The sequence below is a fragment of the Ovis canadensis genome, chromosome 10 (assembly GCF_042477335.2).
Source record: "Ovis canadensis isolate MfBH-ARS-UI-01 breed Bighorn chromosome 10, ARS-UI_OviCan_v2, whole genome shotgun sequence".
Classification (NCBI taxonomy): Eukaryota; Metazoa; Chordata; class Mammalia; order Artiodactyla; family Bovidae; genus Ovis; species Ovis canadensis.
Genome location: NC_091254.1, coordinates 36,104,585 through 36,170,364, shown reverse-complemented (window position 1 = coordinate 36,170,364; position 65,780 = coordinate 36,104,585). Strand labels below are relative to the sequence as shown.

The following is a 65,780-nucleotide window of genomic DNA, read 5'->3' as shown; positions in this document are numbered from 1 at the left end:
GCAGTGATTTTGGAGCCCAAAAAATAAAGTCTGACACTGTTTCCACTGTTTCCCCATCTATTTGCCATGAAGCGATGGGACCAGATGCCATGATCTTCGTTTTCTGAAAGTTGAGCTTTAAGCCAACTTTTTCACTCTTCTCTTTCACTTTCATTAAGAGGCTCTTTAGTTCCTCTTCACTGTTAGGTAGAATCATATATAGTCATTTAAAATAAAGTGGACCAGGCATTCACAATGGCATTGTGACAATACTGGTAATAAGATATTTAAGAGGTTAGAGGTATCACTATTGGCTAAAAATGTTAGCAATGGTTGTATCTGGGTGATGGATTTATAGGTGATCATTACTGGGCCCACAGAAACCCCTCATTTTACAAGTAAGAAAGCAGACATTGAGAAGTTAAGTAATAGACCCCAAGGCACTGGGGTCAGAATTCAGGCCTCATACTCTTGTCTGGAAAATCCCATGGACGGAGGAGCCTGGTAGGCTGCAGTCCATGGGATCACTAAGAGTTGGACATGACTGAGCTACTTCACTTTGACTTTTCACTTTCATGCATTGGAGAAGGAAATGGCAACCCACTCCAGTATTCTTGCCTAGAGAATCCCAGGGATGGGGGAGCCTGATGGGCTGCCGTCTATGGGGTTGCACAGAGTCGGACACGACTGAAGTGACTTAGCAGCAGGAGCAGCAGCATTCAGGCCAAAAGTCTTTGTATCGCATTGCTTTTCACTTTAACTTTCTAACTGGAGGTTTTCAGATCACTAATGAAATTCAGCCTATTCTAAACACTAGGTCTTAACTATCCTCAAAACAATAAAATTACTCTCCCAAACTCCCAACATTACATTTAAGTCTTTTCTAACGTTAAGGACTGCAAGTTGCCCTAGAAACGAATGGGCGGCACATGCAATCCCAAGTTCTCTGAATGTCATGGATCTGAATTTTGCATGCATGCTTGCAACACAGTGTGTTTTTACTATTTTATTTCTGTTTCATGTCATATTAAAGCTCTTAGCATGCATCCAAAAAGGGGGGGACATATGTATTAAATAAGAAAAAGCCGCCATGTAGATCACAGATGGTACTACATTTTTGGCAGAAAAGAAGTTTAACCAGGCATCCTGCTTATTTACTTGGAAAACTAATATGTATGAATGTTCACGTTAAGCAGTAAGAATTAATCACCGTTTTACAATAATCCATTTTTTCCAATCAAATTGCCCTATTTCCACAACATAACAGTAGGGAAAGGGAGTCAAGTGTGATTGTAAACAAAACCCTAAAAAGAAAGTCCACAACAGTAATAAAGGAATGAAGCAAGAAGAAACAGCTAGCACTGGATAGTAACTACGTTAGTTACGTCATTTGCTGATAAAAATCAATAACAAGAGGTGATGACTATGTAGAGGGAGCACATGTGTTTTTAATATGATATGGATAGTCACCGCCTACGTCAGTTATGCTGTAGAAACAGGAGGTAAGAGTTTATCAAATTTCAGATTTGGCTGACTCACAGGGCCCACCCATATGTGAAGTCTGCGATGCCAGAGAATAAACATAGATGAAGAATAAGTATTTCTCTGGAATATCAGGTTTCTATTTTGTGGTAAATACAGCCTTTAAGACACACAGAGATACTCTACATTCTAAGGTTTAACATTTAAAAATGGAACTTCCAATTAGTTGATCACCGATATCACACTGGAAGGAAAAACTGATTTGTCTCCTGTGATGCTGTATGTACGTTAAATAATTTTGTGTTTGAGCAACAAACTGAAAACAGAACGTTTGACAACTACGTGGCACGCTTGCACTCCAGAAGATTCCAACCTAGAAAAATTCTTTCCACAACCCGGAACTAGGCTGGGTGAGATCCCACCCTCCTGTTTTTCAGATTTACATATCATCTGAGGTAAGATAATATGTATATTGATAAATATAAATATATATCTCTCACTTCAAAATGTTTTCATTTCTAAGTCATAAATCATTCTTCACCCAGAATCAGAATATACACATTTTCTTTCTCTCTCAGGGTTAATAAAAACTATTTTCAACAGTAATTATGGATGAAGTGTTATATAGCTATTATCAGTCCTCAAACCAATAATGTAGAAATTATTGGGAATTATATTTTACAGAAATTGAAACTGAGGTACAGAGAGCTAAGAAACTTACTGAAGGTTTAAGTTTACTTACTTTAGAAGCTTATTTAATTGTTATCAGACTTGAACCAACTACTATCAAAATCCAGAGCTCGTCACCTGTTTCCACACTTTTTGCCTTTGTAAACTGTTGGGGTTTTCTAGAGGCCTAGAAATTAACCAGAGGTTAATTTGATGATTCAGTTTTTCCTTTCCAGAAAATTGACATTTAAACATGTTAGGGGATGGAGGGATCTTTGTCAGCTATCAACTCTGCCTGAAACCAGTTTAGTTTATGTTAATGAAAGGAGTCTAGAGATAGACTATAAATAACAATAATAATGCTGATGTTTGCATTTGTATAACACAAATTATGTGGGGGATTCCAAGCCATTAGCACTTGCTTATTTGAACAGACAGCCGCAGACCATCTTCAGTAAGAGCAACCTGCCCTTCCGGAATGGTTGGCTCATCTGAAACTCTTTCCAAAGCTCTCCTAAACCTGAATAGACATCAAACCAAATTCAACAGCTCTCTTGAGCTCTGTCCCCGACAAAGAAAGTGGTTACAACTGGATTTTGATTGAAAAGTCATTCCACATATTGAAGCAGGAGGTAGATGAGCCCCTCACAGAGTAAAGCAATTGGAGATGCCTTTTCTGGTGAATCAAAATTCCAAGATGAGAAGAGCAGGACAATTAGGGGAGGAGGAAGGGCCCTGCCCAGACCACACATTTCTTATTCTTGAGGTCAGGAGACCTCCCTAACCACACATGTGCAGAAAGATTCCTGGGACGTCAAAGGGAATGCTAACTAATGCCAGGCTACCCACAGGCCTCTTCGGTAAAATCCATCTTGGCTAAGAGATGTGTGTGCAGCCGGGAGGATCCTGATGTATACCAAATACAGAATGTGTACCAAGCAAATCAAAATGACCGGACAAAGGAAACCCGGAAGAAATATCCCATAAAACTAATTCAGACTGCCACGGGGGCACAACTCAGCAACACTCTCCCCCCGAGTCCGCCTGTATGTCTGTCCGCACATACTGTACTTTTTTCCTGTTAATAGATACTTGTCTTGTTACTTTCCGTCTCTGTGGAAATTCTTTTCCGCAAAGCTGAAGGGCCAGGGCCCTTGTCACTGACCCCTGGTCTAGTGGCTAGGATGTGTGCTTTCTCGACCCAGCCTGGTCTCTGGCTGGGAACCCAAGCCCCGCTCCAAGTCGTCGCGGGCCCGAGGCCACTCGAGATCAGGAAGAGCTTCAGAAGCTTGGACTTAGCTTAGAACAAGTGAGCGTGTATTCTGCAGTTCAAATGGAGGACCTTATTCCCATACTATTTAATCCAGCTCTGTTTGCTGAACGCACTGGGGACTGATCAGAGCCATAACATTCACTTGCATGAGATAGTAGACAAAATTAAGACCAAAAAAAAAAAACGCTTGTGTTCCTCTCGACCTCAAAGTGAATTAGAAAGTGCCCTCTTCTCTCCGCCATCAAGTGAGCATAAAGTATCAGGAATATTTGTAAAGGACCTATAGAAAACCTTACTTTGGAAGTGAGATGGGATCCTATCTTAATGCCCCCAGTTTTCGTTAAGAAAGCACGAATGGAACACCCTTCGGGTGAGAGTTCAGGAGGCTGTCTCCTGTCTTCACAGAGAAGTATCTGCCACCTCCTCAACCCACAGATTGCAGCCTGGCATTAGTCAGAAGAGCTTATCTGTGGCTACTTTCCCTTCAGCCAATTTAAATTACCAATGAATCACAGAAGGAAAATCACCCCTCTGTGCTCTCCCATTTCCAGGAGATATCCTAGTTTTAATTAGCTGATGCATCCAGTTGTGAGAGTCAGAAGATGTTGAAGATTAATGCAACTTTTATATGATTATTGAGTAAAGTCAGTATGATCATCCACATATATAATCTCTTTTCCTGAAGCGCTGTATATTTGATGTTTTGCTTTTCATGGTAGGCACAGACCCTCAAGCCCTGGAGAAGTAGGGTGGAGAAAGGAGTAGGATGCCTCTACCTGGATAAGGGAACAAATCACGTGTGTGCCTTGCTCATCTCTGCGGAGGCTAGTATGAGTAGAAAGCTGTGGACAGAGAAAGAGAAATATCATATGTCATCCCTTATATGCAGAGTCTAAGAGGAAAGGATACAACTTAACTTTTTAGCAAAACAGAAATAGAAGAAATGGCAACCTACTCCAGTATTCTTGCCTGGGAAATGCCATGGACAGAGACTGGCTGGCTAACAATCCATGGGACCGCAAAGAGTCAGATACAGCTTAGTGACTAAACAACAACAACATTAAGAATCTAAGAAGAAATGATACAAATGAATTTATTTACAAAACAGAAACAGACTCACAAACTTAGAGAAAAACACTTATGATTGCCAGCAGGGAAGAATAAGGGGGGAAGGGTAGTTAGAGAGTTTGGGATTACAGGTACACACTGCTATATTTAAAATGGACTTACTGTATAGTGCATGGAGCTGTGCTCAATGTTGTGTGGCAGCCTGGATGGGAAGGGAGTTTGGGAGAGAATGAATACATGTATATGTATGGCTGAGTTCCTCAGTTGCTCACCTGAAATTATCACAGCATTGTTAATTGGCTATGTGCTGAGTCGTTCAGTCATGTCCGACTCTTTGGGACCCCACAGTCTAGAGCCCACCAGGCTCCTCTGGCCATGGGGATTCTCCAGGCAAGAATACTGGAATGGGTTCCCACACCCTCCTCCAGGGGATCTTCCCAACCCAGGGACTGAACCCAGGTCTCCCACATTGCAGGCGAATTCTTTACCTTCTGAGCCACCAGGTATAATCGGCTATGTCCCAATACAAATAAAAAGTTTAAAATATAAAAAGATTTGTTAAAAACGTAAAAAAAAATTTTTCTTAAAGCTGTAGAAACACAGTGACTCTCATAGACCACGGTAACTGTTTTAGCAAATATGCGGTGCTATTGGTCCTACCCTGCAAAATATGATAAAATGAAATCGTCAATGGACGGTCCAAGAAAAGCAGCAAAGCACAATCAGCTAAAGTTCTTTTACTAAGCAGTGTTCAATTTATTCTGCATTTTGAATTTTTATCTTGGTATTACTTGCCACCTACATACCTCAAAGAGGTATTGTAAGGATTAAAATAACATCTTAAAGTGCTTTGAAACAGGGATGAAATGTTTGTTTTTTGACATCGGTACAACCTCGTGGGTAGGTTTTTGTTACTAGACAAATGACTTCGGCTTAGGTAAACACATGATTTCTAAATCACTGATATTTGTTCTAAATCCTGCTATGGCTCCTTCATGTTTCAAGTGTTACGTGCACTGGTTGCCCAAATCCAACTGATTCTTTGTAAATTAAGAGATAGTATGTATAACATCCATGGAATGTCGTAGCAAGAATTTAGGGAAAGCCTCAAATCTCAAGGGTTTTCATTACTTCTCCATTCCCTGCAGCTGAGTATTAAAAGGAAAAATTCATGGAAATGACTTGAGAATTCTGAACCTTTGATGTACCTTTTGATATAGCCTGATATACCAAAACATTGCTATAAAGGCTTTAAAAATCCTCTTACATTATTCTTGATAGTCTCAGCAGGCAATTAAAAAGCGGTTAAAAATAAAGTTAGCTGACTCATTTTGGTAGTTTAGCTGATGACAATACTGACAGCTTCATTTAACAGATAATGTTATCACAGAAAGCAGCACAGCTTCAACAATAGAGCAAATTTTTCTAAAACAATTGCAACAGAGAATTGATACAATATATTCCTAGTTTTCTGCAGTTCTTTTTGGGAGCGAAATTCTTAAAAACTAAACCCACTCAAACACCACAATGTGTTTTATAAGAGTTAGATGTTGTCTCTAAGAAGCATAAAAGCTGGAGATGAGTGACTTTCTCATGGAAACAAAACAGTCCTAAAAAATTAGCTCTCTTTCAAACAAAGAAAAACATACAGAACAATAACAGCAAAAAGCATTCTACTTAAAGGGAATTGGAATAAAATGGCTTTTGAATAAAGAATCTTTTTTCCTAGATGTGATTTAAAAAAAAAAAAAAAGACTATTAAAACACTAATTTAGGAAAAGGGCAGTAGCTTGATTTTAATGTTCAGTTTTAAAATTGAAAATAATTCACGTCTGTTCAAGTAGACAAATTATTTCAGACAAATTATTTCTAACAAGAAACACCACCTGTATTATCAGATTCTGCAGTTATTCCTAGATTAGTTATTCTTGGCAATGGTACCGTAAAACTATGTCTCAGCCTCTGGTTTGTGTGCACACACACACACCCACACCCACAGGAGCACACGTTCACGTTCCTATGTATACACACCAGAATTCTATTAAAAGATTGTAAATGCCACCTTATTTTCACAGCCCAATTAAAACATACAACAAATTTATTCACCAATAAACAAAAATTGACGAGAACCATGGAAACCTCTTAAATTGGAAATCGGGAGGACCTGCCTGAAATTAAGAAACAAAAGAAGCTGCTAAAATTACACAGTGAAGGTGAGAATTTGTAATGTAAACGTTACCCCTGAACACTTTAGAGGTGTGAAAGTTTTTTATTAGCAACCTTGCTGATATATTCTTGAACCAGTCATAAAGGAAAAATTACTTTTAAATGGGTCATGATGAAAAAATTATTTGGTGGTCATAATGGGGCTTCCCAGATGGCATAATGGTAAAGAATCTGACTGCCCACACAGGAGACACAAGAGACATGGGTTCGATCCCTGAGTCAGGAAGACACCCTGAAGTAGAAAATGGCAACCCACTCCAATATTCTCGCCTGGAGAATTCCACAGACAGAGGAGCCTAGTGGCTACAGTCCATGGGGTCACAAAGAATCAGACATGACAGAGCAACTGAGCGCACACATACACACACGCACACAGAGCCCTAGAAAACTAACCCACTGACTAAAGGATCAGTTACGTTTTTCTAAAAGTTAGTATAGACTTTTAACTTTCCACTGGGGGACTAAAGGGCCTTAACCCAAAAATGCAGTTAAACAAATAAATCCCTAACTTGAGAGCGAAGTCTCAACCAAATCCATGCTGGTAACAAATGGTTTATGAACAAGCAGCAGGGTCAGCATTAGAGGGAAACACATACTAGAACTTACTCTGTTCCAAGCACTGAACCATATAAACTTATTTCACCTCCACAAACCCTGTGGGGGAGGTACTCTTTGACAGGAGGGGGAACTGGGACCAGGGAGGCTGAGAAACTTGTACAAAGTCACCTAGCTAACAAGGACACCTACCCAAGCAGTTGCTCTGAACCAATAATCCATGTGGTTTCTTTAGTGTGTATATCTAATACCTGTTGCCACTCTGTCACAAACCCAATACCCGGCAAGGAAAAGTGATAGAAGTTTAAAGCAACTACATTCAAATGCAAACACCACTTTGAAGAACTGATGCTTTTCAACTGTGGTGCTGGAGAAGACTCTTCGGAGTCCCTTAGACAGCAAGGAGATCAAACCAGTCAATCCTAAAGGAAATCAGCTCTATTCGCTGGATGGACTGATGTTGAAGGTGAAGTTCCAAAACTTTGCCCACCTGATGCAAAGAACTGACTCGTTGGAAAAGACTCTGACGCTGGGAAAGATTGAATGCAGGAGGAGAAGGGGGGGACAGAGGATGAGATGGTTGGATGGTATCACCGACTGGATGGACGTGAGTTTGAGGAAGCTCTGGGAGATGATGAAGGACGGGGAAGCCTGGCGTGCTGCAGTCCATGTCACAAAGAGTCGGGAATGACTGAGCGACTCAATAGCAACTCCTTACTCCTCCAGGAAGTTTCCTTATCTGAGTAATGAGAATGGAAACACTTACTGCTGTGGGGCTCCACTGAGGTAATTATATAAAAGTACCTGCAGGTGGGATGAGCCCCAGGCATTGCAGATGTACTTACAAGGTCTGAGATTCCTTTTAAAGATATTCAGAGGGGCTGTCTGTTGAGCGGAAGTCCAGCTCAATGGTTTTAGTTCCACCAAAGACTTAAATCCCCTTCCCGTTAGTCTCGTATCTGTAGTGCAGGAGGGCTCAACCGTGCCCACCCACACAAGTCCATCACTCCTTGCTTTCAGTAAACTGTCCAGTGGACAAGTAAGAAAAAGAGGGAAAAGAGGTCCTCACTGTCTTCTTCACCCCCAGAGGTCTTCTCTTCCTCCTTCACTAGGATTCTGGAGACCCCTTAGAGGTATCACATTTAGGGATGTGGATGAAAAGCATTTGTGCAAGGGGGCTCACTGAAAGAAAGGGAAGGCCAGGCTATTGAATCAGGCAAGGATAGACCAGACCCTGTATGCGTGTGTAGTCGCTAAGTTGTGTCCAATCTTTTGCAACCCTACGGACTGTAGCCTGCCAGGCTCCTCTGTCCATGGGATTTCCCAGGCAAGAATACTGGAGTGGGTTGACATTTCCTCCTCCAGGGGATCTTCTGGACCCAAGAATCAAACCCACATCTCTTATGTCTCCTGCATTGGCAGGCGGGTTCTTTACAACTCAGCCACCTGGGAAGCCTGGGAAAATCCCATGGACAGAGAAGCCTGGAGGGCTACAGTCCATGGGGTCTCAAAGAGTCAGACATGACTGAGCAGACATGGACCAGAGCCTGTGGCAGTCCCCTCAGGAGCCTCCAGAACTGCAAGAAGCTGCCCTCACCCAGATAAAGACCATTCAAGCTTCCAGCACCCTGCAACCCCTCCAGGTCCACGAGGCTGCTGGCATCCTCCTGCCGAACCAGCCTTCCCTGGAGCCGGCCTCCCACGTTGCCGTTGGATCCAGTCTGCCCAGATTGTAAACACTGGCTGTCCAGATAACCTCTGTGCAGGCTGCCCGAAGCCTGGGCCTTTTGAAATCACTACTGTTAAGCTGAGTTGTCGGTCAGTCGCCCTCCTCTCTCAGACTTGTTCTCATCCCCGTTGTCCAGGCTTCTGCCGTCCACCTGTTTGAGTCGATGATAACATGTCATTGATTCCCTTTCTGGACTAATGTTAGCCTCTCGTCGGGGAGAGAAACGCTCTTTGGAGAGCTCGCTTTTGAAATCCACACTCCCCACACACGCTGGCATTCCTCTCCGCTCACGTTACTGCAGCTGCTCCCGTGTCTGGATCTAAACTCTCATCGTGTGTCTGGTGCAGCTGAATTACCTTGTCCCGGGAGTTTCCAACATCTCGGCAGGGACAGAGCGCAAGCCTACTCCACTGGAGACTAGCTGGGCCGGGCCCTGTATTTGATAACAATCTCAACACATTCAGTGCCATAGGAATTTCTCTCCCCTATGCTCCTAGTTTCTTTCCATACTGCTACAATTTGCAAAACAAACAACCAGAATGCCACAGGCCAGGCTAAATTCAGGGCACATTCTCTAGCTCTGCGGCATAGCCAAAGAGACATGCATGGGCTTGCTTTTCCCTCTCATGGAAGTAAACACTCCTAGAAGCTTAGCACTCACTTGTTTAGGACCAGATGTTCCTTCACCTCCTGGTGCTGGTTGTTCTTGACAGTAAAGAGCAGGTTGCTCCAGGTCCAGGCTGACCAGGTCAGCGTGGTACCAACACCCAAGAGTGTCATCTGGCCATTCCCCACCATATACTCTTGCCATAATCCAAGTGGACTGACAAAGGGCCCAAGCCCAAACTACCATCTACCTAAAAGTTATTACAACCTAGGATTTTTAAAAAATATTTAAGAGATTTTTTTTAAAGACTTTTTTCCCCTGTGGGTCACTTTTTAAACAGTCTTTATTGCACGTGTGACAACATTGCTTCTGTTTCACGTTTTGTTTTGTTTTGGGTCATGAGGCATGTGGGATCCCAGCTCCCTGACAAGGGATCAGACTCGAAGCCCCTATATTGGAAGGCAAAGACTTAACCACTAGACCACCAGGGAAGTCCCAATCCAGGATTTTAAGGCTATGTATTCTAGACCCTGAATTGGAAGGGCTGATGCTGAAGCTCCAATACTTTGGCCACCTGATATGAAGAACTGACTCATTGGAAAAGACCCTGATGCTGAGAATGATTGAGGGCAGAAGGAGAAGGGGATGACAGAGGATGAGATGGTTGGATGGCATCACAGACTCAATGGACAGGAGTTTGAGCAAGCTCCGGGAGTTGCTGATGGACAGGGAATCCTCTAGGGCTGCAGTTCGTGGGATTGCAAAGAATCAGACACGACTGATTGACTGAACAACAACAAGACCACCACAGGATATAATAGACCAAGTACAGCTGAGTCTTGCCATTTCTTTCCATCTGAGGGATCCCCATATGTAATTGTCCTCAGTCATCACAAGGTGTCAGAGAGCCAGCATGAAGTATTGCGTCCACAGTTTCACTGATTCCAAACGTATTAATCACAGCTGTCACATTAGTTTTTATACAGAAAAGGATTCTCTCTGCAAACTTAGCTAAGAAAATTTGCTAGCTAGCTTTGATATTCTAACTGAACTGTTTCTCTCCCTTGCCATTGCCCTCGATCATTTCTGATTAAGCTGATGGAGCTAAAGTTGCCAAACATGGTTTTAAACATTTAATGGTAATGTTTTAGTGCCCCCTACTGGTATGTGACATGTGTAGTCCATTTGTACACACAAAGGCTCACTTATCTTTTTAAAGTAATGAATTCATAAATAGAAAAATAAATCTTTTTGAGCCTTTAAAAATTGCTTAATTTTTATACTATATTAGTTAAAAGCAATATAAATACTCCACCATTTTTGTTGTTGTTCATTATACAGACATATTTTAACATTGTCTTATTTACATCCTTGTCTGTATCTAATTTTTAGTTTGGGTGGAAAAAACTATTTTAGAAAATGGCTCGTTTTATTTAATTAGAAAGCATACTCATTAAGAGAGAATTTCCCTTACATCTTCACACCCTCTCTGAAGCTGCTTATTAGTCTAAAATAGAACTTTTGTTTCACTTCAGAAAAAGGGAGGAAGTAGGCTTTGGTAAGTAGGCTTTACTTTTTATTTTTTAAGAAATATTTATTTGGCTGCACCGGGATCAGGGGATGGGTCAATCTTCAAAGAAAACCGATGCTTTGGATTTTCATGAACAATGACACTAGTTATGGAGGCAGTCCATCCTAAAGGAGATCAGTCCTGAGTGTTCATTGGACGGACTGATGCTGAAGCTGAAACTCCAATGCTTTGGCCACCTGATGCGAAGAACTGACTCACTGGAAAAGACCCTGATGCTGGGAAATATTGAAGGCAGGAGGAGAAGGAGATGACAGAGGATGAGATGGTTGGATGGCATCACTGACTCAATGGAGATGAGTCTGAGTAAACTCCGGGAGTTGGTGATGGACAGGGAGGCCTGGCGTGCTGCAGTCCATGGGGTCGCAAAGAGTCGGACACGACTGAGTGAACTGAACTGAACGGAGGCAGGTTGCCAAACAGCCATTATGATAGAATCCAAAATCCCTGTGCAGAGAGTAGACACAGTCCTCATAAGAGACAGAGAACAGGCCAGAGATCAGTGGACGGAACACCCACTAGAGGGGACAGGACGTAAGGCAGAGATGTGGGTGGGGGGTAAGGGTTGGAACCAGAGTGACAATTAATTAAATATGGACAGAGTCTTATTCCTGATAAAACAAACCCTGTTTTAGATAGTAAAATAATTTGGGAACAACGATTTGCACAAGGGAATCTTTTTTTTCCTCCTCATATTATTTGGGTAGGATGTGCAATCAGCTAGGGCAGAGGGAGCCCATAATGCTTCAAGCTCTGTGTTAACTCTTGGCCAAAGGAGAGAACATGTAAGCGAGGGTGTAAGACCACTCCACAGTGCTCCACCGCCTACCGGAGCTTGGTCTGCCCTGAAAGGTCCCAGGAGCCCAAGAGGGGATGATAAGCAATGACTTGGGGTTTCCACTTCAGTCAGTGAAGGGCGGGCCTGTTTTTGCAAAGCCGGAGGGAAACAGGAGATAACTTCACGTCAAAAATGGGCCAAGGGAAACCTTTTCACTTAACAATCTTCTGCCAGATCTGGAAAATTAGCCCTAACAGTGAAAGCTGCCCTCAAAGTATTATGTCCTCACAAAGAGCAAAATTTCCCAGGAAATTTAAATTGCCCCAAATACTCTCCTCAAGGATTTTTGAAGCTGTTTTCAATCCTTTAGACTTGATCGTCTACTCAGACATTTTTTTTCCCCTTCTCCTACTTTAAATTTTAAAATTCATTGGAGGAGCATTTGTCATATAACTTTTATTTCTGTCATTTGTTTCCACCTCTCGCTTTTAAAATCTTTCAAGTAAGACTCGAACATTTCCTCAGGGCATGTACTTAAAATGTCCAAAACCATGGAATGTCTCCGTGTGTTCTGCCAAAATCTTAATTCTAGGTATTTTAACTTCAATTTTAATAACTGCCATTATTAGTCATACTGTGGGGTAGGGGGGAACGCTGCCTTAACTGACAGTTCTTCTCAAACCAAACCTACCCATTATAATTTCACAGGAAGTAGACACTTGAAAATTGTCTCCAGGGCCTGTTTTTTCATAAGGTCAGAAGCACATTATAAATTTGACTCCACTTTACATCTCAGCTCGGGGGAAGGGAAGGGACAGGACAATTTAAAAAAATGAATAAGCAAGCCTATTAAAATGCAGATCTTTATGATGAAAGACTTCATATTCATCTGCATTCCACAGTTTGACTAAAATATCTACCTCAAAAAAAAAAGAATACAAATAGACTGTCACCTACGAACACATTATGGCTTATACAGTCTTGAATGGGAGTGTGGAGCTTCTTGTTTTGAAATCACAACCCCTCCAGGTAGGTAAGGGTTTCCCTGGTTCCTCAGTGGTAAAGAACCTGCCTGCCAATTCAGGAGGCACAGGTTCCACCCCTGGGTTGGGAAGAGTCCCTGAAGAAGGACATGGCTACCTACTCCAGTATTCTTGCCTGGGAAATCCCATGGACAGGGGAGCCTGGCAGAGCTACAGTCCATGGGGTCACGAAAGAGTCAGATACGACTTGGCTGACTTAGCCACCAAACCACAATGACAGGTAGGTAAAGTTGGAAGCTCAGACATAAAAAGCAGTTTGCTCTAGGACTTTCCTGGTGGTTCAGTGGCTAAGACTCTGCACTCAGAATGCAGAGAGCCCAGGTACAATCCCTGGTTGGGAAAATAGGTTTGCCATGCTGCAACTAAGACCTGGCACAGCCAAATAAATTAAAATTCAAAATAGTTATCATTAAAGAAAAACAAACAAAAAAATAGTTGCCCTGATTTTCTTTATGTTGAGCCGTACCACGAACTTAAGAGGAAACCTAGGATTGCATAGTTGTTCAATAAGAAACTCACTTATGCTTCCTCACGCAATGTTTATGAAAAAGAACTATCATTTAGTTCCTGCCTGTTATGTATCAGGTACTGTTTTCAGTCCTGTATTACACAGCATAGTACAACAACCCTATAGGCTGGGAATCAAACTTTACAATTGTTATCAAATGGGGAAACTGAGGTACAGAGGGGCCTCCCAGGTGACTCTAGTGGTAAAGAACCTGCCTGCCAATGCAGAAGACAAAAGAGACATGGTTTCGATCCGTGGGTCCGGAAGATCCCCTGGAGGAGGGCGTGGCAACCCACTCCAGTATTCTTGCCTGGAGAGTCCCATGGACAGAGGAACCTGGCGGGATGCAGTTCATAGGGCTGCACAGAGTCGGACATGACTGAAGCCACTTAGCGTGCATACATGCCTAAGGCACAGAGGCAGTAAATAATTGCTGCCCAGTGGCACAGCTCATCAGAAGCCTGGCTACTTGTGTCACTGACCTAAGTGACCTACGCGCTGCATGGACACTGGGCCACACTGCCCTGTGGGATCAAGGAGAAGGCCAGGACCAGCTCTGCAGGGAGAGCCTGGAAGGAAGGCCCCCAGAAGCCAAGTGCTGAGCTGTGTCTTTAAGGTGACACCTGTTAGACAGAATGGGAGTTGGGTAGTGACCCTTGCAATTTACAATACAGTTCATCACAGAGAGTACACGTTTATATGTACCTCACTCTTTACCACCTGGTTGCGAATGTTTTTAAAGAACTTTTTTATGCAGACCATTTTTTTAAAAGTCTTCATTGAATTTTTTGCTGCGATATTGCTCCTATTTTATGTTTTGGTGTTTGTTTTTTTGGCCACGAGGCATGTGGGATCCTAGCTCCCTGACCAGGGATGGAACCCACTCCCCATGTACTGGAAGCCGAAGTCTTAACCACTGGACCACCAGGGAAGTCTCCGGTTATGCACTCTTAAAGATACCTGCGGACTTCCTCTCAGAATACTGTTCTTAAATGCGTAAAACAAAATATAAAGGACCATAAGGGAAGCCAGTTCCACTGAAATACACTCATCAAAATATTTTTAATATGATATAATAATGAGTTATTCTTTTGCAACAACAAGATCCAGTGGCAGGCCTAATAATTACTGTAATTTTGAAGTGGTAATGAGCATATATTATATTTTGAGATAGCGGCAACAATTCTAATGTTGATGTGAAAACAGACTTCAATGGGTGACAGAGTCTTAATACTGCTATTACTACTGTGTTTTGCTGTGCACATTCATAATTGAAGGAAATGCTAATTTTCAGTTAGAGGTGAGTGGAAATAAGGAAGTAATTTTTATTCCCCTAGGTTCACAGACATCCCTCATCCTGAACTCTATCCATAGACTCATCTCCTCCCTCAGTGAGACTCTAGATGCCAGGTTAAGACCCTGTTCCAGGGGAGATCAGTTGAATTACTTCATTAATTCAGGAACTATTTATTGCACGTCAGTCTATGCTAGACAGGGAGATATAAGGATGACTAAGCTGCAAGGTGGTGCAGTGGCAAAGAATTCGCCTGCCAATGCAGGAGGTGCAAGAGACGTGGGTTTGATCCATGAGTCAAGAAGATCCCCTGGAGAAGGAAATGGCAACCTACTCCAGTATTCTTACCTGGAAAATTCCAAGGACAGAGGATTTTGGCGGGCTGGACTCCTTGGGGTGGCAAAGAGTCGGACATGACTGAGTACACACACAGAAAGCTAACCTATAGGGACTTCCCTGGGGGTCCAGTGGCTAAGGCTCCATGCTCCCAATGCAGGGTCCCAGGTTCAATCCCCCATTAGGGAGTTGGATCCCACATGCTGCACTTAAGACCTGTGCAGCCAAATAAATAAATAACAAATAAAAGTTTAAAAATAAAGGTAAAGTGAAGTTGCTCAGTCGTGTCTGACTCTTGTGACCCTGTGGACTGTAGCCCACCAGGGTCCTCCATCCACGGGATCCTCCAGGCAAGAATACTGGAGTGGGTTGCCATTTCCTTCTCCAGGGGATCTTCCCGACCCAGGAATCGAACTCGGGTCTCCCGCATTGCAGGCAGACGCTTTACCCTCTGAGCCACCAGGGAAAGCTAACCTATACATAATTGACTGCTCTGCTTCAGAATTATTACTGGAGACACTGCATGATCCTATGCTGGTAAGTTTTCTGATATAAAAGCTTTATAATCATCAAAGACTGTCTTCCTTTTGTGCACACATCTTGGTTTCTACATGTTTTTCCTCCAGTAAGAGAAACCTTAGAGAAGTTATTGGGTCCAGGGTTGGGGTAGGGACAGGATAAGCCTGTAGTATCTTGGGATAGCCGACAACAGCAAAGCTCTCTAAAAAGATGGGAGCGTGTCAGAAAGACACAAGCGCCAACCCAAAAAATCTCCCAGGCTAAGGCTGCGACAACTTGAGCAACAAAGCCAGTAATGGTAGTACAAGATATTAATCTACAAAACAAAATTAATATCCATAAGTTTGAACTGATGTGGTTAAATCACTGAATAAATGCAGAAGAGGGGGGCAACTCTTTTTCAGAAGAATCCCAATGAGTAAATGTAGCAGGTAGTGGGAAGCGACTGTGTAACCCAGGGAGCTCAGCTCGGTGCTCTGTGCTCACCTAGATCACCTGTGTCACCTGTCACCTAGATGTATGGGATGGGGATGAGGTCAGAAGGAGGTCTAAGGGGGAGGAGATATATGTGTACCTAAAGCTAGATTCACTTTGCTGTACAGCAAAAGCTAACAGAACATTGTAAAGCAATTACCTTCCAATTAAAAATTTAAAAAAAAAATAAATGTAGCAGGAATGAGGAAAATATAAACTCCCCATTAGAAAACCATAGTAATAATTGCTACAGGAAAGGTCCACTGATGGACGTTAGTGGGGCAAAAGTTTGAAGAGAAAAAGGATGTTCATAAAGTCTCAAAGTATCTCCAAGACATTTCTCATTGCAAGGGGGAAAGCAGTAAGTTTACAGCTGAGAAACCCTGCAGATACCACCTTAACCAAGTGATCAAGCTTCACTAGTAGTGAGTCCTGTTGATATTGTGTACCCCCGAGATGAGATAATGAGAACAGAGCTTCACCTCTGTGGCATTCTTCTCTCAAACCTGTAACCTCAGTCTAAACATGAAAAAAAAAAAAAAAAAGGACAAACCCATCGGAGGAACACTCTAGAGAATAGCTGACCAGCACTCCTCAAGAGCCCATGGGATGAAGAGCCCCTATTTGCAGGGCAGGAATAGAAATACAGACGTAGAGAACAGACTTGGGAACATGGAGCGGGGAAGGAGTGGGCGGGACAAATTGAGAGAATACAGACATTGGCATATTTTCTCTACCACGTGTAAAACAGATAGCCAGTAGAAACCTGCTGTGCGGAACCAGGAGCTCGGCTTGGTGCTCTGTGATGACCTCGAGGAATGGGATGCAGGCGGGGTGGGCGGGAGATTCAAGACGGAGGGGATGCATGCCCACACACAGCTGATTCATATTGTTGTGCAGCAGAAGCTAAGACAACATTGTAGAGCAGTTATACTCCAATAACAGAAGGAGGAGAGTCCATGGGAGACAAGGAAGGACGAAGGCCCTGGTTCAGAGTGGAGGAGACTAGAAAGACACAGGAACTGAATGCAGCGTGGGATCTTGAGTCATATCCTGGGACACAAAAGGAACGTTAGGGGGGAAATGACGATACTCAAATACAGTCTGTGGTTTAATCAATAGGATTGTATCAGTGTCGATTTTTAAAATTTTTTTTTAAAGAATTATTTACTTGTTGGCTACCCTGGGTCTTTGCTGCTACATGGGGGCTTTCTCTAGTGGAAGTGAGCGGGCTTCTCACTGTGACGGAGTCTCTGGTTGGGGAGCACAGGCTGTAGGCACTCGGGCTCAGTACTTGTAGCTCATGGGCTTAGTCGTCCTGTGGCATGTGGCGTCTTCCTGGACCAGGAATCAAACCAGTGTCCCCTGTGTTGGAAGCATGGAGTCGTAACCACTGGGCACACTAGGGAAGTCCCTCAGTTTTTGCATTTTGATCACTGAACTATGGCTGTGTAAGTTGTTAACATTAGAGGGTGATGAGTGAAGGGTATATATAAACCCTACTATATTTGCAACTTTTCTGTAAGTCTAAAATTATTTCAAAAGTAAAAATATTAATTGAAAATAAAATAAGCTTCACCTGAAGCATGATTTTCGCTGTACACATTAGAAACCACATCCTCCTGGTTATGGCTATGCTGAGCATTTGAATATTTTTCAGCGTTTCCTCTAGTACTGGACTGCTCTTCATAGAAATCATGTGCTTTCATAAAAATGGCTGAAATGGTTTTAGAACAACTTGCATTCGCTTTCATCTTTGAGTTTATGGAATTCACTACTGTTCATCCAGAAAATAATTCTTATCAGCTTTAGCTATTGATTAATGTCAAAGGGGTATGACACAGTGGAAGAGTCCCTGATATGAATCTGGGGTTTTTGTCTCAGCTCAGCCATAAATGAACTATGAGGGACTTCCCTGGAGATCCAGTGGTTAGGATTCTCTGCTTTCACTGCTGGGGGCCCGGGTTCCCTCCCTGACTGGGGAACTAAGATCCTGCAAGCCTCGAGGTGTGGCCAAGAAAAAGTAAACGAACTGTGAAATCACTGGCAAATTACTCCCTCTGGGCCTCCGTTTTCCACACCTATGAAATGAGAGAACCAGTCAAAGATATTTGTCTTTCTCAGTTTGGGGACTCTGTGCTTCATAGTCATAATTCTTGGCTCCTATTAGCTTGACCTCCATCTTCAAGTTAGGCCAAAAGTTTTGGTATAGAAGCAACCAAAGACTGTAAATGCCGGTAGCGGTAGCTCAGCATGTCAAGGCATGAACCAACGTTAATTTATGCAGCGGAGGTAACTGGATTCTTAATTCTTAATACCTTGGAAGGAGAGGGTGGGATGATTTGAAAGAGTAATAAAAGATGTTAATCTCATTTAAATCTCTTGATTTTTCACAATAATGAGTAACAGTGAGCTATTTTCACATGGTGATATTCAATCTATTTGAATCAGATGAATGGAGAATCAGTAAAAGATGTTTGTCTTTCTCAGTTTGGAAACCTTTGTGAGGGTCCTCTTTTTGGTGGTAGGGTTCGTGTCTGACTCTGCGACCCCATGGACTGTAGCCCACCAGGCTCCTCCTCTGTCCATGGGATTCTCCAGGCAGAAACACTGGAGTGGGTTGCCATTTCCCTCTGCAGGGAATCGTCCCGACCCAGGGGTCAAACCTGCATCTCCTACACTGCAGGCAGATTCTTTACCACTGAACCAGTTGGGAAGCCGGAGGTTCCTCTTGGGGCCTCGCAGTACGCTAGGTCTTGAACACAGGACCTCACAGAGGTGACAAAAGCCAACACAACCCCAATCCTCAAGGAGATCAGGATGGGGATACTGTAAAGGAAGCGGAGGGCCATGATAGACAATGAGAAGGTAGGAACTTAACAAGGCAGGGAGAGGAGGCTTTCTCGGGAAGGGACAGACTGTCAAGGCCAGGGAGTCCTCACCAGTGTATTTATTGCCTGGCGTCTAGGCGAGGCCTAGAACATGGCAGAACCCAGCAAATGCTTAACAAGCTAATGAATGTGTGATGGATGTGAAGACACTTGACAAGCTATGAAAGTAATACGCAAATAGAGACACAGACGTAGAGAACAAATGTACGGATACCAAGGGGGGAAAGGGGAGGTAGGATGAATTGAGAGATTGGGATTGACATGCACACACTATTGATACTACGGATAAAATAGATAACTAGTGAGAACCTACTTCATAGCACAGGGACCTCCACTCAGTGCTCTGAGGTGACCTAAATGGGAAGGAAATTTTAAAGAGGGGTTATACATACACATACAGATGACTTAACTTTGCTGTAACAGAAATTAACACATTGTAAAGCGACTATACTCCAATAAAAATTTTTAACAAAATAATGCACAAGTGTTAGCCATTATTGTTTTATTGATATGAGAAGACCTGCTTTTTTTCTGCTTCACTGGGACACCGAGGGAATCTCTGGAGGTCCAGTGGTTAAGACTCAGCGCTCCCAATGCAGGGGGACACGGGTTCGATCCCTGGTCAGAGAACTATGGTATCATCAAAAAAAAAAAGTTCACTGGGATACCCTGAGAGGTATCAAAGCAGATCATGGAGAAAAGCATTCATTAAGGGGAACTGCTCCTTTGCACAAACCTGGGCCCTTTTCCACAGGAAAGAACTTGAAGCTCTCAGGTACAGGACTGAATACGCAGCGATCAGAGGACAAAATCCCATCCCAACACTTGTCCATCCCCATTTCTGCCTGGGAAAGCAAGAGTCCACTAAACAGTGATGAAAATAGTGAAGAAAAAAATGTTATGGATATTCAAAGGTGAGAAAAATACATCATAAAAATTAAGGATTCTGTTTCACAGAGAAGAGGTGATGATATAAATGAGCAAGGAGCCAGCAGTCCTGAATGCTGGATAGTGAAAAAAAAAAAAAAGACTCATTTTTTGTTCTTCTTAACATTGGGATCCCAGGGAGGAGTACAGAGAAAGAAAACCAACTCTATTTTCAAAGCATTTATATAATATACTAGTCATTGTCTCATTCAATTCTAACATCTACAAATCCCTTGAGATGGGAATTAAAACCATTGTTTGCAGAGGAGGAAACAGAGGGCGAATACTGAAGTCCTGTTCTTAGAATCACAGCTCCTACTGATGGAGCAGGGATTTTTAACTGAAGCTTCTGACTCCAAAGTTGAGAAGAAAAACGAAAGAAAGCATAGAAAAACACAGAAAGGGCCCTGCAGACTTGTCAACAATCCAGGAGCCATAACGCAGAAAACCAATCGGGGCATTTTTGTTTGCTTCCTCGCCCTCTGAAATGTTCAATCGGTGACTAAATAGCACATACAAAGAAAACTATTTCAGACCAGCTTTTGCTCTCCATTTTAAGAACAAGACAGAAAAATTACCTTTGTCACAATTAAAATCAGTAAAGGAAGAACAAACAAACAAAAAAGAAAATTGATTAAGGTAAACAACTATCAGATACACGAAATGCTCCCTCTTGGGTTGGGTACAGGCTTCCCTGGTGGCTCAGACAGTGAAGAATCTGCCTGCAGTGTAGGAGATCAGCATTCAGTTCCTGGGTCAGGAAGATCTCCTGGAAAAGCGAATGGCAATCCATGCAAGGAGATCCAAGCAGTCCATTCCAAAGAAAATCAGTCCTGAATATCCATTGGAAGGACTGATGCTAAAGCTGAAACTCCAATACTTTGGCCACCTGATTCAAAGAACCAACTCGTTGGAAAAGCCTCTGATGCTGCAAAGGACTGAAGGCAAGAGGAGAGGGGATGACAGAGGATGAGATGGTTGGATGGCATCACCGACTCAATGGACTGGAGTTTGAGCAAACTCTGGGAGTTGATGATGGACAGGGAAGCCTGGCCTGCTGCAGTCCATGGGGTCGAAAAAAGTCGGACACGACTGAGCGACTGAAATGGACTGAACTGATATTCTTGCCTAGAGAATGCCATGGACAGAGGAGCCTGGAGTGCTACAATCCATGGAGTCACAAAGAGTTGGACATGACTGAGCACACACAGGGGAGTATTAATTCCTGAAACCATAGTGTTTTCTAACATTCTGTACTACATTCTTTCTTCATAAAAATGCTACTGAAACCTTAGTAGGAAAACATTAGTCCTTCCTTTCTTTTGCAGCTAACACAATTAAAAAAAAAAAAAAAGAGGCTGTAAATCACGAGCGTATTCCAGCATCGGTTTGCTTTCCCTAGTATGAGCCACTTACCACCCCACCGCCACCACCATCACTAATATTTTAGTTCAAGGAGATATTAAGATACCTCGTAAATCATACCATGTTCAGAAATAGCTTAGTCCTAGAGTTAACATGGAGAAGGCAATAGCACCCCACTCCAGTACTCTTGCCTGGAAAATCCCACGGGCGGAGGAACCTGGTAGGCTGTAGTCCATGGGGTCGCTAAGAGTCGGAAACGACTGAGCGACTTCACTTTCACTTTTCACTTTCATGCATTGGAGAAGGAAATGGCAACCCACTCCAGTGTTCTTGTCTGGAGGATCCCAGGGACAGCGGAGCCTGGTGGGCTGCCGTCTATGGGGTCGCAGAGAGTCAGACAGGACTGAAGCGACTTAGCAGCAGAGTTAACATATTTTAGAAAGGTTTGCTTCAGCCTCTTAAAACCTGGTTACTTAGAATGAAATCTTCCTAATTTAATAGCAATTTGCATACATGTATAAATGCATAGGTTTTTTAAAAAAGCAATTTTAGGATTAAGATAGTTTTGTTGTCTTTATTTACATACTTTAAAACTGATTACTCAAGCAAGTTTCAGAGCACTTTTAAGAATAGGAACAAGGTAAGAATCTAAGTATAATATATTCTTTAGGACCAAGAATCTCAAGACAGTACATTGTTTAGAATCAAGTGAGAAAGTAGACAAAGAAAGGGTGTTTTTAATGTCATGGTATCTTGGGATTTCCTTGGTGGTCCAGTGACTAAGCCCCTCTGGCTCGAAATGCAGAGGGCCCCGAGTTTGATCCCTGGTCCGGGAACTAGATTCCACATGCCTCAACTAAGAGTTCACAAACTGCAGCTAAGACCCATGCAGCCAAATAAGTAAATAAATATATATATATTTTAAAAACATTGTTAGTGTCATGGTCTCAACTGTGGGGATATATCCTTCCAACCAATGGCCAAACTCTGCATATCTTCCAGTTATATATCCACTTATATTCATTCTTTTAAATATCATGAAATGTTACTACATATAAAGGCAGATCTGTAATATAACTTTTAAAGTGTGATAGTAAAATGACCACATGTGAACCTACCACCCAACTTTGGAAATAGAACATTAGCAGTGTGTAGGCTCCCTGGGCGTCCCTCCTCCATGCCATAGCCTCTCTCTCCTGCCTCCGTGACTTAACAGTGTTGTGTTTATCATTCTCATGATCTTTATTATAATCCTATTTAATGCTCTGCAATATATTCAGAATTGTAAAGAAGAGGATATTACATGCATTCTTCTGCAACTTACTTTTCACTCAATGTCTGAATTCATCTGTATTGATGTGTATAGCTCTATTTTCACCATTTTTGCTTGTATAGAGTCCTGTGGCATGAACAAGCCACAGTTTATTTATTAGCTCTCCAGGCAACAGGCACTTTTCTCCCCTGATTTTCACTACTTTGAACTTTTTTTTTTACAGGTGACATTATTTTCTTTTAGCCTGTCGTTTTATCTTTAAAATTTTATTTACTTGTTTGTGGCTGTGCTGGGTCTTCCTTGCTGTGCAGGCTTTTCTCTAGTTGTGCAGGCAGGGGGCTACTCTTTTGTTGCAGTGTGGCGGGCTTCTCATTGCTGTGGCTTCTCTTGTTGCAAAGCACAGGCTCTGGGGCACACAGGCTTCAGTAGTTGCCGCCCTGTGGGCTCAACAGTTGCAGCTCCCAGGCTCTAGAGAACAGGCTCAGTACTTGTGGCTGGCACTCAGGCTTAGCTGCTGTTCAGCATGTGGGATCCTCCCAGTCCTGGGATGGAACCCGTGTCTTTTGCATTGTTGGGTAGATTATTTACCACTGGGCCACCAGAGAAGCCCTACTTTGAACATTTTTTAATGTGCCTCCCAGCGCATATCTACAAGTGTTTCTTTAGGAATATACAAAAGCAGCAGAACTGCTTGTTCAAAGATTATATAAATATGTATACATATGATGATAGATTTTATATATGTATGTATAAATATTCAAATATATAACTGTTTCATGTATAACTGTTGTATATTTATATATTGCATCTGTATATAATATATAGATTATAGATTATAATTATGTAATTCCAAGAGTATGCCAATTTACACTCCTACCAACATCAACATATGAGTGATATTATCTAACTTCTAATTTTTTAACCATTTAAAGAGTACAAAAATGTTATCTTAATGGTTATCTTATATGGTTATCTTAATGTTATCTTATATGGTTTTTATTTTTTAAATTTTTTTATAGGTATACTGTTTTATTAACATTCAAACCAAGAGTTCAAGCAAATGATTATTGAAATAAAATTATAATAGGGAGAGCTTTTAATGGAGCAATGTATTGAACACTGCAGATTACATAGACAACCTCGAAGGTGGTGTTGACTACGTATTCGGCTTTAGGACAAGCCCTGGAATTGGAAGTAAAACCCACCAGTGACTGAACAGAAGTCCTTGGTTGCTGACAAAATCTTCGACTTAAGACAAAACTGAGGGAGTCTGTAATGAAGTCCAGGATCAGTAAACGAGAGCAGCTAGTCTAACCACAGATTCCAACCCTTAGATGGTTTTCCCAAGCAGGGTAGATATGGTTTTTACAACAATTTTTTAATTGAAAGATTCTTTAAATTCTAGAGTGCTTTAAAATTTTCAGAAGTTTCACACTGATTGATTTTAAATAATCACAAAATAGACTTCTCTCCTGCCTTCCCTCTCCCCACTGGTAACCGCAAGTTTCTTGTCTATGAGTCTATTTCTTTTTGTTTTATTCACTAGTTTGTTGTGTTTTTTAGATTTCAAGTATAAGTGATAACATTTGAATTTTTCTGACTTATTTCAGCAACATCCACTTACTGCAAATGGCAAAAACGTATTCTTTTTTATGGCTGAGTAGGATTCCATTGTGTACAGATACATCTTTACCCATTTATCTGTTGATGGACACTTAGGTTGCTTCCATAACTTGGCAATTATAAATAATGCTGCTATGAAGTATTGGGGTGCATCTATCTTTTTGAATTACTGTTTTCTCAATATGGTTTTCATTTGCATTTCCTTCACATTTTCCATATACTTATTAGCCATTTATATTTTTTCTTCTATGAAATGCCTTTTTATGTTTTGACCATATTCTTTGCAACCATTTGTTTTCTTCCAGTTGATTTTTAGAAGTTCTTTGTAAACTCTACAAATTACTCATTTGGTGATTATATGTGAAGCATTTATCTTCTCCATTTTGGACACTTGTCTTTTTGCTCTTGGTGGTGTCTTTTTTGATTTAAAGTTCTAAATTTTAACATAGCCAAATGTATTAATATTATTCTTCGAGATTGTGCTTTTGGTTATCTTTAAAAAAAATAATATTTGTGTGTTTGACTGCATCTGGTCTTAATTGTGGCACACGGGGTCTTCACTGTGGTGTGCAGGCTTCTTTAGTTGTGGTACGCGGGCTTAGTTGCTCTGCAGGACGTTGGATCTTAGCTCCTCCACCAGGGATTGTTCCCTATGTCACAAGGCAGATTCTTAACCACTGGAATTCTCTGCTTTTGGTATCTTAAATCCTTGCCTACACTGGAGTCATACATTTTAAGTTTTCTTTTAAATGTTTATAATTTTATCTTTCTCATTTAGGTTTCAAATTCAATTGAATTGGATTTTTTTTGTATTCTGTGAAGCTGAGAATCTGCTTTCTTTCCTTCAGTTGGATAGCCAATTATCCTAACACATTCATTGAATATGCACTCTTCCCACTGATTTGCAATGCCGACTTTGTCATATATTGTTTCCATATACTAATGGGCCTATTTCTGTGTTCTCTACGCTCTTCTATCAGTTTATTTAATCATCTGTGTGTAATATCCTGCTGTCTAATCATCATAGCTTTATACTAAGTATTGATAGCTTAAAAATTAAGGCAAATTCCTTATCTCAGTCTTCAAGTGTTTAGACTCTTCTTAGTTTTTTGCTTTCCTTTATAATTTTAACATAAATTGTGAAGTTCTATAAAAAAACCTTGTCAGAAATTTTAATGAAATTTCATTAAAGCTATAAATTTGGAAAGAATATCTTTATGATACTAAGTGTGCTTATCCATGAACTTTTTTATCCATCTCCTTACCTATTTTTAAGTTTTTATTACTTACTACATTTCATTAAAGTTTTTAAGTTTCCTTTATAAATATCTTGCTCATTCATGATTTTTATGGTACTATAAATGGTATCTTATACATTTTATGTAATCTATTTGTTGCTGGTATATAGGCATGCAACTACAAACTTGCTAAACTAGCCTATTCTTTTAATTTATAGATTTGTTTTCTATACAAACACAGGCTCTTAATAATGGCAGTTTGTTTCTTCCTTTTTTATAATATCTATTGGTGCATAAGAAAGTACATCAAACTTAGTGACTTAAGAGAACACTTATTATCTCCATGTTTTTGTGGGTCACTTAGCTGGATCCCCTACTCAGAGTCTCACAAGGCTACAATTAATGTCAGTTAAGCTGCAGTCCTTTTTAGAGCTTAGACCTTTCTTCCAAGATGACATGACCACTGGCAGAATTATTTGAGGCTGTAGAACTGACGTCCCCATTTTGTTGTTGTCAGTTCCTAGTGACTCCCTCAGTTCCTTGCCATGTTGCCCATTCATAGGCCTTCTTACATGGCAGTTTACTTCTTCAAAGCCAGTGGAACTCTCTCATCCAGTCTTCCCAGGTGGCTCGGTGATAAAGAATCTGCCTGCCAATCCAGGAGCCACAGAAGCGCTGATTCAACCCCTGGGTCGGGAAGATCTCCTGGAGGAGGAAATTGCAAGCCACTCCAGTATTCTTGCCTGGAGAATCCCACAGACGGAGGAGCCTGGTGGGCTAGTCTACACAGTCAGACACAACTGAACACGCAGGCATCACACCACAACCCAGTCAAGAGTGACTATACCCAACATCTTTGCCATATTCTATTTGTTAGAAGCAAGTCTTAGGTTCTGTCTATTCTCAGAAAGAGGATGTGATTCACTGGAGATTATCTTTGGGTAATAAGGTAATTTGCAGTCCCAGTTGCTTTTCTTGCTACAGTACAGTCTAGGCTTCCAGTATATTGCAGACAATAAATTGTGGTCTCATCTTCAAGGAAGTGGTTTAATGATTCACCATTAAGATGTCTGCTGTAGGTTTTTTTGTAAATGCCATTTACCAAGTTAAAGAAATTCTACTTGAAGTTTTCTAGTTTTAATGATAAATGACTGTTGAATTTTATCAAACTATTTTTTCTACACCATTTGAGGTATGTATGTTTTTTTTTCCTCCATTGTCAAACCATCCTTGCATTCCTGGAATAAACTAGGTTGTCAACTTTTCTTTCCTATTCATTGCTGGATTTTGCTTGCTATTTTGGACTTTTCAAATGTCTTCACAATTGCAATTCATGTTTGTTATTCTGATCTCTTGAAATTGGGTTGGAATTGATTCCCTTTTTTATATGCTTTGGAATAATTTATAAGGTTAGGGTTATTTGCCTTCTGAATATTTTTAACTCTTGAAATGGTCTGAGCTTACTGTTTTCTTTCTGGGAAGATTTAAAAAATAGAGATCCTATTTCTTCTACAGTTATCATTTCTCTTTATCCAAAGAAAACTTCTGGCCCATTTCTTTTTCTCTCCTTCTTAACATCTCACTGTACAAGTGTTACTATATTTGTCTTTACCTCTGTTTCATATTTTTCTCTCTGCTGCATGTAGCAAATTTCTTTAGATCTATTTTCCAGGGTCTATTGTTAAAACCCTTCACTAAATTCTCAAATATGTCACTTTTATAGTCTCCTGATCTTTACTTCATTTTAAGTTAGACATATTTTAGATTCTGAATATAAGCCCAATATTTGAAGGCTTTATGAGTCTGATTCTGTTGTTTATGTTGGTACAAATTCATGGTGCTTTCTTATGTATTTTGTCATTTGAAGAATGGGTTTATGGTGAGTTGCTTCACATTCAATTTTTGTGTGCTTGTGCAAGGGCCTGAAACACCACTAGCCTGCGACCACTCCACTGTCAACTAAATTCTTATTTTGAGGTGTTTTTTTTTTTTAAAGAATCCTCAATCCTGTCAGTTGTAAGGACTTGAATCACACTGCTATGTACCATAACAGAAATTATTTCTAATTTGGGTATGATGACCCAAAATACTAAGAGCGATTAGTATAAGTCCTTTGCTTATACAAGGTTACTTCACTACAGTGATCCAGACTTAGGTAAAAAAAATATGTGTATATGCAAATATTGGGCTTCCCCTATGGCTCAAGGGTAACAAATCTGCCTGCCAATGCAGGAGATGCAAGAGACGCAGGTTCAATTCCTGGGTTGGAAAGATCCCCTGGAGTAGGAAATGGCAACCTGCTCCAGTATTCTTGCCTGGAAAATTCTAGGGACAGAGGAATTTGGCGGGCTACAGTCTGTGGGGTTGCAAAGAGTCAGAAACAGCTGAGCACAAATATGCAAATATAGAAACTGCACGTTTACATATAGTCCATGCATGTAAGTTTGTAAATCCTCTCAACTGTTATAGCCCTCTGATGACATCAGATATATGGCTAATTATATTTCAAAGAAGTATGCTTACTGCATGAAAAGAAAAAGGTTAGAGAAAGTTGTCTTATTACTAATTCTAAGATATTGCTTTTGTTTAGAATTACTAGTTGAATCCATAAAAGCTGGTGACTTTTTTCTATGCAGGAATATTTTTCAATTACTACCATATATACTTTTAAATAATTTAGTATTTATACCATTCAGATCAGATACAATAATGAACACAGTATATTAAAACTTCTAGTAAAATTATTTTATTTAGTTATAATATGAATCTCCAACAGCTTGAAAGAAAAATTTCCATGGTCTTCAACTAAAGTGTATGCCACTTTCTTTTAGAATGTCCTGTTTTTCATTAAAATAATTTCTAAACCACTCTATATGTTCAACCTTCTGTTTAACACTCAGATATGGGTTTTTGGAAAGGCCACAGGTCACCAGCTCCATGAAGTGGCGAATTGGTCCTTGTTTCGGAAAACCCTCCAGATATTTATCCAGAAATATATGTTCATGAAATTCTGAACCATCATCATCAAAACCTAGGAAATGAGACAAAATACAATTTTTAATGTAAAACCTACACCAATACAGTATATTAACACATACATATGGAATTTAGAAAGATGGTAATGATGACCCTATTTGTGAGACAGCAAAAGAGACACAGATATAAAGAGCAGACTCATGGACTCTGCGAGAGAAGGTGAGGGTGGGATGATTTGAGAGAATAGCACTGACACATGTATGTTACCACATGTGAAACAGATCGCCAGTCCAGGTTCAATGCATGAAGCAGGAGACTCAAAGCCGGTGCACTGGGACCAGCCAGAGGGATGGGGTGGGGAGGGCGGTTCAGGACAGGGGGACACGTGCACCTGTGGCCAATTCATGTCAATGCACCCATGGCTGATCAATGTATGGCAAAAACCACCACAATATTGTAAAGTAATTAGCCTCCAATTAAAATAAATAAATTAATCCAAAAAACCCCACTACACTATAAAACTAACATTAATGAGGTAGTATTACAGTTAAAGGCATGAACTTTAGAGTCAGACAGAGGTCTGCTCACAAGTTAACTTCTCTGAACATCAGTTTCCTCAGGCACAAAATGAGTATTAGAACAGCACGTTCTTCATGGGTTTTTTGTAAAGATTAAAGATTAAATAGACAGAAAGCTTGTAAAACTCTTTTACACTGCTTAACATTTTACAAATATTCAAAATGGAGCAGTAATTATTACTAATGGATATTTTAATATCTAAAGAAACCACTAAGAAAACTATACAAACTACACTAAAAAATACATAAAATAACATGGAATCTTAAGATATATTCAGGCAACTCACAGAAAGCCAAGAAAAGACAGAGGAGAGAGAAACAGAAAAATGAACAGAAAACAAATAACAAAATGAGACTTAATCCTAAATCCTAACAGATCAATAATTACTTAAACGTAAATGGCCTATACCAATCTAAAGAAAAACATGATCCAACTATATGCTGTATACAAGAAACTCACTTCAAACACCTATAACATAGGTGTTGAAAGTATGGAGGGGGACATACCTTGCTAACATTAACTTTTAAAAAGGAATGCAGGAGTGGCTACATGAACATCAGATAAAGTAGACTCCAGAGCAAATATCAGAAAGAGGAATATTACATAATAAAGGGATTAACCCACTAAGAAGATAGCAATCTGAATTACGCATTCACCAAACAGAAGTTTCTAAATACTTGAAAGAAAAACTGACAGAAACATAGAAATAGAAAAATCCACAATTATGGTTTTACTATCCCACTGTCAGCAGTTGATAAAACAGCCAAGTAGAAAATCAGCAAAGACATAGAAGAACCAAATATTAACCAACAGGATTACACTGACATCTACAGAACACTCCAAACTGCTGCAGCACACAAATTCTTTTCAAGCAACCATGGAACGCTCACCTGGCTTAACCATACCCTGGGTCGCAAAACAAACGTCAACACATTTAAAATAACTGAAATAATACACAATATCTTCTCTGATAATAAAGGAATCAACACAGAAATCAGTAACAGGAAAACAGCAGGAAAATCTTCAAACAGTTAGAAATTAATACAAATAATTTGTGGTAAAAAACACAACTGAATGAAAAGGCGGCCACGTGCTAGCCAAGGAGAGAGACCTCTGGAGAAACTAACACCTCCAACACCCGGTCTTGGACTCCCAGCCTGCAGGCTGTGAGAAAGGCTGCTCTGTTGTTAAAGGGACCCGGTCTGTGATATTTTGTTATGGAAGCCCTAGCAGACTAACACGGATCCACACGAGTATGCCAACTTTCCACAAAGATGCATAGATGATTTAATGGAGAAAGGACAGTCTTTTCGATGAATGGTGCCAGAGAACTGGGTATCACTGACCAGAAAGAAAAAGAATCAAAGCTTCATACTTCAAATTAACAAAGAACAGATAATGGTCTAAACTACATATATAATATGGCATAGCCACTCTGAAAACAACTTGAAAGGTTCTTTAAAAAGTAGTATTTAACCACCATACAACCCAGCAATTGCACCCCTAGGTATTTATCCCAGGAAAATGGAAATTTGTATTCATACAGAAACTTGTACATGAATATTTATAGCACCTTTATTGTTAACAGGCAAAAACTGGAAACAACCCAGATGTCTCTTATCAGGTGAATGGCTAAACAATAAGGTACATTCGAACCACAAAATATTACTCAGCAATAAAACAATAGCAAAAAACCCCTACTGACACATGTAACAACTTGGATAAATCTCCAGAGATTAATTATCCTAAGGGGGGGGGGGGCACTCGGAAAAAAGGTTACACACTATGTGATTCCATTTGTATGGAAAAAATTAGAGAAATGGAAAATGGATTTGGTGATTGCCAGGGGTCAGAGACTAGGAAGGGGAGGCAGTGGGGGGTGAGTGAAATGTGGCTATAAATGGGCATAAGAGAGATCCTAGAGGTGACAGCGCTGTTCTGCATGCTGACTGTGGTGACGGTCACGTGAACCTACATACATGGTACAACTACACACAGCACACACACACTCGCCAAAAGAGTGCATGTGAAAGTGGTGGCATCTGAACGTGGCTGAAACACTACCGATGCCGACTGCCCGGCTGCGATGCTGTCCTGTGCTTATACGAGAGGCGGCTACTAGGGGAGATGGGTACAGAGCACACGGACTATTTATCATTTCTTACAACTGCACATGAACCGATAATTATCTCAAAAACTACCTAAAAAATTATCTTAGAAATGCTCTCTCATTAGTTAGAATTATCTTCCACTTATTGAAAGAGATTTTTAAAATTTTATTTGAACACTTAAAGATCTAGTCATCACTTTTATAAAAACTAAAACACACAATAAATAAATCAAGGCATTAGATTGCTAAATGGCCACACACTACTACTATGCTTGTATATATAACCCTTTGCAATGTGCCTTTGCCCTTCTTTCCATAAAGAGGTAGATACAGCCTGTTGCTCCAACCCTTAAATTTGAGGTTGGCCAGGTGACCTGCTTGGTCAATGGGACATTACCAAACTCAACGCAAAGGCCTGAAAAGCCTTTACCATTGTTTTAGGAACTCTTCTACAGCTAGGTGAACAAGCCCAGCCTAGCCCATGAATGATGAGTGACATATAACCCCCTTATCGCCTCCCCTGACAACAGCCAACACCAGCTAGACATGTGAGAGAAACCAATCGAGAATGATCCAACCCCAGGCACCTACCCAAGCCAACCAGAAAACACATAAGCTCATGAGCAGTTATGACTTAGCTGTTGTTGTACTAAGTTTGGACTGGTTTATTATGTAGCAAAAACAGAATTGGTTAAGGTTTTCCTAAGACTTCTTCAGGCTCCCCTGGTGGCTCAGACAGTAAAGAATCCACCTGCAGTGTAGGAGACATGGGTTCAACCCCTCCGTCAGGAAGATCCCCTTGGAGAAGGGAAGGACAACTCACTCCAGTATTTTTGCCTGGAGAATTCCATGGACAGAGGATGCCAGTGGGCTACAGACTTAACAGGTTGCAAAGAGCTGGACATGACTGAGCGACTAACACACAAGACTTCTTCACATTCAGAATCCAACTCTTTTGAATTGGCTTCTCAACCCTGAGTTGTCAGTGGCCATGCTTTCCAACATCCCATTGAGAACATCTGTGACGCAGCATTTCTTAAGGGCTCCACTATGGCCTCTTCTGATGCCCCCAAATGCAAATTTAGATGCATATCCACAACAGGCAATGACAACTACCTCTTCACTGCGGCCTGACTAGCATAATAAGATACATCAGTTTCAGTGATATTTAGAACTCTGAAAAACAAAAGTATGTTGTATTTGATGAAATACAGGAAAAGAGATGTACAGGAATATTTTAAACAGAAGTTGTTCTCTATCCCATAACCCTCCAAAGTTCCTATTCACATTTTTCAAGGCCGATTACTTCCAAGACTAATCACTTCTAAGGTGTATATCCTTCTAGCCCTTTACCTAAATTCATGTGTATTTTTTCAGACAAATTATTGTTTAAAAAAAGTCTTTCCTTGAATCCCATTGAGAATTCTCTACGGTTATCAATAGTTTACATCACCAGGCAAGCATGTTGTTCCATCTTTACTTTTTTTTGTTTTTGTTTTTAAGGCATATGCACCCGGGGATAGGAACGGGGAAAATGCAATATAGAGGTAAAAATGAAAAAAAGTCTCACTCTGCTAAAGATCTTTTCCATATCATCAAATACTGCTTACAGTTCCACATGACAATATTCTTTTAAAGAAAAAAATATCAGTATGGCTAATATGAAAAACAAGGCAGGTTTCAATGTTCAATAATATTTGGAACAGAGTACGTTAGGGCTAAAAAATAAGGCCTGTAGCATTAGAAACATAATAAATCAAGGTAATAATTGTTCTCAAAAATCTGAGGGTGACTCCTGGATTGAATGTCACGGTTGTTAGTTATTAGTATCCTTAGACGTACTTAAGATATAAGACTTAAGACAGAAAATTGTGCAAGAGAAACTATTTTTAAAAATAGTTGTACTAATACAAGATCAATAATTAATTTGTTAAATCATTAACAGACCAACTATCTCTGACATAAAGTCATAATGAGTTAGACAAGCACAGAAATTATGACTATGCTCTATTAGGGGGAAGAGCATCTAAGGGCATGGGTGATCTTATCTTGTTACTCTTTCTCTAGATGATAAATCAATCATCTTTTTAACTTAGAAGGTATAATGAACAGATCCTTCCTGATGAGTCAGTGAGTGAAGAAAGCCTAGTACTGGGAAGTATAAAACAAAGGAAAAAAAGGGAGAAAGCGATAAAGAAGGGATACTATATACAAAACTAAGTTCCAGACAGATTAAACAGGAAAAAGCCAACAGATCGACGTCCAAATTAAAATCTCTGTTGGTTAAAGACACTCTGAACAGTTAAAAGATAAGCAACAAGGACTTCTAGTTAAAATGTAGTAGATAGAACACATGATTTTTAAAGTCTCTGCTCCCTTTTAACACCTACTAGATGGGAGTAAAAGGAATAAAAAGTAAAAAAGTTCAAAGATAAACAGAACAGAAAATGAAACTGTAACAGGATTATCACCAAAATGTTAGAAGGAAAGTGGACAGATAAGTAGTAACTGAGAGTCAGCTGAGTTGAAAAATGCTAAAACCAACATTAACAAGCAAACAGAAATTAGTGGCACCATATACCACTGAAATCAGGAATGGGGATGAGGGACAAAAAGCAGAAGACTAATTAAAAACTGGTTTATGGGATAATTAGGTCTCCCAAGACCCATCTTCTACCTGTACCTCTAGATAACTACACCACCCATCTCCCAAAGAAGATGGGCAGCTTTATTTTTTGGAGAAACTAAAACAAAAAGAGGAATCAATCATTTAATTGATAAGTAGGGTAATTAAGTCTGTATGCTGATTAGTGAATAATTCCTCCCCACTCCCACCAATGGTGGAATCATCCTCACCAGTTGGAGGATCGACTGGCTATCTTATTAGAAGAGAATGTGTCCATATTTATTGCAGTTTAAAATATGCCTGTTGTTTGACCCTTGAATTAACATACTCAGACATGGACAGAAGGATATGTATAACAGGATTCACTAAAGCTCTATTCATCAGTAGGAAAATGGTAAAAATAAATTCCAGTCATTCATACAATGGCATAGTACAGAATACTTAATAGTTCCCATTTTATAGAACTACTAAAACAAAGTTGATCTCCATGTACTGACAAGGAAATGCTTAAGACATACTGCTAAGTAAAACTAAATAAAATTAAAAAGCTACAGGACACTGTATGTATCATACGGCCCCATTTAGACCAAAACAAAGATTAATGTGAAACTATCATTTAAGGTGGATGTGGGGACATACATCAAACTACTGGCAATGGTTGTTTCAAGAAAAGGGAAGAGAACTGAGGGGTAAAGTTTATTCTTTATTCTTCTGTATTACGTTTTTGTGAGTAAACTTTCATACATTCATTCCTATAGCTTAAAATACTTTTTAATAAGCAAAAGAAACAATATATAGTAAGGAAAAAATAAGAGTGGAAAATTACAGACAAGAAGGAAACCCCAGTGGTGTACAATTAACTAAAGCAACATAGGTTAAATCTGTGTCTAATTCTACTTTAAATATTAGTAAATGCAATTTAACACATTATTGACTGGAGATGTATTAACGCCATAGGCGTTAGTTTCTACAAAAATCCCCTGGTCAATAATGTGTTAATATTACTGACTACAGCTAAAACTACAGTATAGCAAATAAAAGGTAAAATCCAGCGAATAGCAACGAACAATTTGACAAAGAGTGTATTACAGCACTGAAGCAAATTCACTTTCACTTTGACTTATTTTCACTTCTATTTTGTCAAAACTATTTTTTTCCTGGCAGTACTCTGAGGCTCTTGTTCACTGGCCACCATCTGAAACAACCAGCAGATTGTTTCAGACAACACAGACCTATCATCTTTATATTTGCCCCGATTTTCTCCACACTATATCCTCCCACATAACCACCACTGAGTTTTATGGTAATTCTGAGCTTTTCTAACTATTCTTGCTGGCTCACGTTATAGCACTCATTCCAGACACCCAGGCAAAGGATGGCATGTTATAAGTGAACAAATTTAAACCAACTGAAAAATAAAAGCATGACTGACATCCATGACTGAGCTTTTTTGCCCACTGAAGCCTCCAAACTGAGAATTACTCTTGGAGGGCATTTCAAAGACACCTGTAATCTGGGTGGTATATACATGGCTGATGAACATTCAAGAGCAAGACTCTTGTTAACTGGGTAGTGATAAAAATGGGATTAAGTTTAGATAAAGCCAAAGCTAAAATAAAAGTGATCTTATTGGAAAATCTACTGGAAATAATTCCACCTAACCATTCTTATATGGAGAAGGCAATGGCACCCCACTCCAGTACTCTTGCCTGGAAAATCCCATGGATGGAGGAGCCTGGTAGGCTGCAGTCCATGGGGTCACTAAGAGTCTGACGTGACTGAGTAACTTCACTTTCACTTTTCACTTTCATGCATTGGAGATGGAAATGGCAACCCACTCGAGTGTTTTTGCCTAGAGAATCCCAGGGACAGGGGAGCCTGGTGGGCTGCCGTCTATGGAGTCGCACAGGGTCGGACACGACTGAAGCGACTTAGCAGTAGCAGCAACCATTCTTATAAATCTCTGGACTGGAAAAGCACATCAGAAGGGACAAGTCAGGTCTTAACTGGCCAAAAAATAATAATAATAATACATCAAATTGGAAAGACAATTTTTACATTTTAAGTAGCAAAACAAACAACAGATTTTTTTTTTTAATGTAACAGAAAGACACAACACTGGGAAGTAAATTGTAAACACAGGACATGCCTTTAAGATGTTTTCAGCATTGTGTTCCCAGCCTGACATGGTAAGCCCCTGTTTTTTCTTTGGGGGCGGGGGGAATCTTTTTCCAAAAGTATCAAAGTAAATCGTCACGAAACTAATTATTAGGAGAGAGAGCTTGACATTTCGTTACTCTTAAAATTTGAAGTATAAGAAACATAAAAGAACGTTACTAAAGGGCTAAGACTCCGGGTTCTAAGGCCAGTCCTCTTATTCAAGTATTGAGAAGATCTTAAGTGTGTACTGAGGCGGGGTGATCAAAGTGAGAAAGTTTCCACAGTTCCCTTCCTGTTTTTCATTCAGATAACAATTGCCTTCAGGAGCTGGAAATGAGATGCCTCCCTTTCTGACCCCAAAGCATCAATAATGTGTACAGTGTACATCGACACTTGTCACATTTATCTCCCCAAACTAACCAGAAAACATGTTTGGGTTTTTTTTTCCCTTTCTCAGAAATCGCACTTTCTTGAAAACCAGGCCAAATCTAAGCTAAATTCTTTAGCATCTGAACATGCAAGATTTTGATGAACTGAAATGTTTCACTGCTGATGACAATGTATCACCAAGTCATGCTTTCCTACGATCCTATTTGGTGGTGCCTAGAAAATACACAATATCCTTGTGAATATTTTAAGATTTTAAAATGTTATAGAAGACAAAATAGTTATAATAGCAAATCCCCTCACAATATCATTGTTGTACAAACAGGGATGATGATGGTGACTTGTATAAGCTGACTTGTTTTTCAGAAGAATTCCGTAAAATAAGTCCTATTATTATTTCTATCATTTTATAAGACGGAAGACCTGAGGCTGGGAGAGATTAAGCCTCACTCAGGCACTTGACCTCTAACCACCACAGTTTGCTGTTTCTCTTAAGTCGCATATTCTATCTCAATAATGGGTTTTAAAACATGTCTGTCAGCATGAGGACTGGAACATCCAAGCTTCAACAAATATAGAATGAAGTCTTCCCTTAACATCACAGATTGTATTTCTTAGTTTTTTTTTTTTTTGCTACTTTAAAATCCTATGATCACATACAAGAGGGGAAAGGAACTAACATTTATTCCTAAGTATTATATGCCAAGAACTGTGCTGAGCAACTCACTAACTTATCTGATTTAATTATTACATTCTTCCAATGAGGTTTCTTTAATCTACAGATGAGGAAACTAAAGCTCAGGAGGTTAAATTATTACCTCAGAGGCAAATGGCTAATAACTGACAGAGTTGGAATCTGTATTCAGGTTCATACAAACAAGTCTGTGCATTTGGGTTTTGTTTTTTTACCTTACCCTGATACCTTTCAGAATGCCCATTATGTAATAGATGAAACACAGATTTCTATATTATTGAATATATCATACAAATATTTAAAATATTAAGAATTTGCTAAAGGATGTGTAAGCCCCTAAAGTTTTCCTATATAAAATACTACTATATGAAAATATAAGACTATTTAAACTTCTACCCCACTTATCCAAACAAATGAAAGGTTATCAAAAATTAAAATATTACAGTGCAGAATATTACAAAGGTTAAAATATGGACGTTTTCCTAAGACTTCCTGAGGTGTTTGCAATTTCTAGCTAATCTTACCATAAAAGTAAATGAATCTCTAACTGAAAATATACCTATAAATATTCAATAACAGGTTTAGCTGATGATACCATGAGTGCCATAAAAAATAAATAGCAGAGTTAATACTGTTTTCCTTTTGACAGAGGAAGAGGTAACACCTCCAGAAAGATCTCCAGGAAAGGAGAAAATATTTTATTACCAGCTCAAAGTATCTAGGTATGCAGCCACAGTTCCAAGGAAGTTCAAAGCCTCCAAACATACTTGCTTTGAGAGGTTTTGAATACAAGAAACACGTGCCTTGTTAATGCAACGGTTTCAAATAAGACACTAGTGTACGACTTAAAGAGTTGTAATGTTGCCCCAAACTGAAGGATGATCTTACCCAGTATTTAATGTATTAGAAGATTTACCAAGTTATCTCCTGCTTAGCAAGCACAAAACTGTCATTTGCGGTTTTCAACACCTGGATGTCATAGAAATTCATGATGTCATTTCTGCCACAGAAATTTACTTTCTTATCAAACAATCAGAATTAAGTGAAATCTTAGTATTCTTCTTAAAAACACCGTCAGATTTCTTTTAGGACATCACAAAGATGTCTACACTAAGTGTTGAAATTCAGGTAAATATCCAGAACCTACAACTGAACATCTACCAGATTAATCTCAATCAGAGTTTTATAAACCTCTGATGTTAAGACTTACCCGCTTCATTATTAATTGGGAACTCCCACAATTTCCCCTCTTTTGTCCACTGGATCATCTCTTCAAAAGCATTCTGAAAGGGCTGTTCAGTGACTGCTGCTAACTGCTTAGCAAATTCTACATCCCAAAGAGAAGGTGCTGCCTCTGTAGAATAAAGACATACGAAATACACACAGTTCTATGTAATTATCTTTCTCTTAAAAATGTTATCATCACCTCTGAACTGGCAATGTATTTTGAGACCTTGAAACTCGTAATTAAACAGTATATAATGAAAGGTCACTCTCTGATAGCTAAAGTGGAAACAAAAACTATATATAAAGACTACAACCACAATAACTGTAAGCCTCAACTTTTGTTTTTACTACAATGCTAGGTAATTAACCCCTAGTCTCACAGTCCCCTCTACTGTGGAGAAAAGAAACCCCCATGTGTTCAAGGATCCTTTTGATGAATGTGAGAACTTTCATACAACATGTGATTTCGATCTGTAAACTCTAGACTGTTTTAGTCTGTCGAGATAAGTTATTAATGCAAACTAAATCACAACAACAATGACAATGATAATACCGTTAATGTATACTGGGCATTTACTCTGTGCTAAATGGGTTTTATATATTAGTCCATTTAATCCTCACAACCAACTCTATGAGTAAGGTAATATAATGTTAGCTTATTATGATCACTATATCACATTTCAATCATTTATTTCCTTTGGAAATTCAAGACATCTTTGAAGAATGAGTCATATTCTCACCAACTGTTGCTGGTGGAAATGTAAAATGGTACACTGCTTTGTAAAAGAGTTTGGCAGTTTCTTAAGAAGTTAAGAATACACCTATCACACCATCATTTTACTCCTATTTACTAAAAAAGATCCATACATAGATCTGTACATGGAAGTTCATGTATGACTGTGCCTGATCACATACTGACTGCTACCTATGAATTATGTTGGTCTTGTACATGGGATAAGAAGATTTCAGCAGTTAGGCTAATTAGCCACAGTTAGAGTAATCATAACAGAAAATAATTTAATTATGGTTACAACTTTTAAATTTATTCAGTGGACACTGATCAACTTAAGTTTTTTCCATAATCTTTATTAAGAGTCACAACTATTTATTGAACGCCCACTGTGTTCCAGACACTGTTGTTCAGTCGCTAAGTAGTGTCCAACTCTTTTGTGACCCTCTGGACTGTAGCCCACCAGGCTCCTCTGTCCATGGGATTTCCCAGGCAGGAGTACTGGAGTGGGTTGTCATCTCCTTCTCCAGGGGATTTTCCTGATCCAGGGATTGAACCCGTGTCTCCTGAGTCTCCTGCACTGGCAGGTAGATTCTGCCCACTGAGCCACCTGGGAAGTCCATCCAGACACTACTTGACAGTTTAATTATATTATCTCATTTAATCCTTGAGATGTATGTATTACCCAGACTTCCTAAGTGGGAAAGGGGAGACTCTGAGAGGTTAGTAAGGCAGAATCTGAATCTGAATAATCAAGATCTATGCAACACCAAAACTCTTTCCATACGGCTAAACTGCCTCTCAGCTCTAGGTTACTCCAGGATAAGCAGCTGGATCTAAGATACGCAGCAGTATAAGAACTTAGCAGGGAGCAAAATCTGGGAACCGTGGGATGGAAGAACTCATTCAGTCAGTCAATAAATAATTAACGAATGCCAACATGTCAGGCATTATTTTTATCAACACATGGTAGGGAAAGAGCAGTGAAAAAACACTAAATTCAAGTTTGCACATTGTTGCTATGATTGAATTTAATTGGGAACAAAAGACTTTCTTCAGATTCATGCAAGCAGAGCTTATTAAAATGCCTTCAATAGAGTACATTTATATAAATCTGTGCATTACTTTCCTTAATAGAGCATAATCACTTAATTTTATTTTAGAAAATACATATACCTTCAGTATCTCTGGGTCAGCTCATCTTAAGTTTCAGGAATAGGATACCTGATTTTAAAAAGCAAGCTGGCTCCTTCAAGAATCCATGTGCCTCTTCTGGTTGTTCATTGGGCAGACAATAGCAGCTACCCTGTCAACAAATTCCCTTTCAGAGACAAGTTTAAGAGTTGCCACTTTGTTATTCTCTGGAGGTCTGGTGGTTTAAGATTCACCTTGATAGACCGGGTTCAATCCCTAGTCTAGTCAGGGAACTAAGATCCGCTAGTGCACAGTGTAGCCAAAAAGAGTTGCCACCTCAACAGGGGAGAGGTGATCCATTCTCCATGTCTGTGCTTTTGCACTTCCTTTTCATCAATCATCTATGACAGAATGCAGCTGTCACAGTACAAGAAGGGGGCTGGTCACCTAGTTTCATTTTCAGTTTAAATGAACAGTGACTGAATTAATGCCTTTTCTCCATGGTATTTATTTATAGCTCAATTTGTTTAAAAAAGAGATTTAAGATAACAGATTCCTATTATTTGTAAGCCACTTGGCTAGGGGCTATTCATTACACAAAAATCAGTGAGACCTAGCCACTAATGTCAAGAGATTTATTGAACAGTGGGAAAATCAGATGTTTTTATAACCGATAGAGCCACTGGAAGATGGCCTAGGAACTTAAATATCAGAACTAAAATTATTTCTACTAAGGTTCAAAAAGCTAACTTACAATCTTTAGAAATGAAAGTCACTTATAAGCATAGACCATTTGTATGGAGTTTCTTCACTTACTTTATCAGTAAAACAAATTTAATGTCAAGCAAGAGGACACTCTTAGTTCTTTTTTAATTAGGATTAAAATGGTGACTAAGGAATTTGACTTCTTGCCGAAAGAGAGAAGAGAACAAAAACTAACCAACTAAGTGTGTTAAGAAAAAAACACTACAAGCCCACTAAATACATTTTCTGAAAGCTCTCCTTCCCATCACCTAAATAATCTCTAAACCATTTCTACAAGTTAGCATCTATAAATGACACTCCTCTTCTAGATAGTAAGATGCCTTAGGGCAGACATTACAATTTTTCTTTACTAACAACACAGAGGTATGTTCCAGTCTAATAGTTGATCATTAACATTTTAACCCAGGTTAGCAGCCACTCTATAGATCTGGATTCCTGAAGCAGACAGTACTTACCTCCTGTGTCCTGTGGGGCTGCAACATTTCAAAGGGGAAACCTGACCAACACAAGTATGTTAACAACTACGTGAATAAGCACGATCCAGGCAGACAGGGCTTCCCTGATGGCTCAGTGAACACAGAATCCACTGCAATGCAGCACATGGGGGTATGATCCCTGGGTTGGGACAATCCCCTGGAGGAGGAAATGGCAATCTACTCCAGTATTCTTGCCTGAAAAATCCCACGATCAAAACTTGGCAGGGCTACAGCCCATGGGGTCGCAAAGAGTCAGACAAGACTGAACATGAATATGAATGGTCAATGACAGGATAGAATATCAAAATACCCGATTATTATACAATCAAAGTAGGACATTGTCCAAAGATAGAACGTTTCCATGCCTGAGAAATAAATAGTGTTGCTTTTTTTTTTTTTTGCTAGTGTGTGAAAACTCCAGGATTTGGAACTGATGGCTAGGCTCTTCAAACATGGGGAAAGATCTTCCAGCAACTCCTCTCCCTCCAGGATCAATGGCCAGGGCACAGGCAGCCCACGGTCACTTTCGATGCAGCAGAACAGTCTTATTTTCTTAACAAACCTGTTTCAGGTGCCTCTTCAGTAACTGCCTTAAGCTCAAAAATATTAAGTCTCTTCCCCTTGTATATATTTTTCCTAAAACTGAAAAAGAAAAAAATTATTTTAATGAATATTTTTATACATGGTCAACAAAAACTGTTTATGAGAGGAAACTTTTATATGAAAGTCAATATAAAAATTTAAAGTAAAAAAAAAATTAAAAATTAATTCCACTGACCCACACAGACATTTGAATTAAACCACGTCTTTAGGACTGACAATTAAAAATAGGAATAAATTCACCTGAATTTTTGCATCATAATACAGCAAAGCAGTTACAACTATTTAATTTCCAAAATACCTAATTGAAAAGGTCAGCTTAATTTACTACAATTTTTATTTGCTCCATTGCATATTAAGGTTTTAGAAAATCTGATGTTGTGGAAAGATATCAAAATATGCCAAGTTAAAAATTGTTAAAGTCAATATTTGTCTTCATTTAAGGGTAGAAAACACTGCATGCTTCTTTTTACAAATTATAATTATAAAAGACTGCACAGAAAAATCAAAACATCCCCACTTGCAAAGTGATCGTTCTGTAATTTTAAAATTATGATTAACTTTATTTACAAAACTATTTAATTAACTCAAAATTAATGTCACAGAGTTAATAGGTAACTTTTCTTTGTATGTTTTAATCAACTGCTTTATGCATCAATTCATGTTCTTATCTGAAAAAATGTCCTAGCAGATTAAACACTAGGTTATAAACTGGAAGGTTAGCTCTTAAAATAACTTTGAATTCTTCTCTGGATCAAATTACTTTTTTCTACTAAATTAAACTAACTGAAAAAAATTAAAATATCATATTAAAATTAGATAAGTGAAAAGTGTTAGTAGCTCAGTCGTCTCAGACTGTTTGGGACCCCATGGACTGTATGTAGCCCACCGGCTCCTCTGTCCATGGGATTCTCCAGGCAAGAATACTGGGCTGGGTAGCCATTTCCTTCTCCAGGAGATTTTCCTGACCCAGGGATGGAACCTGGGTCTCCTGCCTTGCAAGCAGATTCTTTACCATTTGAGCCATGCCCTAGGGCGTCATATTCAGCCTGTCACAGGTAGGCAAACAGACTGAGAGGACTATGAAAGATGTCCAGTCCCGGAATTAGTCAGATGCATGGTGCAGGCCAGCGTGGCTCCAAAGCCAGCACTTGTGATTCACACTTCTCCATTTCTGATGGAAGGAATCAGTTGAGGCTTGGGTTGTCTCAGGTTGCTCCAACCCAAGTCACAGCAGGTAAACAATCTGGTGTATCATTGCTTCCCCTTATTCTAGAGTCCTGTAAGCAGCTTTTTAATGCAGGCATTATAAGCACATAAACCCCCTCCCTACTTTTTTAGCTTCCACCTTGTCGCCTTCTAATTTTTGATGACCGCTCAAATCATTAAAAATCAACCTATGATACAGCATTCTGATGTAGTTGCATGGAATCATTTCAAAGAAGACTGACTTGGAGACTGATTTAAAGATGACTACAGTTAAATATTTTGGGAGAAGCTCTGTTTGTTTGTGAAGTTTTCTAGGGTGTTTTGTGGAATTTTTTTTCACTTGAGTAGTTGATTTACAATGCTGTGTTAGCTTCTGCTGTACAGCAAAGTGAGTCAGTTATACAAATAAATATAGCAACTCTTTTTTAGATTTTATTCCCATATAGGTCATTATTGGAGGAATCCTAAGTTAAATTCCAAGTGACACATTCTACTTCACTCAATGTCACAGATATACAAATTACTTTAATTCAAATAATCTTCCAAAGTCACTATAACATCTGAACTTCCTTTATTAACTGCTGACCATCTTTTCCAATCCTCTTGTATAAATTAATAATTTAATACCCAGAAGGCGCTAACTCAGGTTCCTGAGATTATATGTAGAACAAAATCCATGGAATAAGCAACACACAGAAAACACTCCAATTGTAAGCACATCCTGCTATAAAGTTCAGCTAGTGTTTGTCAGACCATGCTAAATATTCGGCTTTCTCTCCCCAACCATCACTTCAAAGGCTTGAAGGAGAAAAAGCACAAACTTTACGTAAACACAGACAGCTTTCTACTATAAAATAACTATGTAAGACATGGCTTAGCATCTTTAAGAACTACAAATTACCGAATTGAGATTGCCACAAATAAGCTACCACTTAAAGGTATTATAATGGATCTTCCTTTTTTTGATGGTGGATCCTTTCTCTGAGGTGTGAAGAAAGATGATTCTAGAAAAAGGTAAAGGCTACATGAACATGCTTCATCAGAATGAAAAATAATGCTTCTCACAAAACATTCGTTTGTTCAGAGTTTGGTCAGCTCCACTTACTCTAAACAGGAGACCGCTAATCAGGGTAAATGTGAGGCGGGGCCCATTTTGATTTACGAGATAGAAAATGGAAGGCTGCTAAACCCAGTACATCTTTCCCTTTCTAGGAGATGGTAAGCAGAGACTATGGAGACAGATATAAATGTATCTGTGACGCTCAGATACCCAACAGCAAGAATATACACGGCAACAGAGTAAATCGATAGTTCAACAAATCAAGTAAGACTGCAGAGCCTGAGTACCTTTTTCTCAGATCAGCCATCTTCTCTTGGTCAACAAAATCATCAGCCCCTTCGTCAAACTGAATCTGGTGCACTGGCTGTGTGCTAGCTCTTGCTGTGGAGGATCTGGCAACTTTCATATCTGATATGATGTTACTGAAACTGAGAAAAGAGAAAGGTCAAGTGTGTTAGAAATTTTAGCTATGGAAGAGTAATGAACTTTCTGAAACATGAGATTCATATAATTCTTACACATCTATGTACTAATAGTGAACAAAAAAGTTATGTCTAAATAAAAGACTATACATTGTGTATCAATACCACAGACCACTAAGATTGCTGCTGCTCTGTCTTTTAAAAGTGCTATTCAGAAATGTTCATTCAAAACATGATTAAAGGTGTCACTCATGAGAAACTGTCACACATCCAGAGAAGTGGAAATACAATCAGTATCTTTTATCCCTATCACCTAGATTAAAAAGCTGCATTACAGCTGAAATGTAGCCATTTTTATTTGCTGCCTTACGTTTGTTCAAATACAAATAAAATGAGCGATCATATTATGCATAAAATCAGCATATTATTTACCTAAAAAAAAATCTTCTCAGAGAAATTCTTATTCTATTATTTATTATTTTTAATAACATTACTGAATGTACCACTTCTTTTTCAGGGACAAGAATTATGTAACTTCTCAAAAGAAGTTTCAACCATTCCGCTGGTCTTGTAAAACTGTGATCCTCCTTATTAACATGTGAGTTATAACAGAAATCAAACTGCTAATATTTACGAGGCATACTTTATATACAAATGGATATATTACGTATATTGCTCAGCATGCAATGAGTGAAGCCAGTCTCTTGGTGGTATCAGTGCCACTGGCACGGCTATCTGACTCACTAACCTAATTTTGGGTTTCTCTCCATCCTTCTGAGCCTTCGAGTCTTCCTCGTGCTGCCGGAGCTGCCTGAGCAGCTCCGACTTAGTGGTCTGCTTGTCAAAAGGGAGAGAGTCAGCAACTGCAGCTGCAGCCGCCACCAACTCCGGGTTCAGGGACTTGCTTCAGAAAGAGAACACCGAAAACAAATGAGAGGGAGGCATGACTTCAGTGGAAAGTCAGATTTGATTTCCTGGGTAAAAAACTTCTTGTCATTCGAAAAGTACCATTCAATTTCTAACAAAATCAAGGATTCTTAACACAATATTGTAAATCAACTACACTTCAATAAACTTAAAAAAAAAAGAATTCTTAAATATGAGGTATCAGTTTTATAATAAGTGTTACAATGCTGAAAGTTCAAGTTAATGGATCCTTAATGCAGCACAATACTAACTCAGAACAATATGTGAAGGTGGAAGGATGAGGGATCAGCCTCAAAAAGGATCAATCTGTGGATTTTTAAATTAGATGTCATTTTATTTCAAAAAACAATACAGACTACAAGCAAATATAAAAGTCGTGAAACCTGTTTATATAAGCTTTCATCAAAATCTCCCCCAAACTGGAAACAACCCAAAGCACTATCACCAGAACAGGTAAACTGTGATACATATCCATGCAACGAACAGCACTCAGCCCCCATCACACGTATGAAAATGAATGGAAGAAGCTGGATTAAATAAAAGTGTATCTTGCATGATTCTACTTATATCAAAAGTCCAAATTAAGGTGAAAAAAAAAAATCAGAACGGCAGCTGCCTCAGGACAGAAGGTTACTGATGGGGAAGCTGAAGCTGGGGAATGCTTTGCACCTTGGAAAGTGTGGGTGTTCCACGCGCACATCAATTTGTTAATATCCTGCCGCTAAGATCTGTATACTTCAATGTATGTAAATTTTACCCAGCGGGTGGGGGAACCATAAATCATCAAGTGGGAGATGGAAAGCGAGTGAAGGTATAGATGACACGAGAATGGCAAGATGTGGTAACTACCAAAACTTCATCATAGGATTTTACCTTGTATTTTACATTTTCCATAAGCTAAAAAAGAAGGGCTATTCTTCAGGAAATTAGGGTAAGTTACCAGAAAAATATGCCAGCTACAAAAAATAAGTTATTTATGTTTTTTAACTCACCGAAAATAACTGCCATCTCAATGAGTGGGATCGAAATTATGTTTTACTTTACTTGGCTTTCTATCTCGGGAAATGATGTGTAACATGAAAACTGAGGTTCCCAAATCCCTGAAGCTTGGCCTCAAAGAGACCCTCAAGAAAGCTGTGAGTGAGAGCTGTATGTAAGTCAGTGTTACCTGGAACTGAAAGAAAGGGGACCTTAAAGAACAGGTAGCTGAAACTGGAGCAGGCAGTTGGTTGGTTACAAGGATATTAGTTAACGTAGGAGACAGAAATTTTGGCTACCACTGTGCCCACCAGGGCTCTTATTAGGTTTCATGATATATTTGGCTCCAAAGCTGTGGGCATGACTGTAAAAATCTAAGATCTTATAGAAAGATTTAAGATGATGCCTTAGAGTGCCTTTCAGACAACAGGAATTCTAAGAAACTTAAAGATGTGGTCCCAGGGCCTCTCACAGGGAGCTCAATACAGACCTGGACCTTGGTTCCCAAACTGTGCCCTAAGGCACCCCAGAGTACCACAGGGAAATATCAGCCATGTCTGTCAGCGACTGTGAACTACTAAGTCAAGGTAGTTCACAGCTTTAACATTAGACTACCACATTCCTTTCTATGTCACTGTATCTTTGTAAAGACGGTTCTCCAGCAGCTGCTGTGATTAAAAAGCACAAAGCCTTCAAAAATCAGTATGGAACAGGAACGAGAGTAACAGTGTTGAAGGCTAGGTCATAAAAACTACACAATTCCTAGGGGCTCACTTTCTCTCTGGACACTCCCCAAATTAAGGCGGGGAAAAAAAAAATCAGAACAGCGGCTGCCTCAGGACAGAAGGTTACTAATGGGAGGATGAAGACGGGGTCCAGCCACCATGCAGTGAGGAGGCCCAGGCCACACACAGGTGTTTCTGTAACAGTTCTGGCTAAGGTATCAGCTAACAGCCAGTATCAACTGCCAGACCAGACTGAGCAAACCCACAGATGGTTCCAGCTCCTGAACTTCCGAGTCTTCCAGCTGAGGCCTCAGAGATTGTGGGGTGGAGATTAACCTTCTTCGTTCTGCTCCATCCACACTGCTGACCCACAGAATTTATAAGCATTAAAAAAATGGCTGTTTTATGCTGCTAACTTTGGGGGCAATAGTTACACATCCACGGTATCTATATAGATGTGCACAGGTTTCAGTACATAATACAAATAAAGAAGCTAAAAGCAGGCCATGCACGAAGCAATGACAGTGCATCATGAATCAAAGACAGCGATTAACCTAGTTCTGTGCATCTGTCTATGTTACTCGCTCAGTCGTGTCCGACTCTGTGCAGCCCCATGGACTGCAGCCCGCCAGGCTCCTCTATCCATGGGACTTTCCAGGCAAGGTAACTGGAGTGGGTTGCCATTTCCTCCTCCAGGGGATCCTTCCTGACCCAGGGATTGAACCTGAGTCTCCTGCACTGGCAGGCGGATTCTGAGCCATCAGGACAGTCCAGAGGATCTGTGCATCTGGAATCCCTTAAAACACAAAGCAGTCTGAGCACAGAATTCTCCTTTTATGCTTGTCTCATTCATACCTAACTGGAAAGCAATTTTTTAAATTACTGAATCTCTTCCCTCATAGCTCAGTTGGTAAAGAATCCGCCTGCAATGCAGGTAGACCCCGGTTTAATTCCTGGGTCGGGAAGATCCACTGGAGAAGGGGTAGGCCACCCACTCCAGTATTTTTGGGCTTCCCTTGTGGCTCAGCTGGTAAAGAATTAGCCTGCAATGCGGGGGACCTGGGTTCAATCCCTGGGTTGGGAAGATCCCCTGGAGAAGGGAAAGGCAACCAGTACTCTGGCCTGGAGAATTCCAGGGACTGTATGGTCCATGGGGTCACAAAGAGTCGGATACATATGAGAGACTTTCACTTTCACTTTTCACTCACTGAATCTCTGCAAAGCAATCAACATATCTGAACCACTTCATTAACAGTTAACTAAATTATAATAAAAAAGCAAAAGGGATCATAAGCAGGTCTGGAAATGGGAAAAACCCTCATTCTTCATAAATATTTTAAAATGTGTATTTGAATATTATCTAATTATATGTATATATATTTTAATTTGTTTTACATTGTTTCTAAAAAGGAGAAGATACTTATTACAGGCATTTCCTGTTTGAATTAGCTTACTCTCTACCTAGTTATGCCTTCCAGTGGTAGTTTTGATACAATATAGAAATCAAACAATTCCATTAAAATGTTAAGTCATGGTGACCTGAATAGGAAGGAAGTCCAAAAGGGAGGGGATATAGGTATATATATGGCTGATTTATTTTCCTGTACAACAGAAACTAATACAACATTGAAAAGCAACTGTAATAAAAATTAATTAAAAGTGTTCAGTCACTCTGAGTACAGAAATCTGTATTATCTGTTTATTCTGCTAAGTGACAGATAGGGATCTTACAGCCACATTTCTTATTGATGATGTCGTTGGTGCAATCATTATTTATATACTTATATATAACTAAAACAAAATCTTGACATAGAAACTACAACAAAATGCTAAAATATCATGACTGTACTTAAATTCAGTAAATTATACTCTTTTGACAAGCACAAGGAATTGTAATACTTTTAAGAAACCACATAAGCTGAGAGCCCTGGAATTACTGCAAAGGAAGTCATATAAAACAGCTGTAATTAACGTGCCAAAATTCTACCCTAAGTGGAATTTTTTAATGAAATTACAAATAAAGAAGTCTTCCAGAGATAGAAAGCTACCTTCAAATCAGGACGTAAATAATGTAATAAACAGCTTAAAGCAATTAAATGTGGTTAACAACTGATAAATATGTAAAAGAATGTGGAATTCTCAATTAATAAATATGTAAAAGAATGTGGAATTCTCAATTAGATCACTATTCTTTCCCTCTCTCTAGACTCTACACAGATATCCACTTATTTTATTTCTCATGTAATTATTAGTCTCTGTGTTTACAAACTAATGTTCAGTCTTCATTAATTCCATACCTCCAATGTACTCTAAAAAAATTTTTTTTTCTGAAAGAAAAAGTTTACTGGAGTTTCCAAAATTACTTAAAAAAAAAAATTCGAATTGCAATTCCATTTACCTCTTTCTGGGGGCATCTTCTGGAGATTTTTGAAGTCTGCCAATTGCAGCTTCCAAACTTTTAAGTTGTCCTCTATTGGGTGGCTTTGTTGTTTGTACATTTACTGTGCTTAATTCAACTTTCATGCCCTTAATAATATTTACCAAGTCTTTTTTCTTATTCTCCTTTATACTCTGTTGGTTCTCCGTTTCTTTGGAAATTTCACAGGCTGGAACAGACTTATCATCTTTCTTGCTACAGATCACGCTGTTAGTGCCAAAATATCTTTGGCTATTACTTTTTGTCCTGAAAAGATCAAAGGAAAAAAAAAATGGAAATATAATGCAAAATAACAGAGCCAGGGCTCAAAACATTGCTTCAGTGGATTTAAATTTCTTTCAGTTCAAACCCTTCCCTTTTGCTTATTCTTGTTGTTAGCAACCATAAGAACAGCACTTAACATTTCTTGAACACATACTGTGTGCCTAGTTATGTGCAACATTTTATGTATATTTTCTCACACCCACATCAACTCCATAAGGCAGGTATTACCCCCATTTTGCAGATAAGGAAACTGGGAACCAGAGATGTAACTTACCCAAGGCCATGTAGCTCAGAGCTCACTAAGGCCTAAGACACACTGGTGAGCACAAGTAAGTTACAGGTGTGCTGAGATGCTGCCCACCTGAGCCCAGCAAAGGCTATTCGGGGCCAGCAGCTCCTGGAGTGCCTGTCTGTTGCCTCCTTCCATTTACCTCAAGGTTTGGTATTAATACAAATATCACTGTCTATGTGTTCCGTAACACTAAAAACTTTGCAAACCACTGACATGGTTAATAAATTTCAATGTATTATTCTTAAACCCGAAACTAACAGACTGCCTAGTTCTTGTTCTTAACCTGACATAAGAATATCTCACAATTAAACACTATGAAATAAAGAAACTTCTATCAATAACAAAGGTTACTTTCTTAAAAAAAAAATTCCTGGCTATGATTCTAATCTTTTCAACTTTCTCACTTGAGCTACCAATGTCATTTAACCAATCACTCTTTGTAAACTAAGCTAAAATGGGACAGAAAAAAAAGAATATTTAGTGGCTAGAGTTGCCATTCTGCTTTCTTCTTTATAGATTCATTTATGAAAAAGAACAACACAAACTATCCCATCTATTCCATGCAGAAAAAGATTTCCCAAATGTCTAAGGAACCCAAATGTCTAATTTTATATTTTGTGGCATTAAGAACCTTTTAATATAGTTAATATTGAAGCACCTTAAAAACTAGTGAATGTGCTAGTCTTGGTAACAGGGTATAACCTATGAAAGTCATTGATTAAATATAGTGAATATCTACTCTGTGCTGGGCACTATTCTAGGCACTGATGATACATTAGTAAATAAGAATCTCAAGGTCCCTACTTTCATGAAGCTAATAGGCTAGAACACTTTCACAAACTTTAATAACTACCTAGAGGACTTACTGAAACACAGATTCTTTGGTTCTACCAACAATTCTGATTCAGCAGATTTGGGGAGGGACTTGTAGTCTGCATTTCTAACAGGTTCCCAAGTAATGCTGATGCTGCCTGTCAGAGGACCACATCTGAGTAGCCACGTTACTATGTCATTTAATCCTTACAATCTTACAGGACAGGCTGTCTTATTATATTTTTCCACATTACAGAAGAAGCTGCTGCCCAAATAGGTTAAATTAGTGGTTCTTAACCTCTAGAGGTTATATGAATCAAAAAGGGACCTTATTTAAAACATGGATTCCTGACATTCTCAGTTGGTAAGTCTGGAATCAGGCCCAAGGATCTGCATTTAATCAAGACTTGGTGCCACTGATCTCAAGAAACAGCATAAGACAATGGGTTAAACAGTATCTCAAGTTTTCACAGCTAGTAAGTGGTAGCTTACTGTGTGCCTGCTCAGTCATTCCAGTCCTGTTCAACTCTTTGCGACCCTATGGACTAAAGCCCGGCAGGCTCCTTTGTCCATGGGATTCTCCAGGCAAGAATACGGGAGTGGGTTGCCATACCCTCCTCCAGGAGATCTTCCCAACCCAGGGATTGAACGCAAGTCTCTTGCATCTTCTGCACTGCAGGCAAATTTCTTACCGCTGAGCCATCGGGCAAGCCCTTTATGAAACCCTTTAATGAAAGAGAAAATGGCTTCTTCCAAAAATGCTGAAAGAAACTCTTGATCTGCTCATAAAACTGTCAGAGGCTAACACATCGAACAACTTAAAAATCAGAATGAAAACCAACCGCATAATCAGTATTCTTATAATTAGTACACAGGAGCCTCAATATAATACTCAACATGTGGTACCTATGAATTCAGGAAAACGCTAATTACGATTTCCCATGTGAAAGTCAAATTAACACTGAAGGTATCATAACAGAAAGGTGACAATCAGGAGACTGAATCTCATATAACCTGTGCTTCAGTGTTTTCTTCCAACACTGCTCTAGCACTACTGAAAGTAACCTATATTATTCCAGGAAAATCATGTATGTATCATTCAGTTCAGTCGCTCAGTCGTGTCCCACCCTTTGCAACCCCAAGAATCGCAGCACGCCAGTCCTCCCTGTCCATCACCAACTGCTGGAGTTCACTTAAACTCACATCCATCAAGTCGGTGATGCCATCCAGCCATCTCATCCTCTGTTGGCCCCTTCTCCTGCCCTCAATCCCTCCCAGCATCACAGTCTTTTCCAATGAGTCAACTCTTCACATGAGGTGGCCAAAGGATTGGAGTTTCAGCCTCAGCATCAGTCCTTCCAATGAACACCCAGGACTGATCTCCTTTAGGATGGACTGGTTGGATCTCTTTGCAGTCCAAGGGACTCACAAGGGTCTTCTCCAGCACCGCAGTTCAAAAGCATCAATTCTTCGGTGCTCAACTTTCTTCACAGTCCAACTCTCACGTCCATACATGACCACCGGAAAAACCATAGCCTTGACTAGACGGATCTCTGTTGGCAAAGTAATGTCTCTGCTTTTGAATATGCTCTCTAGGTTGGTCATAACTTTCCTTCTAAGGAGTAAGCGGCTTTTAATTTCATGGCTGCAATCACCATCTGCAGTGATTTGGGAGCCCAAAAAAATAAAGTCTGACACTGTTTTCACTGTTCCCCCATCTATTTCCCATGAAGTGATGAGACCAGATGCCATGATCTTCGTTTTTTGAATGGTGAGCTTTAAGCCAACTTTTTCCACTTCCTCTTTCACTTTCATCAAGAGGCTTTTTAGTTCCTCTTCACTTTCTGCCAGAGGGGTGGTGTCATCTGCATATCTGAGGTTACTGGTATTTCTCTTGGCAATCTTGATTCCAGCCTGTGCTTCTTCCAGCCCAGCGTTCTCATGATGTACTCTGCACAGAAGTTAAATAAGCAGGGTGACAATATACAACCTTGACGTACTCCTTTTCCTATTTGGAACCAGTCTGTTGTTCCATGTCTAATTCTAACTGTTGCTTCCTGACCTGCATATAGGTTTCTCAAGAGGCAGGTCAGGTGGTCTGGTATTCCCATCTCTTTCAGAATTTTCCAGTTTATTGTGATCCACACAGTCAAAGGCTTTGGCATAATAGTCAATAAAGCAGAAATAGATGTTTTTCTGGAACTCTCTTGCTTTTTCCATGATCCAGCAGATGTTGGCAATTTGAGTTCTGGTTCCTCTGCCTTTTCTAAAACCAGCTTGAACAACTAGAAGTTCACGGTTCAAGTATTGCCAAAGCCTGGCTTGGAGAATTTTGAGCATTACTTTACTAGCGTGTGAGATGAGTGCAATTGTGCGGTAGTTTTAGCATTCTGTACAACACTAAACAAATAATAACTAGTATTTTAATAGTAACTGCATAACACTAAAATAATAAAACTCTAGTCCGACCTAACTTTCTCGTAGTCATGCATGGATGTGAGAGTTGGACTATAAAGAAAGCCAAGCACCGAAGAATTGATGCTTCTGAACTGTGGTGCTGAAGAAGGCTGTTGAGAGTCCGCTGGACTGTAAGGAGATCAAACCAATCCATCCTAAAGGAAGTCAGTCCTGAATATTCATTGGAAGGACTGATGCTGAAGCTGAAACTCCAATACTATGGCTACCTGATGCAAAGAACTGACTCATTGGAAAGACCCTGATGCTGGAAAGAGTGAAGGCAGGAGGAGATAGAGGATGAGATGGTTGGATGGCATCACCAGCTCAATGTACATGAGTTTGGGTGGACTCCAGGAGTTGGTGATGGACAGGGAGGCCTGGCGTGCTGCGGTTCATGGGGTGGAAAAGAGTCGAACACGACTGAGCAACTGGACTGAACTGATGCTGCAAATCTTTTTCTTGCCTGGCTAACTCAAACCCTCGGGCCCCCTTCAGATTTTACCAGACTTTTTTCCAGAAAGGACACCCTGAACCTCCCCTACAACGGACAGGCGTCTCTGCTCATCCAGCTATTACCTGTTCGACGAATTCTGCCGTATTCTGCGCTACTCACATTATCTCAGCGATTACTCCACTATAGTTGAACTGCCTACTTGGTGGAACTCTAAGCTCTGCGACGGCAGGATTGTGTATTCGGGGCATAACCCCAGTGCTGGCATAAAGATCAGCGCTTTCAATTATGAAGGTAGGAATAAGACCATCACAGTCTTGGGAGGTTTGAAAAAAAAAGCACATAAAACAAAAGAATTTCGCTTTCTGGAACCTGGATAAATGAGGGGAGAAGCGGGAAGAGAGATGAGGGGCGGTAGGTGGTAGCGCACAGGGCAGCGGCCCAGGCCTGTGACGGCAGCTGTTCCCCATGCACGCTATGACCTTGGGCAAGTCACCTTATCTTTCTGGGATTTTCCCTTGCTCAGAGTTAAAGCGGCGGCTTCTAAGCTCTCGCGGGTCATAACACGAACCCCAGGACGCCGGAGAAAGATTAAACTTGAACGTGCCGGAGCAGGGACAAGGGGTGCCTGAAGACCTGCGGGCCCACCAGCGTGGAAACGCGGTACCTGACAGTTCCGTGCGAAGAAGCGAGGGGCACAACGATGGCTGCCGATGCCTCCGGGCCTGCGGAGCACAGAGGGAGCTGGGAAAGGGGGCGAAAAGGGAGGACCGCCGAGACCCTCGAGAACATCTCCGAGAAACGAACACCACTAGGGACACCTGCGGACGACGCGTTCTCTACCAAACACGCCCCCCCGGATCCCGCTTCCGTCCCCCGGCCCGGCGCGCGCCTCTCCCGTAGCGTTCCGGCGGACAACAAGGGGAGAGTAATTATGTTCCGGATTCGCCCGGAGCCTAGCCGCTGCCTGCAGGCGACTGCGCCCCACAGAGATTTTGGTCCCAGAGGTGGAGTCAACTGAGATCAGCGAGGGTGCGGCGCAAAGGGTGGGGGGACCCTGATCTCCCAGCTGGGAGTGGAGAAAGCGATCGACTGTGCAGATGCTGCCGATGAAGCGCAGAACTGACCCCAGGGTGCGGCGTCTGGGGACAAGAGCTCGACTCTCGGTGATGAACGGTCGCAGCGTTTATCATAGTATTCTCAAAATGATCCATGGCGGCCAAGACGGTTAAAAAGCCAAGTTACGGTGGGCATGCGGTCCGGTAAATTAGTAATTCTTTTCAGTCTCTGTTTTTGACAGAGAGTCAAAACGTAAATCATATGTTTCATTTATCCAAAATGGCCTGAGAGATTGAAAAAAAAGATGCAACAGAGAGATGTGGCCTTTTCTGCCCTTTATGAAGGCGGTGAACAGTGACCCAGAAGAGATGAGGGGTTCCACAATCTGGAAGCCCATGAGTCATGAAAAAAAAAAAAAAGCCAGCTTTTAGGTCACATGGAAACCTCTAGCTTAGAATCCCATAGTGTCGGTTGAATAGTGTGTGTGTATGCCAAGTCGCTTCAGTCGTGTTCGGCTTTTGCGACCCTATGAGTCCGCCAGGCTCCTCTGTTAATGGGATTCTCCCGGCAAGAATACTGTAGTGGGTAGCCATACCCTCCTCCAGGGGATCTTCCCAACCCAGGGATTACCACCACCCCACCACCCCTCCTGCATTGGCAAGGCGGTTTACCACTAGCGCCACCTGGGAAGCCCTCCGTTGAAATATTAACATCAACATTTTCCCTGCCACTTCAAAAAAGAATCAAGATTGCTAGGGGATTTTTTGTGTGTGTGATGCTGTAAACGTTGAGCAGATCTTACTAAGATCCACTAACCCTGGCAGAACCCTTATGACAATGCTAAGTACAGTACACTCAAGGATGCTTTCCTTTTTTTTTTTTTTCTTCTGCCTACAAGAAATACACTGTATTGTTTGGCTGTGAGGTTGTTTGTTTTTCTTCCAGTTGTGTTGAGATATAATTGACACTCAGCATTAAGTTTAAGGTGTGCAGTGTAATGATTTGGCTCACATACGTTATGAAATGTTTACCACAATAAAGATAATTAATAGAGTAGTTCTCAGTTCAGTTCAGTTCAGTCGCTCAGTCGCCTCTGACTCTTTGCGACCCCATGAATCGCAGCAGGCCAGGCCTCCCTGTCCATCACCAACTCCCGGAGTTCACTCAGACTCACGTCCATCGAGTCAGTGATGCCATCTAGCCATCTCATCCTCTGTCATCCCCTTCTCCTCCTGCCCCCAATCCCCCCCAGCATCAGTTCTAACTGGCCACAAATTAAACTGTAAGAAAAATTCAGTACATTCTAAGAAAAACAAAATAGACCTGTCCTTTGAAAAACGGTAACTTGTGCAACTGTCCAGAGCAATCATTTATGAAAGCAACAAAAGCATGGCCTAGAAGAAAATGTTTTCCTCCTCCTTTTCTCTGGTGTTGATTCACTGGTCATTTCCTTCCCTATCCCCTTGAAATGCACTTTCCAGAGCCGAAAGCCTTTGGCAAGAGGCGGTAAATCAACTGAAAGAGGTCCAGATATACATCAGTGACTTTGTCCTAAATGTCTCATGAAATACTACACTAATTGACTTGACAAGTCTGCCATGAAAATGAAAAAAAAACATCATTCTATATTCCAGTTATTGATTGCTACATAACACACCACCCCAAAATTTAACTTAATGGCTTAAAACAACAATTTATTATCTTTCATGGTTCTGTGGTTGACTGGGCTGAGTTGGGTGGTTCCTGCTTGAAGTATCTCATGTGGTCACAGTCAGGTAGTAGTTAGTCTGAACTGGATGTCCAAAACAGTTTTTTCATTCATATATTTGATGGCTTAGATGGAATGACTGGAAGATACAGGCTGACGGGGCAATTCTCCCCCACCCCACTCTCTGTCCACATGGCCTCTGAGATATAGCAGAATATGCCAGCTCAGAATATGCCCCTTTGGTGTAAAGATTATTTTGAGCTGTAAGCATTTAAGAAGAAGCAAACACACACACCCCAACCTCTCTGCCCTCCCTATGTCTGCTCAAAAGCAGGATATAAATTTGCAAAGGTGTCCCCTCCCTCCTCTACCAGGAAGGACAAAAATTAATCCCTGAAGACAACTCTAGACCCTTGTTGGCCCAGAGATGGTTCAAAAGGAATCCACGTGACCAACTTTACTCACTAACCTCTATCTTGCCTTAGTTCCCATATATGTTTACCTTCTTACAATATGCTGCCCTAGAAACTCAAAGCATTTTCTATGGTTTTGTCCCATCTCTAAATGCATTGCTTTTTGTTACAATGCTCTATAACCCTGAATTATAACCACTCTTTGAGTTACTCATCTCTGAGTGCTCCCATATATATGCATGATGCATGTGTTAATAAATTTCTGTTTTTCTCTTGTTAACCCGTGTTTTGTCAGTTTAATTTACAGAGGCCAACGAAACTATGATAGGTAGATGGAAAACAGATCCTTTTCCTTCCCTATACCTCTCTACTTGGCTAGCTTGGGCTTCCTCACAGCATGGCACCTTAGGGCATTTGAATTTCTTACATGGAAGCTGGCTTGCCTTGCAATGAGGATTCCACAGATGTGGGCTAAAGTTGCACAGCTTTTTATGACCTAGCATTGGAAGTCACCTAGCATCACTTCTATGATATTCTATTGGTTAAAAAAAAAAAAAATCAGTTGCAGGGCCAACCCATGTTCTAAGGGAGAGAACTACGCACGTGCGTGCTAAATTGATTCACTCACATCCGACTCTCTGCAACCCTTCAGACTGTAGCCTGCCAGGCTCCTTTCTCCATGGGATTATCCAGGCAAGAATACTGGAGTGGGCTGCCATATCCTCCTCCAGGGGATCTTCCTGACCTAGGGATCAAACCTGGGTCTCCTGCACTGACAGGTGAATGCTTTACCTCTGGACCACTGGAGGAAATTACATTTCCCTTCAAATTCCAGGATGCATGGCTTATTCCAGGAGGCAGGACCATCTTTGAAGACTTGCTATCACATCCAAGCACACTTTTAATTAAGGCCATTCACCTTACCAGTATATTCTTCTGGGTTTTTCCCCCCATTTCCAACTATCCTGATGGTCTTTTAAAGACTTCATATTTCAATCTATATAGAATTTTGCACCCTTCTGCGTACAAAAAATTTGCATTGCCAGCTCCAGAACTCCTGCAGAAAAAAATTTGGTGTGAGAATGTTTAATTATCTAGAAGGCTATTAAATGATGTCCTTTAGAAGGATATCTTATGATGTCAAACGTGGCACTCCTGGAGAATACCAAAGTCGACTTTTTTCAGTAATTACTACTTCTGGACCTAAGAGTGAATTTTCATCAGTCAACCCTTATCAGATATTTTAGAGAGAATATATTGTGGTTTTTTTAAAAAAACTATAATACATTTTTACATGCAGGTGCTCAAGAAGATGAAATGAAAGAATTTTTTTAAAAAAATCAGGAGAATATTGATCCCAGTCAATTCGTGGTGCTGCAGACCTCTGGAATCTATAATTCAAAGGTGGAAATCTAAGTAAAAGGAAGATTGATATTGCATTCCATTGTTGTGTGAAGCCATACAAATACCTAGCATTTGATGTTGAGAAGAGTTTTTCCAATGTTCTGATTATGGCACATCCTTGGGAGAGGCCAGCCTAAGAGTTGAGCAGGGGTCATATACTGACACACAGATAGGCATTCTTGGCTCTCTGCAGCAGGATGGGCAGGCAGGAAGGACCAGCTTTGAGAATTAGAACTGCCCTCGAGTGTCACCGGTTACAGAAGGAAAGGGCGGGGCTGGCTGCCAGAACCCAGTATTTGAAGTTTGTGTTGATAGCTGCTTAGAGTCCAATATGAGTTATATATATTTCCATGTAAAACACACCCATGCACACACACTCCACCCAAATTATGTATACTACTCTAATTCCAAGGCACTCCCTGAATAAACAGTCATTTGAAATGTGTTAGCTAATGAGCTCGAAGTGGGATTCCATAACTGGTGATTCACTAAGCTGAAAAACTGTTACACATGGTATTAAAAATTACGTAGAAATAGTGAAACAGGATAAATTATACAGTATTACCAAAGAACAACACAAAATATTGAAAGAGTAGCTTAGCTTAATGGTACTTGCCATTTCAGTTCATGTTCATGAACTTCCTTCCCGTAATATCTATATATCCCAGATTCATTTCCTACATTATTTAATTGCTATGCTAGGGTCTTCCCTGGTGGCTCAATGGTAAAGAATCTGCCTGTAGTGCAGGAGACACGGGAGACATGGGATTGATACCTGGGTCAGGAAGATCCCCTGGAGAAGGACATGGCTACCGGTTCCAATATTCTTGCCTGGAAAATCTCATGGATAGAGGAGCCTGGCAGGCCGTAGTCCATAGGGTCGCAAAAAGCTGGATATGACTGCAACCACTGAGCATAGGACCTTCTCTAGTGGTCATTAGGACTCCATGCTTCCACTGCATGGGGCCGGAGTTCAGCACCTGGTTAGGGAACTAAGATTCCTCAAGCTGTGCAGCACGGTCTAAAAATAAGTTTTAAACAAAAATTATTATGCTAATTTTCTGATGCATCTTAGATCTGAGTAAATGATAGATCTGGGAAAGATCTAAATGAGTAATACACCTCTTTGAAGGTGTATTTCCTGAATGTTTCAGTTCAGGAAAAGTTAGAGGTATTATGCTGACCTAACGCTTGCTGCCGACCTGTTCCTGCTAGTGGACCACAATAGGACAGAGAGAAAAGCCACTTCTCCCCAGTCGCAGGAGGATGGAACGCAAATGTCCCAGCACAGCTGTTTTATGGGTACTGTGGCTACTTGTTGACACGTTCATTGAAAAGGTTGCTGCTTGTTTCACTCCACTTTACATCAGACTTGCTCTGTCTGCATATACTTCATAGGAAACCAAATATAATTTAGATGATGAATTGCTTTTCAGGCACTAGCATCGCCTGTATATGTGACTTCGTCTGCCAATAAATATGTTGCGTCATTGTCTATTATATACTAGTTTTCATTGATACCAATCTATTTATTTTAGCTATACAATTTTCTACTTTATTTTCATGGGCAGTGGACATAATTTTTTTCCATTGTGGTTTATCATAAGATATTGAATCTAGTTTCTTAGACAAATTAGGACTTTGTTGGGAATTCCCTGACCGTCCAGTGGTTAGGACTCGGCTCTCTCAATGCTGGGGCCCTGGATTCGATCCCTGGTCAGGGAACTAAGATCCTGTAAGCCGTGTGTTATGGTCAAAAATAAATAATTAAATAAAGTAGGATTTTGTTGTTTATTTTATGTATCGGTTGACTTTGTTGAATACCCAGGATTGATGATTTTGTATTTCCATTTCATAGAATCAGTGTACTTAATTTGATGTGCAAAATAATCCTTTTTCCTAAAATCGACTCTAAATCAACTTTCAATGTTTCTTTGCAACAGAGTAAAGAAAAGTAAAACTTTTCCCACAGAATCGGGAGGTGCCATATATATCTCCAGTGTAGTAACTACTGATAATAACAACATTAACTGGCATATTGAGCACTGAACAATTTATATCTGTTATCTCACTTAGTGTTATTTTTTAATGTATTGTATTGAACTGCAGTTGATTTACAATGTTGTGTTAATTTCTGCTGTAAAGTGATTCAGTTATACATATATATATACACATATATATTCTTTTTCGTATTCTTTCCCATTATGGTTTATCACAGGATATTGAATATAGTGATGTACAGTAGGACCTTGTAGTTTATCCATCCTATATATTATAGTTTGCACCCACTAATCCCAAACTCCCAATGCATCCCTCCACCACCCGCTCCTCCCCCTCGCAGATCACATGTCTGCTCTTGATGTCTCTCGATTTTCTGAATGACATCAGGATGATCCAATGCAGGATATGTGTCACAGCAGATCATGACACCATGGAACATGGAACAAGGACAGTCAATATTTGGAAATCCGACTAGGCCAAGTCTCCAGAGGCACAGCTGCACTGGAGTTTGCTCTTTGTGAAATAAGCCTGAAGAAGAAACTCACTTATCTAGCGGTTTTAGCTAACTGCTTCAGTTTACTTTCGAGCCCCCTAGCAAAGTGTTAAATCAGTGTGGGCAATGTACAAGCTAAAGGCACAGAAGGGAAAGGAGAGTGAGACAGGACCCCTCACCCAAGGCAAAGCTGGTCCTGAGGTTTCTTTCTCAGTCTGGGTGGGGCATGGCTGTGTGCATGGCAAAGATGTCATATTTGTCTTCTTCCTTCAGAGGTAGAGGAAGAGCAGTTTGGTCCCCACACCTTCCACAGTGGGAAATTTTTATCTTTCTCCCTGTATGTGCATATATTTCCCGCTAATCTGCTGTGCTGTGTGGTTGGTCACTCAGCTGTGTCTGACTCCTTGCGACCCCACGGACTGCAGCCCACTGGTCTCCTCTGTCCATGGGGATTCTCCCGGCAAGAATACTGGAGTGGGTTGCCATGCCCTCCTCCAGGGAATCTTCCCAACCCAGGGATCGAACCCGTGTCTCCTGTACTGCAGGCGGATTCTTTACCGGCTGAGCCACCAAGGAAGCCCAGTCAAATTTATAGACCAGGGCAAACTAGAGTATCAAACACAGCCTAAAACAGATGAATATATATGTGAATTTATATAAAATAACTACAGATGTATGGGATCAATATAAACATGGAACATTTATCATGTAAAAACAAGGTTTTAGTCCCCTTGGAATACAAAAATGAGTAAGAATTCATTCCTGCTTCAAGAGGCTAATGATCTGGGCAGGCCCCCAAGCAGGTTAGAAGGTAATATGACAAGACACACAGGGCAATAGAGCAAAGTGACACACTCACAAGCCCCTGTCGGCACCCAGGTGGAGGAGCCCCCCAGAGGCCATGCATCTGTTCACAAGGTCTTCAGCGCCCAAAACCAAGGACAGGGGTGGGGGGAGGGGACTGTGAGACCTGCAGGCACCATGTACACAAGATGAGACGGAAGAGGAAGTGGTTTTGTGCCCTTCAAATTAGACCGTCTAGATGCTTGCCATTTCCCTCTCTGTGTAAAATGACTCATCCTCAGTACGTGTGTGTGTGTGTTAGTTGCTCAGTTCTTTCTGACTCTTTTCGACCCCATGGACTATAGCTCAGCAGGCTCTTCTGTCCATGGGATTTTCCAGGCAAGAAAACTGGAGTGGGTTGCCATTCCCTTCTCCCATTCTCAGTATATTTATCTGTAAAATTTCTTCGGACTTTCAGTTTATCAGAGAACACCATCGTGTCGTTCTAAGGTGTGTTGTCCAGCAGAAGGCAGAGAATTATGTTGACAGCGCTTAGCAAGTGATTTCTGAAGGTGAAAGAGATGTTTCCAGGCAGAACTGTTCCCAGGCCACGTTTTGCAGGGTCTGAAATTTCCCTGGCTCCCTACCCTACGCCTTCTCACACTCATTCTCTCCAGGCACCAGTCTCTCTGCTGCCCTTAGGCTTCCTGGAGCCCCCGCCTCGGGCCTCCCCGGGCCTCCCTGGGCCTGGCCCGCTGGTCAGGCTCCTCTGCAGAGAAGTCATCCCCTCCCTCCTCCACTGGTCAGACTCCCTCTCTCCTGTGTGTCCAGCAGGAGGATGGCTGTATCATTTCACTAACCTACAGTCATGTCTCAAAGCCCAAATTGCTAGCTTATTATATGACCTTTTGCAAGAAAGTTTAATTTTTAAAAGAAGAGGATTTAAGTTCCAGTAAGCAAAGGCAGCAGCTTCAGTTAAGATTGTGTTCTCTGCTTTCCTGGCCCCTCAAGTTACAACCTCAGGGAAATGGCTTGTCTGAATTAATTTGCTCTGACCCTTGGAGGCATTTGTAACGTTCAAGTGCCCTCTGGAGGCAAGAATAATCTCATGTTATATAAAACAAGGATGCAGTACGTGCAGGCATGTGTGTGTGTGTGTGTGTGTGTATGTGAGGCAATGTGTAGTGTGATGTGTGTGTGTGTGAGGCAGTGTGTAGTGTGATGTGTGTGTGTGTGAGGCAGTGTGTAGTGTGATGTGTGTGTGTGTGAGACAGTGTGTAGTGTGATGTGTGTGTGTGTATGTGTGTGTATGTGGTCTCTGGTGTGTGGGGTGTGTGCATATATGTATGAGGAGGGTGTGATGTGTGGGGGGTGTAGTGGGTGTGTGCGGTCTCTGGTGTGGGGGATGTGTGTGGTATGTGCGTGTGAAGAGGGTGTGTGGTGTGGTGCTGTGTGTGTGTCTGTGCAGTCTCTGGTGTGGGGTGTATGTGTGTGGTATGTGTTTGTGTGTGTGTGAAAAGGGTGTGTGGGGTGTGTGTGTGGTGTGTGTTTATGAGGAGGGTGTGAGATATAGTGGGTGTGTGTGGTCTCTGAGGTGGGGATGTGTGTGGGGGGTATATGTGTGTGTGAGGAGGGTGTGAGGTGTGGTGGGTGTAGTGGGTGTGTGCGGTCTTTGGTGTGTGTGTGTGTGAAGAGGGTGTGTGGTGTGGTGCTCTGTGGGTGTGTGCAGTCTCTAGTGTGGGGTGTTTGCGTGTTCATAAGGAGGGTATGACGTGTAGTGGGGGTATGTACGGTCTCTGGTGTGGGGGGTGAGAGGTGTGTGTGGTGTGTGTGTGTGTGGTATGTGTGTATATGAAGAGGGTGTGTAGTGTTAGTGGATGTGGTATGTGTGATATTATATGTGGGGTGTGAGGGTGTGTGTGTGTGTGTGTGTGTCGTATGGGTGTGTGTGGTGTGGTAGTGTGGTATGTGTGGGGGGTATGTGTGTGTGTGGTGTGTGTGGTGTGGTGTGTGTGTGTGGTTGGTGTGTGGTGTGGTATGTGTGGTGTGGTATGTGTGGTGTGTGTGTGTGGTGTATGTAGGGTGTGTGTGGTGTGGTATGGTGTGGTGTGTGTGGTATGGTGTGGTGTGTGTGTGTGGTGCGGTGTGTGTGTGGTGTGGTTTGTGTGGTATGTGTGTGTGGTGTGTGTGGTTGGTGTGTGTGTGTTGTGTGTAGTATGGTATATGTGTGGTGTGTGTGTGGTGCGGTTTGTGTGGTATGTGTGTGTGGTGTGTGTGGTTGGTGTGTGTGTGTGGTGTGTAGTATGGTGTGTACGTGGTGTGGTATGTGTGTGGTGTGGTTTGCGTGGTATGTGTGTGTGGTGTGTGTGGTTGGTGTGTGTGTGTGTGGTGTGGTTGGTGTGTGTGGTGTGGTTGGTGTCTGTGTGTGTGTGGTGTGGTGTGTGGTGTGGTTGGTGTCTGTGTGTGTCTGTGGTGTGTGTGGTATGGTATGTGTGTGTGGTGTGTGTAGGGTTTGTGTGTGTTTGTGTGGTGTGGTGTGTGTGTGTGGTGTGGTGTGTGTGTGTGTGGTGTGGTGTGTGTCTGTGTGTATGTGGTGTGGTGTATGGTGTGGTGTGTGGTGTGGTGTGTGTGTGTGGTGTGGTGTATGGTGTGATGTGTTTGTGTGGTGTGGTGTGTGTGTGTGGTGTATCTGTGTGGTTGGTGTGTGTGGTGTGGTTGGTGTGTGTGGTGTGGTGTGTGTGTGTGGCGTGTGTGTGTGTGGTGTGTTTGTGTGGTGTGGTGTATGTGTGTGGTGTGTTTGTGTGGTGTGGTGTATGTGTGTGGTGTGGTGTGTGTGTGTGGTGTATGTGTGTGGTGTGGTGTATGTGTGTGGTGTATGTGTGTGGTGTGGTGTATGTGTGTGGTGTGGTTGGTGTGTGTGGTGTGGTGTGTGTGTGTGGTGTGTGTGTGTGGTGTGGTGTATGTGTGTGGTGTGGTGTGTGTGTGTGGTGTATGTGTGTGGTGTGGTGTATGTGTGTGGTGTGGTGTATGTGTGTGGTGTGGTGTGTGTGTGTGGTGTGGTGTGTGTGTGTGGTGTGGTGTATGTGTGTGGTGTGGTGTGTGTGTGTGGTGTATGTGTGTGGTGTGGTGTATGTGTGTGGTGTGGTGTATGTGTGTGGTGTGGTGTGTGTGTGTGGTGTGGTGTGTGTGTGTGGTGTGTGTGTGTGGTGTGGTGTATGTGTGTGGTGTGGTGTATGTGTGTGGTGTGGTGTGTGTGTGTGGTGTGTGTGTGTGGTGTGGTGTATGTGTGTGGTGTGGTGTATGTGTGTGGTGTGGTTGGTGTGTGTGGTGTGGTGTGTGTGTGTGGTGTGTGTGTGTGGTGTATGTGTGTGGTGTGGTGTGTGTGTGGCGTGTGTGTGTGGTGTGGTGTGTTTGTGTGGTGTGGTGTATGGGTGTGGTGTATGTGTGTGGTGTATGTGTGTGGTTGGTGTGTGTGGTGTGGTTGGTGTGTGTGGTGTGGTTGGTGTGTGTGGTGTGGTTGGTGTGTTGGTGTATGTGTGTGGTGTGGTTGGTGTGTGTGGTGTGGTGTGTGTGGTTGGTGTGTGTGGTGTGCTGTGTGTAGTATGGTGTGTGTGTGGTGTGTATGGAGTGGTGTGTGAGAGAGAGTGCTCACACACGTGCACCACACTTCTACCAGAAGACTGCTGGGGGTTCCGCCATCTCTTGTCCCGCCATCCAGGCCCGCGTCCAGGCTCTCATTGCCTTGGGCCTTGACTGCTTCAGCAGTTACCTACCCCATCTCTGTCCCCTCATTCTCACTCTCCCACAATGTTTTCTCTACTCAACCACCAACGTGATCCTAAGTAACTTAATTTAGGTCATTTTTCCCCACCAATTTAAAATCTTGAAGTTTCCCCCTTGCACTTAGAAATTTTGCCCCCAGAGGGCAAGATTTCACTTTATCACTGTATCAAACCTCACAAAATTAACTCAACA

At 40.8% G+C, this 65,780-nt stretch overlaps 1 protein-coding gene and 1 non-coding gene across 4 annotated transcripts; both read right to left on the bottom strand.

Moving 5' to 3' along the window:
* Positions 1–28,168: 28,168 nt before the first annotated feature.
* Positions 28,169–56,315, bottom strand: MRPS31 (mitochondrial ribosomal protein S31). 3 transcript variants are annotated; one of them, XM_069601480.1, is made up of 8 exons: positions 54,612–56,315; positions 54,107–54,316; positions 49,629–49,913; positions 45,349–45,504; positions 44,466–44,606; positions 41,872–41,951; positions 38,188–38,331; positions 28,169–28,476 (listed from the first exon to the last, which is right to left on the bottom strand). In XM_069601480.1, exons 1-8 carry the CDS (start codon positions 54,734–54,736, stop codon positions 28,247–28,249), a joined length of 1,371 nt encoding a protein of 456 aa, XP_069457581.1. In that variant the 5' UTR covers positions 54,737–56,315; the 3' UTR covers positions 28,169–28,246. The 3 variants fall into 3 exon arrangements, with proteins under 3 accessions (XP_069457581.1, XP_069457583.1, XP_069457582.1); XM_069601482.1 differs by having other exon boundaries at positions 54,441–54,832; XM_069601481.1 differs by lacking the exon at positions 54,107–54,316.
* Positions 41,715–41,846, bottom strand: LOC138447020 (small nucleolar RNA SNORA71). Its single transcript, XR_011259654.1, has one exon. It is a non-coding gene; the product is annotated as a small nucleolar RNA SNORA71 (small nucleolar RNA).
* Positions 56,316–65,780: the final 9,465 nt, after the last annotated feature.

Bases quoted from the DNA above. Each gene is read 5' to 3' on its own strand.
- MRPS31 (XM_069601480.1), bottom strand. From the start codon at position 54,736: ATGTTCTCGAGGGTCTCGGCGGTCCTCCCTTTTCGCCCCCTTTCCCAG. The intron at 49,914-54,106 runs GTGAGTAGCGCA...TGATCTTTTCAG, and splicing joins GGAGTAATCGCTGAGATAAT to GACAAAAAGTAATAGCCAAA. The intron at 41,952-44,465 runs GTACTCAGGCTC...TTTCTTTTTCAG, and splicing joins ATGGCTGATCTGAGAAAAAG to TTTTAGGAAAAATATATACA.